Below are 72,089 nucleotides of genomic sequence, written 5' to 3' on the forward strand. Positions count from 1 at the left end.
TATGTCCTGCCACTCCCTTCTGACTTGAAGAGTTTCTCCTGAAAGATCAGCTGTTAACCCTATGGGGATTCCCTTGTGTGTTGTTTTTTTTTTCCCTTGCTGCTTTTAATATGTTTTCTTTGTATTTAATTTTTGACAGTTTGATTAATATGTGTCTTGGCGTGTTTCTCCTTGGATTTATCCTGTATGGGACTCTCTGTACTTCCTGCACTTGATTGGCTATTTCCTTTCCCATATTAGGGAAGTTTTCAACTATAATCTCTTCAAATATTTTCTCAGTCCCTTTCTTTTTCTCTTCTTCTTCTGGGACCCCTATAATTCGAATGTTGGTGTGTTTAATGTTGTCCCAGAGGTCTCTGAGAGTGTCCTCAATTCTTTTCATTCTTTTTTCTTTATTCTGCTCTGCAGTAGTTATTTCCACTATTTTATCTTCCAGGTCATTTATCTGTTCTTCTGCCTCAGTTATCCTGCTATTGATCCCTTCTAGAGAATTTTTAATTTCATGTATTGTGCTGTTCATCTCTGTTTGTTTGCTCTTTAGTTCTTCTAGGTCCTTGTTAAACATTTCTTATATTTTCTCCATTCTATTTCCAAGGTTTTGGATCATCTTTACTATCATTATTCTGAATTCTTTTTCAGGTAGACTTCCTATTTCCTCTTCATTTGTTAGGTCTTGTGGGGTTTTACCTTGCTCCTTCATCTGCTGTGTTTTTTTCTGTCTTCTCATTTTGCTTAACTTACTGAGTTTGGGGTCTCCTTTTTGCAGGCTGCAGGTTCGTAGTCCCCATTGTTTTTGGTGCCTGTCCACAGTGGCTAAGGTTGGTTCAGTGGGTTGTGTAGGCTTCCTGGTGGAGGGGACTAATGCTTGTGTTCTGGTGGATGAGGCTGGATCTTGTCTTTCTGGTGGGCAGGTCCACATCTGGTGGTGTGTTTTGGGGTGTCTGTGGCCTTATTATGATTTTAGACAGCCTCTTTGCTAATGGATGGGGTTGTGTTCCTGTCTTGCTAGTTGTTTGGCATACGGTGTCCAGCACTGTAGCTTGCCGGTCGTTGAATGAAGCTGGGTGTTGGCACTGAGATGGAGATCTCTGGTAGATTTTCACCGTTTGATATTATGTGGAGCTGGGAGGTCTCTTGTGGACCAGTGTCCTGAACTTGGCTCTCCCACCTCAGAGGCACAGCCCTGACTCCTGGCTGGAGCACCAAGAGCCCTTCATCTACACCGCTCAGAATAAAAGGGAGAAAAAGTAGGTAGACAGAAAGAAAAAAGATAAAAGAAAATAAAGTAAAAGAAAATAAAAAATAATTTTTAAGAAAAAATTTTTAAAAGTAAAAAAAACAAAAGAAAAAACCTAACAAAAGAAAAGAACAAAACAGAACCCTAGGACAAATGGTAAAAGCAAAGCTATACAGACAGTCACACACAGAATCATACACAGTCACACTCACAAAAAGAGAAAAACGGGAAAATATATATATATATCTTTGCTCCCAAAGTCTACCTCCTCAACTTGGGATGATTTGTTGTCTATTCAGGTATTCCACAGATACAGGTACATCAAGTTGATTGTGGAGCTTTAATCCGCTGCTCCTGAGGCTGCTGGGAGAGATTTCCCTTCTCTTCTTTGTTCGCACAGCTCTCAGGGTTCAGATTTGGATTTGGCCCCGTCTCTACGTGTAGGTTGCCTGAGGGCATCTGTTCTTCGCTCATACAGGACGGAGTTAAAGGAGCAGCTAATTTGGGAGCTCTGGCTCATTCAGGCCAGGGGGAGGGAGGGGTACGGATGCGGGGTGAGCCTGCGGCGGCAGAGGCCGGCATGATGTTGCACCAGCCTGAAGCGCGCTGTGCTTTCTCCCGGGTAAGTTGTCCCTGGATCACGGGACCCTGGCAGTGGCGGGCTGCACAGGCTCCCCGGCAGGGGGGTGTGGATAGTGACCTGTGCTCGCACACAGGCTTCTTGGTGGCGGCAGCAGCAGCCTTAGCGTCTCATGCCCATCTCTGGGGTCCGTACTGATAGCCACGGCTTGTGCCCGTCTCTGGAGCTCCTTTAAGAGGCGCTCTTTATCCTCTCTCCTCGCGCACCAGGAAACAAAGAGGCAAGAAAAAGTCTCTTGCCTCTTAGGCAGCTCCAGACTTTTTCCCAGGCTCCCTCCCGGCTAGCTGTGGCACGCTAGCCCCCTTCAGGCTGCGTTCACACTGCCAACCCCAGTCATCTCCCTGGGATCCAACCTCCAAAGCCCAAGCCTCAGCTCCCAGCCCCGCCTGCCCCGGCGGGTGAGTAGACAAGCCTGTCGGGCTGGTGAGCGCTGGTCGGCACCGATCCTCCATGTGGGAATCTCCCCGCTTTGCCCTCCGCACCCCTGTTGCTGTGCTCTCCTCCACAGCTCCAAAGCTTAGCCCCTCCGCCACCCGCAGTCTCCATCCATGAAGGGGCTTCCTAGTGTGTGGAAACCTTTCCTCTTTCACAGCTCCCTCCCACTGGTGTAGGTCCTGTCCCTATTCTTTTGTCTCTGTTTTTTCTTTTTTTCTTTTGCCCTACCCAGGTACATGGGGAATTTCTTGCCTTTTGGGAAGTCTGAGGTTTTCTGCCAGCGTTCAGTAGGTGTTTTGTAGGAGCTGTTCCACATGTAGATGTATTTCTGATGTATTTGTGGAGAGGAAGGTGATCTCCGCGTCTTACTCTTCCACCATCTTGAAGCTCCTCCCCCATTCTCATATTATACATTTATTTGGTATTGTTTGTCTCCACCACCTGGAATCAAATTCTATGATAAAAGGATGGTATGACTTTGGTCAGTGCCATCCCCCAAGAGTAAAGGACAGTTTCTTGCACAGAATCGGTGCTTGATAAACACTGATCAAATAGAGGACTGTTTTTCACTTATGAGCAGTTCCTAACAGTTAATAAGGTCCCATCACAAATCTGATCTGTGTCCCCAGCAGCCCAATGAAGTGCTTGGAAATTGAGGCACTAAGAGATTAAGTCAAAGTCATACAGCCAACAAGGAGTCTGGACCCCCACTCAGAGCTTTGGACCCCACAACGCTGGTGGCTTCCCTCAAACATCATCATGTAAGGCCGCCATAATTAAGTCCTACTCAACTTCCAGCATCCCCTCCCAGATACCTCATTAGGTGGGTGTTAATCACAGCCAGACCCCAGGGCCCCCTCTTTGCCCCTTACATGTGCATCAAAATGTGGCTCTGAGGAATGAACAAGCTGAGCTTGTTGGTCACCATGTGACCAACACATAGAAAAGTGCCCTGCCTTCTTTCACAGGCTTTCCAGAATCAGCATCATTTCAATAAGTGCATTAGGACAATCCCAGGACACTGTATATCGTATATTCTCATCTCCCTGGAGAAGAATGCCCCCTATTCTTAACCCTGCTTCATTCTCATAGTTCCTCTGCTCAATGGGACGTATTAAGGCAATTTATCACAGATGAATCGGTATCTAAGCAATTAGTCTAATAGGCAGAGACTCACTTTTTTTTTTTAAGCCAACAGATTCAGTGGTCATTTCCTTAATCAGTACTGATTCAGCCCTTTCTGAAGAGGAGGTTGGGGCACTCCTTGAAAACTTCTCAGATTAGAAGAAAAGTCAGAACCACCCCTGACTGAAAAAGGAATTCTAGGATTAGAGGGATGTGTCCATTCTACTCTATCTCCCCTTCCCCCATCAGCCTACAGCTTCTGATGAAAGGCCAATGCCAGAGCTTAGGGAACAAGAAGGTATCGACGGGTCTCCTTGACCAGCTGTCACTGGGGCAGCACTAGAAGGCTGTGGTCCAACTACCCACCCCATCTTTGTTTTTAAATTAGCACCACCCTATAAACTTCTATCACTGTTAAGTTGCACAGCGATTCCCCCTCACATTGTTTCATGGCCTTTGCACAAGGCTCCCACTCAGACATCGTTGTCCTGAGTTCATAGTTGAGGAAAGTGAGATCTGGAGAGATAAAACATCTTTCCCAAGAATGTAGGGGAGGGGCCAAGGGTGAAAGACGGAGTGTCTTAGTCCGTTCGGGCTGCTATAACAAAATCCCACAGACTGAGTGGCTTATAAACAACAGCAATTTATTTCTGACGGTTCTGGAGGCTGGAACCCTGAGATGAAGGTGCCAGCATGGTCCTAATGCGGTCGCATTCTGGTGAGGGCCCTCTTTCTGGTTCATAGATTGCACTTTCTTGCTGTGTCCTAACATGATATAAGGGGCTAAGGAACTCCGTGGGGTCTCTTTTATAAGGGCACTAATCCCATTAATGAGGGTTCCACTCACATGACCTAATCACTTCTCAAAGGCCCTACCTACTAATACCATCACCTTTGCAGGGTTAAGATTTCAACATATGAATTTTGAGCAGACACAAACATTCAGACCACAGCAGAGAGCATGAGCTCTGGAATCAGATTGCTAGCATTATTATCCTGGGTCCTATGTTCCCTAGTTCTGTGACCATGGGCTTTTAAGTCATTGGTACTTAAAACCTCCATGCCTTATTTTTTTTGTCAGCAAAATGGGAATAGTAACAGTATCTAGCTCAAACGAAACGGCAAATATAAAGGGCTCAGTATAGAACCTGGAACACAGAAAGCAGTCAGTAAACATTGGCTTTTGCTGCTGTTATTGTCAGTACTGAGAGTACAGTATTCTCCCTGGGTCACTGGCCCTGAGTAAATGTGGTTGTAGACTTAAAGATCTACATGAATCTAGTCATGAGACAGTCACTTGTCTGAGGGTGTATTGGGTGTGATCCAGTTGAGAGTATTTTTATTTTTACGCTATTTATAATAAAATGTGGCCAGAGTTTTGCTTGGTGGTGGCTTCTCCATTATTTCTGTGGGACCACCTTACAGGTGATCTCCCCTTCTTACGTGATAGTTGAGAAACTAAATTCTGAATCTTAAAACACAGTTTCTTTTCACAGAATTTCTTTCACAGAAAAGCAAAAGAATCCAGTTCTGAGAGAGAGGAGCAGAATCAAGCTATGTATTTAACAACTAAACCCGAACTACATGTGCTCTCTCTTTATATTCAGTCATTCAAAAGCTTGCTCTGTTATATTCTATAGGTTATGGTAGTGTGTATACATTTTACATTGACACATCCATATCACTACAGGGTTGTATCACAACACCTTGATTTCTGTGCTTCCTTATTGGGAAATTTACAGCAGTTCCGGGGGTAATTTTGACCATTCACAATTCTCACCCATCTTTGGCACCCAGCTAACCTCTACCTAAAGGTATATCCTATATCCCACTGTTTTTGAAGTGCCATTGTGTTTGGGAAAAGCCATTGCCTCTGAATTCCTGACAAGAGCAAGACAGTGTAGGACGGTTGATGGTTAGTCGTCTTATTTCACAGATGGAAAAAGAGGCCCAGAGAAAAGTTCCCCTCTCCTCCAGCCAGGATGACATAATGAGTAAGTAAAACCAAGAGAGTGCCTAGGTGAGCTGACATGAGAAGAGGGCCAGTGACTCCAACGCTCACAAGTGGGATACACTGGCTGTTTATTTTCTAATGTAAATTCTAGAAGGAAACCGGGCAAGGAGGGGGGGTGGTGAGAGAACAAATTGGATGTAATCAGAATCAGATTTAAGATAAACTGTTAATGGTTAATAGGGTCAGCTACCCAAGCAGCAGCCAGACCTGGAATTTTCCACCCTTGCTCCTTACCCAGCATTCACTAGAGACCACATGTGCATTTGTCCAAGGAACAGTAGTTCAAGGAACCAGTTCCTGGTGCTCCTGAAAGGCAAGGGAAGTAACAGGAACCACTTTCCACTCTAAAACGGGCATGCCTTTAAATGAAACATGCCGGAGTAAGGGAGGGACTCAGCTTTGAGAGAGAGATAATAATAATTACAGCGATAAACTATAATAGCCACCTGTCCCCTGATCAGCATTGCCAACAAATATGGAGGGTTAATGGCCAGCACTAAGTAAAGGTCTTTGAATATTACACCTGATTAAATATTCACAACAATCTTTGAGATAAACATGGTAGTAAGTCTTATTTCAGAGATGAGGAAACTGAGAATCCAAGGGGTCAAGATACCGATCTAAGATCACCCAGCTAAGAGGAGAAAGAGTTGCGCACGCAGCGCATTAGCGCTGAAGCACTGTCATGCATTATACCAATACTCCCTTAGAACGTTTACAAATATTTTAAAATTTAACTTGATTTTTATTTATTTTGTATGTGCCTCCTAGGTTATAAATCACTTTCAGGGGTGAGCATTCCCATGTCAAAGAGAGGAAAAAATTAAGGAAGATTCAGATCAGTATGTAGAAGAACAGTTCCAAAGGAGTGGGGTGAAAGGGCCGAGAAGTGCATGACTTCAGATCCAAGCCCCACATCCTTCTCCTCCCCAAACACACCCACCTCAAGAGGCAGGAAAGGAAGGGTTAGTGTGCAAAGCGGCCTCAGCTGAGGTTTCTTCAGCTAATGTCTGTCTGATATGGAGTGACTACTCCCCTGAGCTGGAGGACAGACAGATAGAAAAGGAGGGAGCAGACAAGATCAGTGGGGTGGGGCTCCCAGACCCACGTTCTCTGCCCAGGCTCAGCCCCTGACCAGCAGCCAGCCAGTTCCCTGCATGAACTGCCACAAGACAGAGAGCGCACTCTCACATTCTCTGATTCCGCCTCCTGCCCCAAAGTTAATATAAAACCGCCTCACTTGGACATAATTGTACTTCTCCATGGAAATGAGGGATTCCATGTGAACACAGTCACGGCTGCAAAAGCTCTCTTTTTTTAAGCATCGTTGACTATCAGGATATTCAAGCCCTGGAGTGGCAATGGAATCCTTGTGGGGAAAACTCAATTAAATCCGCTGCAGAATGCACACATAACGAGGAGGAGGGAAAAGAAGAAGAGAAGCGGTGGGGGGGGGGCATTTCTTTTGAATAATAAATAATTACAGCCGTAATTCCTGGAAACCCAGATGGGGAACTAAATACATAACATATCGAGAGGAATTTATTTTCACAGACTTTGAGGATGTAATACAGTTTTTGGCACTTTCACACAGCCTTGGCCAGTGTTTCTGACAAGTGGAAGAGGCTGTTAACCACCTTTTCATGGAAAACATACCTCCATCTCGAGTCAGAGGTTAAGTTATTCTCTGGCCAAAAGAAGCAATCCATCATGCTTCATTACGGGGCAGATCTCACAATGAATAGCATTTGGCAGAGATGGAGAACTTAATATGACTCCATCTGGCAGCTCTGTAAACGGATCTGTCATCTCCAAGACTGGTCGAGGTGGTCGGGCGCCACTTGAGGTCCTGAACAAAATTCTGGCCGCTGCAGGGGAGGGAGGAATGTGGCTACTGATTCACACCTGAATAACAACCGCAACACGAAAAACCGCCGAGTGTCTATTTAAGTACCTACTAAGTGTCAGACTGCTGAGTAGACAGTGTGCAGGTCTTTCAAGTCCTTGGTTAAATTTATTTATTTATTCTTGGCTCTACCACTTACAAATTCCTGATTGTGGGTGGGTAACAAACTCTGGCTCAGTTTCCCTGTCTATCAAAATGAGGACAACAGTAACACCTACCGTAGGGCTGTAATGCACACAGAGCCCTTGAGACAGTGACAGGTGTATAGTAAATGCTTAGTAAGTGCTAGCAGGGCTCCGACCAAGGTGAGGCAGTCTTCTGGGGTGCAGTGTTGAAGGGGCACTCACTTTCAGGGTCACAAATCAGTGCTGTAATCTGTAAATTGTAATCAGTGCTGTAATCTGTAAATGTTTTACCCTGGATGTCTCTCTTGCTTCAACCTAGTCCCTGCCCAGATCTCAGGTTCACAGATGTAGAAACAAAGCTCAGGGAAGTGAAGTAACTTGCTGGACCCCACCCAGCCCGGTATATACAGAACCTGGACTCACAATCTGACTGTCCCACTATATATTGTTGTTGTACCACATCACACTGCCTGAAAAGCAGTGTGCAAATGAACTGTTAAGTTCCACAGTTTGGCCAGTGTCGAGCAAAGAAACAATCCGATCAGATGGAAATGCTGGTCTGAATAGGTGGGCTATTCCTGGGGACCCAGACAACAGTAAGAGAGGCCTCTGCTGAGTCTCTTTCAAGACCCAATTTAGGTGCTAAATAATGTAAAACTGCTTCCCCTTGAAAAGTGGCCAGAGTAATGAGAACTGCATCTCACTGGTCAGAGGAAAGAAAAAGAAGAGATACATGATTTTCTAGCAAACCCTTCCTTATCAGCTCTGTTGGGGAAGGAAAAAAACAAGGCAAATAAATGACAAAAGCAGAGGAACCATTAATCACGCCGTTTGCTGTTGGTCTGCCAGCCGGCTGCGGGCGTGCAACTCACAGGCCACTCTTTGGCAGGAAGGAGCTACGCTCAGCCCAGCTCCAGGCAGGAGAGACAGGTGTGAGTGTGCCTGCAAACCTCGGATCCTCCTTGCAGCTCTGCCACTCTTTCTCTGTGACTTTGGTTAACTGGCTAAACTCCGTTGAGTTTCCTAATCTCTAGCACAGGGCATTTCATGCATAGTCTCCGAATTCCTTTCCAGCTCCAAACTCTCCATCCCCCATGAGCACTGAATTACATGAGCCAAAAGAATGCTCTGAAATAGAATCTCCTCTTAAAGGGTCCCTCTATTGTCTGGAAAACTTTCTAGATTCTTTGTATCTGACATCTTGTCACCGTTATTTTTTGTGGTTGATCAGTAAAATAAATAAGTAGACACATTTTAAATTGCTGCAGTGAGAAATTTTATACTTTCAACGTAATTTTCTGAGTGTCTGGAGTAGTGTTGGCAAGTCTTACCTGTGTAGGAGGTTCCCATACTCTAAAGCTTTGTCACAGACATCACTTCTCTTGCCCTTACAACCTCCATTTGGCAATTGAAGAATTGAGATTAGAGTCATGTAATGGCTTCGTTTGTTCATTCATTCATGCATTCCTTCATTCATCCAGCCACTCCGCAAACATTATTGGGGGTCTTCTAGGCAGCAGACTCTGTACAAGGGGCCAGAAACTCAAAAACAGATAAAATAGAGTCTATACTCTGATGGAGACAGTGTAGTGAGGACACTGAGAACAAAAATTTTGGATCTCAGTCCAGATCCCGCGATAGCTGGTCATGAGCTCTTTGACCTTGGGCAGCTTATTTTAACCTCTTGAACCTCAAGTTACTTTTCTATAAAATGGGGATATTATTTACCAGTTGAGAGCAAGTGTGGATTAGATGAGCTAATAATGTAAAGCACCTACCACAAGATCTGGGATACAAGCCACGTAAATGGCCGCTTTTCTTATGCGCTTCAAGAACATTTTGAGTTGACGGCTGGGCCCAGCATGGAGAATTGCTATTTTTGTCTGATTATTTGTTTCTTTTTGCAGAGGACAGATCTCCCATGTGCTGATGGTCTTGTGGCAGCTAAGAGATGGGGAGCAGACTGCCTGCACAGTTCCCCAACTTCACACTCCACCGCTCTCCGTGGAACTGTGCAGACCGGCTTCCAGTTCCGGGCTTGGCAATGAACCTCGGGAATACTCACCAACTCATATTTTAAAAAGGTCCCTTTCCTCCCCGAATCAAAGGAAATGCTATATCCCTTGGCCACACAACCCAAATAATCTCAGCAGCTCCCAGTGTGATTCAGATACCCTGCCCAACAAACGGATGTTCCTTCTTCCCCTCCTCATAGCAAGCCCCAGGGTTAGCTCAACCTGGCCAGGAATCCCCAGCCCAACTCATGACAAGCTGCTCGGCCCCGAGAGCCAGGCCTTGAGGCAGCTCAGGGCACCAGCCTAGGGCAGTCTGGAAAAGTCACTGTGGAGGAAATCCCAGACACAAGGCGCCCTGTCCCCATAGTGAGGGGGACACTCACCAGAAGGGACGGCGGGCAATCCCCTCCTGCAATCTGAGCACTGTCGGCATGCAACACGGCACAGAAGGTTTTGTCATCTAGACTGTAATAAACCCCACTTCCTGAGCTCCAAGCCCCTCTGGGCTCTACATCAACCATGCCACCGGGCCCTCCGTGTCCCCTGGCTCCGTCAGAGCCCAGCGCACCATTTGGAGGACTCAGCTGCCACCCACATGTACTAATGAAAAGTGGCCCCTGGCCACCTTGGAGGACATGGGGGGATGGGTTACAGCTAAGACAGTGGGTCTCAACCTTGGCTGCCCTCCAGAATCCCCTGAGGGCGTTCACAGTCCTGATGGCCAGGCTGCAGACCAGACCAATTAAACTAGAATCCCTGCAGGTGGGACCCAGGCATCAGTATTTTTTTTTTTTTTAAGTTGGCCAAATGATTCCAGTGTGCAGTGAAGTTTAAGAAATAGTACTTATGCTGGGCTGGGACTCCAGAGAGCATCCCTTCCTTCCTCTTTTCCTCTCTCTCTCCCTCCCTCCCTTGCTTTGTTTTTTCTTCCTACCTCCCTCCCTCCCCACCTCCTTCCTTCACTATTTCCTAAAGCAGCATACTCTGCGGTTAAAGCCCAAGGTTTACAGTCAAACCATTCTCACTTTGAATTCTGGTTTTGCTGCCACTGACTGTGTGAGTCAAAGGCAAAGTACTTCACCCCTCTGAAGTTCAGCGTTCTCATTCTATAAAACGGGAAAAATAAAACGACTTATCCCAGAGAATCCTCGTGAGGATTATATATCACAGATAAATTGTTTAATATAGCACCTAGCAATTAGTGTGTGCTATTTTTCTTCTGGTTATTATTGTAATTTTCCAAGAGCTATGCTAGATGCTGAGAATACAAAAGAAACAATACGAGTGTGATATTCATTCTCACACACCTAACTCTCTTCCCATTCAATCCGTAGGTGGACAGTGGCCCCACATCATTGACCAGGGCAGGGAGAATAGATATTTTTATTTTTCTTCATTATTTAATATATTTTTTATTCTGGCAAAATTTTTAAAGATATAATGTCCAAATATCCATAGGTTGCAAAGAAGTGGATATTCTAAGACCTGTGACAATACGAAATATTAATGGCTATAGCCATTACGTACTGAGCATCCTCAACGTGCCAGGCACAGTTCCATCACGTCACAAGCATACGGGGGCACCTGCTAGGGAAGTACAGTACTGAACAGGATTCCATCACAGGCTCACCAGCCAAGATGAGATGATATTACTGACACTTACATTTTGCAGATGAGGACTCCGAGGCTCAGAGTGGTTAACTATTTCACCCAGGGTCACAGACGTGGATGCAAACCCAAGTTTGTAAGCTCCACATTGCTCCGCTTTCTGAATGGATGTGGGGTGTGCTGACGAGGGGATTCTGAGTTTTGACCCGAACAAGGAAGACAAAGCAGTTCCTCTAACCTGGAGATCTTTAGGGGAAGGACAGTGCCAAACTGGGGTGAGGGCAGGGTGTTAAGGGACCAGTAGCAGAGGAGGATAAGCATGGCCGTGAAGAGGGAGGGGTTTGGATGAACTCCCTTTCCCCACAGGAGCTGGGGAACCAGTGGAAGCCACCCGGTAGCGAGTGGGCAGTGAGTCCCTTTAAAGTGTCCAAGGCAGATGGAATGTTTCCAATCCACAGAAATCGTGGCCAAGTCCAATGATCTTGGTGTGTCTCGGTTTCTATATCTGCAGCCTAAAGTTATATCACCAAGTATAGCTCGCTGAAACTGAATAGCAAGACACAAGTGGTGAGCAAACACTTTCAAGCATTCTTTAAATGGTTTATGGCTATCGAAGAGGACTTAACTTTACAAAAGGTTCTACTACCCAAAGTCTGAACAGCAATCGGTTTTGGGGGGAAAAGTCCTTAGGAAGCATCACTGAGGCTCCGGCCCAGGCAAGCTGGATACCCTAGGTGTCGGCACACAGACTGTAAGTTTAACTTAAATTCCGCTTTAACTCAAGGCTCTGCCACCCATGATGGTGTAATCTCTCTGGGCCTCAGCTTCCTCATTTGTAAAATGGAGCTAATCATGTACGTCCCTCAGTGGGTTGCTCTGAGGACGAAATGCTACCATACCTGTTAAACTCTGAGAATGCTACTTCCCACATACTAAACACGAGAATCAGCTGCTGTTGGTAAAGGATGACATCCTGTACTCAGGAACTGCCCTCTCTCAGCCCAGGCCTGACTGTTGGTAGATTTCCCACTGTAGCCAAGTTCACTTTTGCTCTTCTGCCAGAGCTAGTTACATGTTATTTGTTTTGCAGAGTATTTGTTTTCCAATATTTTTACTAAGTAGGACAGCTATATCAATGAGGTCTGCTGCTTTATTGGTTGCTAATTGCTGGGGCATAATTGTTGCAATGTTATTTGGTGTTCTCATAATTCTCTGCAGCCAATCAAGGTGGCCAGTTCTCTAATTACAGCCCAGTGGATTCTCAGTCACCAGCATCCAAACACTTAGAGCGCTCAGTTTACAAGAACTCTTTTCAGCACTTTTACAAGAAAGGGCTTAACTGACCAAGGCAAGAAAGTCATGTCAGGAAATAATTTTAAGGATAATTTTGTAAGTATATATGAAAATATAAAATAATAAATATTTTATAATTTTAGCAGTGTGTATATTTTTTGAAAGCAGTTTTTAAGATCTGTCTCAAGACCTTTGCACATCCAACTCAGTCTCTAGCTGGACAAGAGGTGGGGTTTGTAATGATCATAATTCTGAGGCCCAGACAGATCTCAATAGGCCTTTGCAAACATCAGACGTTAACTGTACTCAGCCTGGTTTTGGCACTGCAAGCATTTGACTGTATTTGAAAGTTTTCTGGAACTTGTAACCCATTATGTCCTTTCTACAAGACAGGGAATCAAAATATTCAATCCACTAAAATCACTGAAGATAATGATAGCCTTAGAAGCACTCTGTGTGCTGCAACATAAAACATTAAGCTATCATCAGTAGTAAATTCATGATCTTAGTCAGATGACATCACTTCTTTCCTTCCATTTTCCTTAAAGTAAATCCACACCTTTTCTTTGACGTCTAAGGCCCTACATGTTCCAGCCCTGCCCACCAACCTCCAGCTCGCTCTCTCCCACCTGCCCCCGCTCCTTCACCCTGCCACAGCCGCCTGGCCTCCTTCCGGCTCGCTCCTCAAACACACATCATGGTTCCCAGCTCAGGGCCCTGGCCCTTGCTGTTCTTCCTGCCTACTGCTCTTCCCTCAGCCCTTCCTGTGCTGGTTCCTTCTCAACCGTAGGTCTCACCTCTGGCATTGTCTCCATAGAGAACACTTCCTGAACAGCTAGATGCCCTTTTCAAACTAAGTATCACATGAATTTTGCTTTTACCTTAAACAGCCATTATCACCACCTCGTTTCATCTTGTTAGTTAATTCAATTGTCACTCTGTCTGGCATGTAAGGCTCTGTGAGGACAACCACGGTATCCTCAATACTGGTGACAAAGATGGTCCATAACAGGTACACAATGAACAGTTGTTTGACAAAGCACATGAAAGAATGAATGAACACCATTTTCTGCTCCTTTATTTCAATCGTTTTCAATCTACTTTTGCTTTATCCAATATACATAACTATACTTATCTATAACTGCCCTATTTTGTATCACCACAATGTTTTCTGTTATCATCACCACCACTGGTGCTCAATCAACTGCACTTATCGAACACCCACACAAGTATGTGCAGCAGTGCACCAACTGCTGTAGAGGAAAATGAAGACCAAAAGTCATCACCTCTGCTGTCAGGGAGCCTTCGATCTAACGTAACAGGAACAAGCAGACTTGCCATACATGTGGGCAGAGACGCAGCAGCTTTCGGCAGAGATTCTTGCTTCCTCTCTGTTGTGGACTGAACTGTGAACCCCCAGCTTCATATGTTAGAGTCCTAACCCCTAGGATCTCAGAATGTGACTTTTAAAGTGACCATGAAAGTTAAGTGAGGTCACATGGGTGGGCCCTAATCCAATAATGACTGGCATCCTCAGAAGAAGAGGTGTTTAGGACACAGAGGAAAGACCATGTGAAGGACAGGGAGAACACAGACATCTATAAGCGAAAGAGAGAGGTCTCAGAAAAAATCGACTTTACTTAACACCTTGATCTTGGACTTCCAGCCTCTAGAACTGTGAGAAAATAAATGTCTGCTGTTTAAGTCACCAGGACTGTGGTACTTTGTTGTGGCAGCCTGAGCGAACCGACACACTCTCCAATATTCATTTTCCCTTCCTTATGTAAGTAAGTGGCTGAGTGCCTGGCCACCTAGGGGACTGCATTTCCTAGCCTACCCTGCAGATACATGTCGCCATGTGACTAATGAGCTACGAGCGGCAGTGCCATGTGACCTTGGCTCTACCCCAACTCCCTCACCCTTTAGAGCCCACTGATCACTCAAGTTCAAGGAGGCAGCTGGTTGAGAAGTAAGGAAAGAGAAGAAGACACTAAGAGGTAGGGGTGAGGGCAGACTCCTCTGGATGGCAGTCTACACAAAGGCCTCTCCAACCAAAGCTCGTCTCTTCACAATTCCCACCTGAATTGTGTTGCGTTGCTATGCTGGCCCGTGTGGAAATCCACCAAATAGCAGTTTCCAAAAAACCCTGTAAGCATCTGTGGCAGGACCACGAGACATCAGCCATTTACGCTTTAGCGCTTTTAAGTTCTAGATGAGGAAGATGCCTGAGGAAAGGGAGGCTTTATTGTGGAGCAGGCAAGTGGGTTGAGGTCCTCTACTGAGTTTCTGACAGTGAGTGGGTCCTCAAAAGTGGGAGAAGAGCTCAGTAAGAAAGGCAGAAGAAGAGTCAAAAGCAAACTCACCTTATTTAAAAGTTCCTTTCGGGGCTAGACTAGACTCGTACTAGGATGGAGAGCAAAGACTCCCTCCTGCCTCGTTCCCAGAAGGGAAACGTCATAATTGTACACTTGATGCTACCTTTGGCTACATCACACGATAAACTGGTTTTGAGGCGCCTCCATGAAAACCTACCCACTATTTTTCACATGATACTTATGGATCCCCCAGCAAAGAAAATGCATTCTGAATTCCCAAGAATCAAACCAGGTATTAGATTTTGGAACAACTTACTTGAAAGTACAGGATACTAAGCAATTTTGCCAACCAAACGGCAGAGAATGAGCCCAAGCTCAAAGAGCATATAGAGCACCAATAGTGAAGTTCACTGAAAAAACAAATTATTTCATGGATGTGGATTTCAACAAATCCTTTGTTGTGGCACCAAACACACCCCAAGGTACGTCCTGTTTTCACACCGTAAAGGCTGGTATTTTCTAAACGCAGACCCCTTCATTTGCTCCTGTGAGCCTGCCCCAGTCATGTGTCTGGGACTCATGGGATGCTCTGGATTTGGGGGAAAGCTTCAGGTAGAGATTCTGTCAAAGATAAATGGCCAGGCCCGGCGAGCAGCACTGAACTGGAAGGAAGCCTGGGATGCAGCGCCATGAATCAGCGAGTTCCCTCAGGAGGAGAGCCAGTCTGCTTATTACACTCACCTTGTCATCGATCGAAACCATACGGACATCGGGCCTCGCCCCACAGGCGGTCAAAGCAGCAGTTTCCAATTTATCTGCAGCAAGGTAAATCCTGGAAAATCCAAAGTACAGGGGCTCAAAGTACAGGGGTCATGAGCCACCCTTGCCTACAGCACCTTGGGTGGGAAACAGGAGGCACCCGAGTGTCTGTGTGATTCCCAACCGGGACAAGAGAGAAGTGGGTGCCCTGAGGGTCAGCTCTCCTTACCACTGTGTGTAAATAGCTTACTCTGTACTGTTTAAGCAAAAATATAACACCATAATGTATATTTAGTATGATTACAATTCTATTATATTTTATATGTAACTTTGATAGTACACATACCAACGTGTTAATAAAAGTTACCCTTTGTTTTGCCATTATGGGCAACTTTTAGGGGCTTTTTACATACGTTTTTATCTTTTAATTTTTCTGTGCTGTGTGCTTACTATTTTTATAACAAGTAAAAAATAAAACCTAAAAGTGAAACACGACCTTTCCTTCTACTGTGCCCCCATGTTTCTCGGCTGCCTTACTGTAAAGAGTCCTCAAGATCTGTCAATATAATGCCCTTGAAATGCAATACTTCCAAGTGTAAGGGCCACTCAAAGAGGAGAAGCCAGCCCACTGTCACCAGTACTCATTTGGAATCCTTCCTTTCTAACAGGAGCAAAACGTGACACTACCAGGTCTGCAGTTCAGTTCATGGCATTTTGCCTTCCACCTCCTACAATAAAGTAAAAATCCCAGTCACTCTAGGTACCGTCATGTTCCATTTCACAAAACCTGCCCTTCTTCTCCACCTGGCACAGGGCATCCCTGCCACCCCTCCTATCTGGAACCCAGAAGGGAGCTTCCAGCTAGATTTTCCCCTGAAAGGTTTCGGTCTACACACTGGGCCAGATAAGAAGATTCTTGCTTTGGCTGGGCAGTGGCTGGTGTGGCCAGTTCAGCTCAGAGAGGTTTTCTTTGCTGCCTCTGGAGAAACCCATGACGGCACTGTGGAGTATCTCGCTTCTGCACCTAAGGTAGGCTTAACGTGCAGTTCAGGTATCCAAGTGTGGTGACACGTGCACAGGAATGCAGTGCCACGAACGAAGTGTAACACCATAGCCAAAGCTGGCCATGCACACACCAAAAGGGTCTCCACCCAGGAGACACGAGAGCTTCATGTAAAAATAATCATCTCTCCCTGACGCTTGTACCACTAGAACTTCTTCCCATTGAGATAAGCGTCACTTTCCCCTTTTAAAGTACAATTATAATTACGTGTCAATGAGTGTGGAAGAATTAAGCTGGAAAGTCTCAGCAAGGCAGTTAACCATGAACCTTAACCATTGCATCTGAGCTGAAGCATGTGATGGTGAAAAAGAGAAAACAACCAGAGAATAACTTCTGCGTAATGGGAGAGAAGCCTTCAGGCCCCATTCAGGTTGAAAGAGATCTTTTCCTTCACCTAAAATCAGTCAGGGTTGTAAAAATCCCACCCCTTAAACCAGGGCAGAGCAGAACATGCCTTGTCTATTCTTTTAAAAACATTCCTAGATTCCATGCAGACTGATGGAGAGCCAGAGCCCCAGTACTTCCAGGCTTTCAAGGATTCATAAAACAGCAAATAAGCCACAGAAAGGGAAGTGAAGGAGCATCTAGGCCAGTGGATCTGAAACTTGAATGTGCATTAGAATCACCAGGAGGCCTCTTAACACAGATTCCTGGACCCAACTCCCAGAGTTTCTGAGTCAGGGGGAGGAGTGGGCCTCACCTTGGTTTTGCTTGGCTTTCTAAGGTAGGACAAAGGGAGATGGAGGAAGATACTTCCTAGGCAGGCAGGAACACCAGGACCATTTCTGCCCATCAGCCATTGGGGAGAAGTTTCTCCCAGAGCAGAAGTAATCTTAGCAAGGCCATGCCACGAGGAAGAGTAGCCAGCAGCCTCTCTTCTCCCAAGATGGTACCACGCCGTAGCACTGCGCCAGTCAGGAAAGGCTATCAGTGGCTTAACACAACAAAGTTTATTTTTCAATCTAGGCAGGTCTATTGCTGGCTGAGTTATGCTCTTGGATTGGCTTATCTTTCACGCACTTGTTCAGCATTCCAGGCGGCTCTGGTCTCGTGGCACCTTCACGCAGACCTCCACGATCTCTGTGACGCAGGAGGAGGAACCTGGGGAAGTCTTCCACTCTCATGACACTGGCCAAAGCACATCACATGGCCATGGCTAACCTCAAGAGGGAGGGAGGTGTAACCTTCCATGCGCCCAAACATGGAGGAGAACAAGATTCACTGGTTACCACTTACAATATCTACCATAGTGGCTCAACTGTATATTTCTTCTTGATCACATTTCATCTACTCCTGGGGAGTGAAGAGTAGGAGAGAAGCCTCAAGCACTCATGGTATCAGAGTACAGGCACACCCCAATGAAAGAGTGGTTTAGAGAAGGGATAAAAGATGCGAAATGTTTTGTATTTTATTATTACAATTATCCAAAAGCTAGAAACAATATCGTGATAGTTGCTATTATTTAATGATTGAAAACATAGCAGGTAATTTGTTTATGTGATAACATTTTACAGAATCATACACACACACACACACACACACACATCACAGAATAAGTGCATATAAAAACTGGTGATTCCCAGTAAATCCAGTATTCTAGTTACCAGTATTGTACCAATAACAGTGTCCAGGTTTTAACAAGGTATTATAGTTATGTAAGATGTTAACACTGGGGGGAGCTGGATGAAGGGTACACGGGGATTTTCTGCACTGTTTTTGCAACTTCTAGTAGGTCTATAATCATTTCAGAAAAAAAGTTAAAAGGAAATAGCAGAAGATTTTTCTACCCAGGTCCTTTGCCTCACATCTTCTCTACAAATGTCCCACACATGAGCTGCAAGAGAAGTTGTCTAAGTAAAGTGATCTTTTGCTGGGAAAGCAGGAAATCTGATTAATGTGCTGGTGAGGCAGCTGCAGACATTCAACTGCCTGTCTGCACCTTCGGTCTCTGCAGAAACATAGATGAAATCTCTTCTTTGAAAGTTAAAATAAAAGCCAGTCAATCCCCACGTGTGCCGTGCCCCGCCCCCCCCGCCCCCCCCAACCTTTACCGCAGGTAATAAGTGGGAGCCCCGGTGAATTGCTATGTATTTCCCTTTAAATTCTTGGGATTTCAGTGACAGACCAAGGCTCTCATCTGTCAGCAAACTGTTCCAGGCAGACCCATTACTTTACACTACAATAAAACGAACGACATCAGGATAATCCGTCAAACAAAAGCAGCTGGGAGCATCATCTTGTACCAGAGGCTGTATTCATTTGCCCAGAACATTTAAAAATCTATGCCCCAGCTCTTCTCCCCAAAGTCCTTATTTCACCCAATAAAATAAATTTAAAGTACATAAATGTATATTAAAAATATCTAAGCAAACATTTGCAGCTAAATAATGTTCACCCAGATATACCTACAATTTTTTTTTATCGTTAGACATGTTTCCCATTCTCCCAAGTAAATATTTCACTGAAAATGCTCCCCAAGCAGTTGTTATCTCAGTATTTTCACAATAGAATATTCTGTGCTCTACACATACAAATACTGTGAATAACCAGACATTTTCCCAAAGAGATCTCTGATTTCCCTTCATTTTGCAAAATGATTCTCTCATAATGCTAGCTCTGAGAGCAGATGCCAGGCTGAGCAGGGTGTGAGCTCCAAAAATCCAAGTCACTAGCTCCCAGTAATTTCTTGGAGCCTGAAACGAGATGAGTCCTTATGGAATGTGTCAGGATGTTTCGTTCAAGGGTATCATGGGACAGTGGAAGGAACTCAAATGTTGAGGCCACACAGACCCATACTTGAAGGCTGTTTCTTCCACTTGTGTGGCTTTGGGCAAGTTATCTACTGCCCCATCTATCCAAAGCATAACAGCGATAGTACCCGCTGCTTCTGTGTGGAGTGGCTGGCTTCCCAACAATATTTGGTCCTCTCACTTTACTTAAGCAGAGTCCTTAAGGGCCGGCCAGCCACATGGCAGCCCAGGGTACCCACTGTGGCTGTAAATGTCCCTGCAGAGGACTCCTCACATTCATAAAGACCCTATGGCAACTCTTGAGAGGACTGAATATCCAGTGTCCCGTTAAGCTCTAGCTGTGGAGTTACTCTGCAGAACTGGTTCTCAAATTTGAGGGTGCATCAGAATTACCTTCGGAGCGGGAGGCTTATTAAAACATAGATTTCTGGGTCCCACCCCTAGAGTTTCTGATTCAACAGACCTGAGTATTACCTGACACTCTGCATTTCTAGCAGGTTCCCGGGTGATACTAAGGCTGCTGCCCTGGGGACCCCACTTTGAGAACCACTGCTCTAGAACAGGGGTGTCCAAACTTTTTCTGAAATATGTTAGGCTTTGCAAGCCATACAGTTTCTGCTGCAACTACTCAACTTTATCATTGTCACATAAAGAAACCATAGATCATACATTCTACATTCCAATGAAACTTTATTTATAGACCCTGAAGTTTGAATCTCCTATAATTTCACATGTCACAAAATAGTATTCTTTTTTGTTTGTTTTTTCAACTGCTTGAAAATGCAAACACTGTTTTTAGCTCTTGGGCTATAGGAAAACAGGTGGTTGGTTGGGTTTTGGCACCCGGGCTTATAGTTTGCCAAGCCCTATAACTAGAGCACCAGGAAAATGCGATGCTTCCAGCCCCTGTTGGATAAAAATGTCTGCAGTTTTCTTTCTCCATCTGTTTCTGTGTCGAATGAGCCGCTGTGCTGGACAGCGTTCTCCCCAGCAGCGCTCCCGGGGCAGCAGCAGCCTCCGCTGAATCAACACTGCCGCGGCCACTGAGGTCTTGAGAGTTTTCCCTGCTGCCCCTCACCGCCCACCACAGCCTTCTTTAAGCCTCACTCTTGCTCTTTTTATAGCTTTGCACACATTTGTCTCTGTGGCAAATTTACAGCACACACTGCTTGTCTGAACTATTTAAAGGCAAAATATTCTCGACTGTGCCATAAAGCTTTCCCATTCTGTGTGTTTTATTTCTCTGCTTGAGGACCTTTTATGAAATCAGCAGCTATAGGCGGAAGGAAATCATTTGCATACTTGGCTCCATACACCTGGAATTCCTTAATTTTAGGGATTAGCAAAATGAGTCTAATAAAAAGTGGAGGCCCTCGTTAATCATCTCTGTAAAGTCCCTTCATTACCTGTTACTTGCGCCCAATCTGAGTGCCCATTTCAGGAAATGCACATTGTGCAGGTCAGTTATTACACTTTTATGAACTGATCTGGAATTTTATGTGACGCAGTTTGAGTTTTTAGTGTTCTTCAAAGTTAAAATGACTTTTCTCCCCTATCCCACTCTTAAGAGGACACCTCTCAGGGTTATCACAGAGATGGTCCAAAGGTGACAACTGTGAGAACCGTTATCATTGCGCTGAGAGTGGAGTCAGCATCAATCGTGTTGTTATTTGAGATGAGCTGGGTGCAGGCCCTGCTAAACTCGCTTCCCAAGTGGAGAACAAGTATATCCTCCTCTTCTATTCTGTTCTACGCTCACTCCCCAGAGAAATCTGGATGCTTCCAAGAAGTTCTCAATCCTACTCACCCCTCCTTATAGAATTGAAGAAAACTGCTTCAGCTGCCCCTGCTCTTAAGGAGACCCTGATTAACGTCGGGCCTGCAATGCAGTTGCCATTGCTAGCTTTCTGCAAGGGGCAGGAAAGCACCATGTATACTGATTGCCAACATGTTTCCAGTTAATTCAGGGTTCCACATGCAACTCCTTACAGAATTGGAGAAACATAAATTGGTCCCACAAAAGTAGACAGTTCCCATAATTGGAGCTTAAAACGAAATAAAACAAAACAAATGAAAATCCTCTCTCTGAAAATTTCCCTGATTTTTTTTCAAAATATTACTATGTCACCCACCCCAAGAACAGAGAGACCATAGCTGCCTGAAGTCAGTAAATGCAATCAGGATAATTCTGAAACTGAATAATGCATACTGGAATGCTGTTTACAGGAAATGAGCAATTTATTTTATTATCCAAATTTTAAACCCTTTTAATATGCCTCTCAAGAAGACGTCTGATTTGGAAAATTGCAAAAGAGAATTTAGGAGAGGACAAGGGTTACTAAAAAATGTCAGCACTGTAAAGGCCAGATAAAGAAACTTCAGAGATGGCTTGAACAAAACAGTGTATCTGCCTAAACTACCTCTATGCTGGTGACTATAAGGGACCAACATTACACTGCTTTGAGTAATAGAAAAATTGTGAGATGAAAAGTTGAAATGGAAGATTATATTCAATGGAAGTAATGCATTTATTAAATTCCTTTTCTGCAATTAATGTGTGTGTGCGCGTGCTCACTCAGGCACATACGTACTGACAAATATGTAAAATGTTTCTGTAAGAACCACAGAAAACACAGTAGTGAAAAGGGACTGGAGAAGGAATTTCTCTGCATCATCTTCCTTTCCAACCTGTTTACATATTCTAATTGTAGGCACATACTTTAATTTGGGGAATCATCAGAACTTATGTGGGTGGTAAGTTTTGAATAATTTTTGTGTTTTTCTTTATATTTATCTGTATTTCTAATGAACAAATATTTTAAAGAAACATCTTTTTTCAGGACCTTAATAAGCCTCTCATTTGAACGTAAAGGCAGAGGTATATGGATTTTGTACTTGTAATTAATTTTCATTCTTAGATATATTAAGTTCTCCCATATGCCCTGCATATACAAGCATGTCAGGAACATGTTTAAAGAGGCATCAAATTAGCAACTTGCCCAAGGCATCCATGGTTCTTAGTCCCACACCGCCCTTCAGGACTGACTTTGTGATTCAGAGGATTTCTGTTCTCATCCAATCGACCAAACCAGCTCGCCATGAAGTCTGAGAAAATAGTCAAATACCTAAGTAGGTGGGTAACCAAGACCCACTCCCACCTCTAGGAGAGATGCATGGTCTCCTGGCCTCTCTTGCTGCCCACAGTAGCCACCTTTGCACTCATAAAGAGCAGAGACAAAGGGCAGGAGGGACCAGTGGAGCTGATTTCGTGCGCTTTTTATGGGGTAGATGGGGAGCTGACACTGAGAGATGAGTCATGGCTTGTCCCAGATAATTCAGCTGGTCAGAAAGGACTCACACTCAGATTATCCTTCCACCACCACTAACTGCCTTAGGGAACCAGCTGGTTAGCCTCCCCCTCACTGTGTTTAGTTCATCCAACTAACTCATCACAAGTAGAAGAGAAGACAGGGTCTTGAGAAAAAAGGAGCAGGGAAGGTTGGTTTTGACGGAAGGCAAGTGTCCTAAGGATGCCACCCCTCCCCCATGGTCAGGGCATTAGGGAAGAGCCATGGTGAAAAGTGCAATGCAGGGGTGAACTGGGGGCTAACTAGATTTTTTTTTAATAAGGGGAAGGGAAATAACATGGATAGGACGCCTACATGCGTTAGCAATTTGCATTCATTCCCTCAAATAACTGATGGACCATCATCCCTATTTTACAAATGGTAGTAAATAACATGTTCTCAATCACACAGCTCTTGGTTGGGCTGGGTTTTAAGCCCAAGCCTGTCAGAGTCCAGAGCCCAGACTGGAAGTCTCTACATCCAACAGCCTTTAATATAAATATAAAGATTGCTGCCCAGTGACCATGCTGATGAAGAAAGAAATAGAGGGAAATACTCACTGCCTGTTTGAGAAAAAAGGGAAATTGCATTAACTGAGCATTTAATGTGCATTAAGCAATACTGTGTGTACTTAACATATGCTGTCTCATTAGATGTAAATTAGATGGGAGGTTGATATTGTGTTAGGGAGCGACCAAAGAATGGCCAACAGTTCCCACTCCAAAGGCACACGGACTCGCAGGGGTAAAGGGGAGGGGCGCTTTCCAGATTACTTCATCCAACACAACTACAGTTTTGACGTGTGATGTTCTTGGCTTGGGATAAATGATAAGCAACTATGTATGAGCTTCTCAGATTGGATGCCAAGCTGATTCTCTGCTTCAGCACCATCTAGAGGATTTCTCTGGATACTCCAAGCTGATGAATCATAATTCTTGAATAATAATCATTCTCTGGGATAAATATCCAGAAGTGGGTTGCTGGATCATATGGTAGTTCAATTTTTAATTTTTTGAAGAACCTCCATTCTGTTTCCCATGGTGACTGCACCACTTTGCATTCCCACCAGCAATACTCAAGGGTGTCAATTTCTCCACATTCACCAATACTTATTGTGTTATGTTTTGTTTTGTTTTGTTTCGATAATAGCCATCCTGACAAGTGTGAGGTAATATACTTCGCTGTGGTTTTAATTTTCATTCCCCTGATGATTAGTGACTTTGAAGATTTTTTCATATATTTGTTGGCCCTTTGTATGTCTTCTTTAGAGAAATGTCTATTCTAATCCTTAGCTCATTTTTTAACCTAGGTCTTAGTTTTTGGGGGTTTTTTCTTGTTTTTTTTTTTTTTGATTTTGAGTTGAGGAGTTCTTTATATTTTTTGGAGATTAATTATCAGACATATGGTTTGCAAATATTTTCTCCCATTCTGTAGGTTGTTTTTTCACTCTGTTGATGGTTTCCTCTGCTCTGCAGAAGCTTTTTAATTGCAACCCCAATTCTGGGTATTTATTCAAAAGAGTTGAAATCAAGATCTCGAAGTGATATTAGCACTCTCATGTTCATTGCAGCACTGTTCACAATAGTCATTATGAGGACACAGTCTAATGTTCATCAACAGATGAATGAATAAAGGAAATACAGTATATCCATATAATGGAATACTATGCAAGCTTAAAAAAGGAGGAAATTCTGCAATATGTAACAACATATTGCTCATATCATGCTGAGGGAAATAAGCAACCACAGAAAAACAAATACTGCATGATTTGTCTTACATGAGGTATCTAAAATAGTCAAGTTCATAGAATCAAAGAGTGGGATCATGGTCACCAAGGGCTGGGGGGGAGGGATAAATGGGGAGTTGCTAATCGATGGGCATAAAGTTTCAGTCAAGCAGGATGAATCAGAGATTTGCTGTACACACTGTACCTATAATTAACAATAATATACACATAGAAAATAGTTAAGAGGGTAGATCACATGGTAAGTGTTCTTACCACAGTAAAATAAAATTTTAAAAAAGAAAGTGCTAAGTTGACTTTTGGCACTTAAGTTCTTCTTGAACTAAATAGTCTTATTCAAAACCTTCATCATCATCACCATCATTATCATCATAATCATCTAACATTTATTCAATGCCCACTATAGGTCAGACCCTATACTGAGGGCTTTATATTTTTCATCTCATTCAATGCTCTCAACATTCCTATTAGGCAATCCTTTTTATTATCTCCTTTTTATAGATAAAGAAACCAAGACTTAGAGCAACTAAGGAATTTGCCCGAAATCACAGGACCACTAAGTGGTAGAGCCAGGATTCAAAGCCCAGGTGTGAGTTTCTAACCACTACACCCCATTCCTTTCCAGCAACAAGGTTAGTAAAGAACCTTGGCCAAACAAATCCTTGCTATTTATATCCTATTTGTAATTTTATGAGATACAGTTTGTGGTTTTGAAGGTTCAGAAATTTAAGTTTTTATTCCCCTCTTCCCCCATATCCTGCTCACCTCAAGTCAAACAAGGAAATTAATATCTACATCCATACCCTGCCACCCTCCCCTACTTTTTCATCTTCTTCAGCAGTCGATGAGGAAGCAACCACAGACCTGGTTGCTTATCTACACTCATATCCCATCATCCAAATTACAGAAAAAGAATGGCATGACAGTAAAATGAGGTGCCAACTCACCCCTCAGGACTCTAAGGCCACAGCCCAAGGATGAAGCAATGACACACTACAGATGGTTTTGGTGGTTGCCACAGATGCCTGCTAGCTTTTCACAAAAGTCATCTTTTCCTCCTCAGCACACAGCCAGACTGCATTATCAGCCTCACATGCAGTTGGTTCTGACTGAAGGCTGATTCTGCTCAATGGGAAGAGGGGAGAAGTGACATGTACCACTTCTGGAACTGGTACATATCCTCCCAGTGTCCCCGCCTCACTCCACAATATACTCTCTCTTCCCACTCTGCCAGCTGGAAGTCCACACACAGGGTGACTTTGAAAACCATGTGTTGAAGATGGCAGAGACACCAGATAGAAAAAAACAGCACTCCTGAATCATTTATAGTGAAGAGTTCTCAGCTGATCAAGAATATCACTTTGGTACTTTATGTGAGTAAGAAATAAATTTTTACTATGAACTGTGCTGATTTTGGCGGTCATGGTTTAAAGCAGCTATTCTTACCCAAACCAGTGCAGTTATTGCTTGATATTATCAATTATCTCAGTTACAACTATTAATATATTTAGTTCAAATAACAAAACAATGCTCCTCATAGTTAGGAGTATGAGGGCCATAGGCTAGGACTGGGATGTGGCTTAGGATGGTGACCCAGGAGCCTTCTTTTTAGATACTCTGCTCCCTCTTAGTAGTCATTTGCCCATATGCATATCACCTCATGGTCACAAGATGGCTGCTGTATCTCCACACCTCTACCTCCATACTATCCTAGGCAGGAAGAAGAAGAAGAAAGGGGAAACTAGAATGATGGTATTGATATCAGGAAAGAAAAAGCTTTCCCTTTCCCAACCAAACTTCTTGGTTTACATTTCATTGGTCATGACTGAGTCATGTGCCCACCTCAAGTGGCCAGGGGTCTGATATAGTAAATAATGGTCATGGGGCAAACTGAGGGCCTGGAAAAAGTGCCACAGTATTTTTTATAAGGAAGATGGGGGCTAGGTAACAAACAATGTCTTTTTCAGTAATATGCGGAACTAGTATACAGGATCTTAGCAAAGAAAAATCACTAAGAGCCCTCTGCCTAGCCACTGCCTTGTCTAAAAGCCCTCATTCCTCCTCTGTCCCAACATACACATTTTGATCAACTACTCCACCTTTCTCCTGCCTGAATTCTATGCCCCTCCAACATGATGCCCCCTAATACATACATACATTTTTAGGATTTCATTTCCAACTCATAATAAACTAGGATCCTACTTTGGCTTTTGATTGAAATGTGCCATGTCTTAGAGTTGGAAAAGCATGTCTATGGGGATAAAAAGTCACCTCCCAAGGTCAAACTTGATTTTTTCCTCTCATCATCCCACCCCCCCTACTGCCTTCCACCAGTTCAGCTCCTCTCTCTCTCTCCTCACTGGCCTCGGCTCCTGAGTGCGCTACGCCATAAACAAAAGGACAGATTCACATCTCCTGGATAGAGAGTGGTTTTGAAGGTTTGGAAGAGGACTTACTACCAAGAGTCAACAGGAAAGCATCGCTATGTTGAAGACCCACGTGCAATAAGAGGACAAAACATACCAAACTGTGTAGTGCGTTTGGGAATGGAACCAGTAGTCTGTTTTTGCAGATTGTTCTGATTTTGCAAAAGAAAAGTACCTGTGTTTGAATTAGGGACAAATATTCCTAAGAATAGTCACCACCCTAACCCAACAACAAACCATCATTTTCACCAAGGATCCGAAATTTTAATCACCATACTCTCATGGACAGATTTACCACATAAGCCGTTCTAGTTGAGAGGAACCTGCACCAGGCTACAAACATGAAGTGGGTAAAAATGTTGCGTCTGGTCTGTTGAGGGCTGCACATCAGGGTGACTGTTCAAAACGAACCAAAGCAGACAAAGGTGACCTTGTGGGATGGTGGAGGCCAGTGTCCTGAAACTGGTTTTGAATCTTACAGCCAGTATCAATAGTCGTGGGACAGGGATGCTTTATTAAATTCAGATGCTCGGTGTCTTTCTTATTTCTATTACAAATCTAAAAAAATACTGTGCTGTGTTCGAGCCCAAAGAAGTCTTGATCATTTAAGCCTCACTTGACCAGTCAACCATGGGAGGCTCATGGCTAGTGCTGTTGTGCGGGGTCAGGCCCTCTCTGGCTTTCTGGAACTGGAAGCCTGAACCTAGCAGATGTCTTCCCCTCTCTGTTCTTATTGTCCCTAAAGTGGGAATAAAAATATCTAAACTAATTATATAAAAGATACAGTATAAAAAAATAATGTACTAATAGGGATTATTATTCAAGCCTACTGTGTGCCTGGTTTGGTGTCACCTGCCTTATATGCAACTGCAATTAATCTACACCATAACAGCCACTTAAAATAGAAGGTTAGTTTCTTATTCCTACAGATGAGTACACCTGAGGCTCAGAGAGTGACTTGCCTGTCACATTTCTGGTATGTGACTGAGTTTGGACTGGACTTAACATCTCTTTGACTACAATGCCTAGACTAGTTCAAAGCCTTATACCAATTAAAGATGCCAGTTGATTTTTAAAGATGAACTTATTAAAGGGTTTAGGAGGAAGTGTGGTATACTCTGACTGTGGTTTGTTTTAAACTTTGCCTACCAGTGAGGAAACAATGTATTCAATTCTACGAGAAACACATAAAAGATGTTGAGCTCAAAATATAGCTTAGAATATATGCCTTGGGAAGCAATCATCCAGAAACCAAAGAAACACATCCCTGTCTCCCAAACTTTACTATCATACCTGCCAGCGGGGTGAAAACATTGTTCAGGATAGTTTTCAGAACTTGTATCAAAAGATTTGGATTTCAGAATACTTTTTAGAGGTCTGACTTTTTTTTATTCCTCTTTTGACAGATAAATGATATCGAATGTAACTACTTAATATTTAGCCTATGTCTTTCTGTCTCTCTTGAAAGATAATGCTGGGAGAAGTTGGCCATCTGGCGAGGATACCAGGAGTCGCTGTGTAACTCTGTTGACTTTGTGTTTGTCCTTCCCCTTTAAGTGTCTGTACTACAAGCATATAGGCATGGTTATTTATGAAGCACTCAGATGTTAAAAGAACGTTGTCTCTGAAGCTTGCTACTCTGGCACCACACTGACTTTGACCCAATTTGGCACATTAATGGAAAATACCTATATAGATGTTAAGGTTGAATAATATTCTGGTAGAGCTCTTAAAACAAAATGGCAGCCAAGTTTTTAAATCAGCCTGCCTCTACTGGATTTTAAATAAGGGTTGCAGTTATATTTGAGGCATATATAGAAGTTACAGAAGTGTGTGGTTTTCCCGAACAAAGGAAACTGTAGACAAGTTGTCTGGTTTAATAGTACAATGATTTAATTAAAGTAAAAATGCTTGTCCCTTTCCCTTCTCCAGCTAGAAAAATTAGGATACGGTTAATAATAGGGAATGAAACCCACTTAACAAATCTGTAGTCCGCCTTCTCCTCGGGGATATATGCACTGAATTACATGGCCACTTGCACTACTTAATTTAGGAATTAATTGAATGCAGTCAGGTAGAGAGTGTGGCTTTTTCCCCCCTGCACGTGAATGTGAGTCATAGAAAACACTGACAACAGGAAAATTACTATACAGATAAGACTCAGTCATAGTATCTGTTAAAAGAACATGCATTTTTGGTAAGACGCAGGTAAATCCTTGAAACTATACATGCCCTTTGACCTACCAATTTCACTTCTGGGAAACCATCTTAAGGAAATCATTAAGAATGTGGATACAGCTCTTGGAACCCTACAGTTGGACACAAAGAAGCCCAGGCTAAGTAACCTCCTTCAGGATGGAAAGTCATATGGTCATCCAGCCGTCACAGCCAGCCTAGCTGTTCCAGCCAATACCAACCACCAGACTTATGAGTGCAGTCATCTTAGATGTGCCAGCTGAAGTTGAGCTACTGTGACTAAAGTCATACGAGTTACCCTAGACAAGACTGACAGAAAAACACTCAACTGAGCCCAACTCAAATTGCTGATCCACAGAATCACCATTACAAACCATACTATGTAGTCTATTTCATTTGTCTTTGGAGGTGACCCTGATATCACCACATAGCTAAAGACAGTATTAACTAATTAATGGATATATATTGGAAGGAGTCAATGGAACAACCCAAGATGTAACACATTCCATAGGTAACTACATTAGTTTGCTAGGGCTGCCATTACAAATTACCACAAACTGGGTGGCTTAAACAACAGAAATGTATTGTCTCATAGTTCTGGAGGCTAGAAGTCCAAAATCAAGGTGTTGGCAGGATTGGTTCCTTGTGAGGGCCGAAAGGCCCAATCTGTTCTAGGTCTCTCTCCTTGGCTTGTAGGTGGTCATCTTCTCTCTGTGTCTCTTTACGTTGCCTTCCCTTTGTGTTTGTCTGTCTCTGTGCCCAAATTTCCTCTTTTTATAAGGATGCCAGTCATATTGGATTAGGGCCCCCTTAATGTCCTCATTTTAACTTGATTACCTTTGTAAAGACCCTATCTCCAAAAAGCTCACATTCTGAGGTACTGGGGCTTAAGACTTCAATGTATCATTTTGAAGGGATATAATTCAATCCATATCAGTAACTGCAACTGTAAAGGTAACTGTAAAGACATTTGTGAGCTGAATACCTTTTAGGTATAAAGGTGTAAAAGGCTGCAGCTCCAAAGAAAACAGACTTTCTGTCTCATCTGCTTGATCCTTTATCTCTACTCCAGAAAAAAATGGGCATTTGATGCTCTTGCCTCACAATTTTAGAGGGAGATTTCTCCATCAGCAAAGGAGACTGGCTTTTTTGGATCTCCCTCCCTCTCCCTCTCAGCCAACAGTTACCAGGCTCAAACTGCAAGGACCCTGTGGACCACACAGTCTCCAGCATCTCAGGAAAGCTGCCTCCTGAGCCTCCCAATTCCCTCAGCAAGTGAAGGCCCTAGTGATGCTCTGGCTCATGAAGCTGGTTAGGATTCTCTTCCTCACTCACAAACACCATTTGGACCAAATGTTGGGTATAAAGGGCTCCTGGCAGTTGGTGATAAGGAGCTAACCCTGACCAACAAAGAAGTGAAACACAAGGAGAGTGTGTGTGTTTGTTTCCTCCACTATGCCCCTTAAAGTGAGAGAAGCACACCAGGGCCAATGATACATCTATTTTTTAAAAATAATTGAACAATAAAATCATGACTTAAAAAGGAACTCGAATCTTTCTTCTTTCTCAGTAGATACCACCGGTTCTGATCACTATATCCATTCAGCTGCCACATCTCCTTTGCAATGAAAGTACACAGAGGAGGTGACACAGATTTTCTTTGGTTTGTAAAATATTCAAGTATCTCCCAAAGCACCAAACTTCTAACCATCCCATCTGCCACCCAACAGTCACTGAATATGGGTGCCCGAAGTGCTAAAAACAAACAAACAAAAAGGGCTGATTGCACTTAATTGCAGCTTATTGCTTCTTTTCTCTAAGGTTTCAGCACTCTGAGGTCAAAGTTTTTACTAGGAAAACTATGTCAGGACTGTTCCATCTCTTACACCCTTAGACTAGACAAAGAAGGCAACAAGGATGCCATAGCATTCCACGCAACATCTTCTAAGTGTGGGAACAAGAGAGACCTGCTGTTCTGCAGGCAAAAGGGCACAAAGGAGAACTTTAAGATCTGAAGGTCCCACCCTGTAAAAGTAAGACAAATGCTTTCTCCCATGCCGGTCCACCCTCCTAGTTAGGTTTGTCCAGTTAGCGTAAGAAGATGCGTCGGATTCCGGCTATCATGGCTGCCCCAGCCAGACAGTTAGGAAGTGTTACCTGAGTGACTACTGTGTGTCAAAGAATCAGAGAGGATCCCACTATCAAAGAACTTATGGTTGCATGAATGAAGGCATAACACATGCACAAAAATAATTAGACAATAATTCCATACAGATGTCCTCCCAGGTCGAGCAGAATCCAGCCCAGTGTGCAGCTGAGTATTTGTCAAAGACTTTGAATCTGTTCTTATATTTGTTTTCTCTTAGCCTTTCTCTCTCCTGCATCTTTTCTTGAATTATTTGCTCTCCGCCAGTCAACTTCACTCCATCCTCAACAGCACTTGTTTCCTCTTTCAACTGTTACAGAGTTTACACTTCACATTTTTTTAAATAACTATTTTCCCCACATCAAAAAATGACAATGCCATCCTTCCATTTGCTCAGGTCGAAGCCTTAGCACCATCCTTCTCTCCTCTTTTGTGTTTTTGTCACATCCACATCAGTTCCCATGCTTTAAAAATATATCAGAATCTGAGGACTTCTCTCCTCCCCCACTTCCTTGGCATCAAATTCTTCCCCCAACCGTGCTCATCTCGGGGTAACTGGTCTACCTACCTCCCCTGTGGCCCCACTATGACTTTCAGTTCTCTACACCAGGGAGTAGCCAGAGAGATTCAAAGTCCTTCCAGAGCTCCCACTGTTTCATGACTGGACTCCCAGTACGTCTCTGACTTTTTGTCCTAACTCTTATGGTACAAAAGGATTTCATTCCTTCAAGCAAGCAACTGAGCAGCAAGTGGAGAGACCCGGGACAGACCACATTATTTCAGGAGGCTGGCCAGTGGAAAAGCTAAGGGAGAGCAGGACTCCCATTTGTAGAAGAGAGCAGAGATCAAAGTGGCACCCAAGCCCCGGCCTCCTTCCCCTCGCTCCTCCGCTCCTCCGTATGAAAACTAAATCCTGCAGTAATCATATTCATTGTATCAATTTACATATACAGCATGTTGTATAAGATCCCCCGAGTAAGGTAATTAACACACTCTGTTCTTCAGTTGTGTCTCCCTTTTTCCTTCCTGCTGGCGCTGAAGCAGGCAGCATCTTTCCTGTGGCTGGGAGCATGTCTCCACTCTTTTCGAGGTGTGTAATAGACGGTTCTTGGGCCCTTGACTGATGTCACCAATATCTTGCCTGATACACTCATAGGTCCCTCCTCCAGCCCCCATCCCCTCTGTTTTAATGGAAAAACCTCTACTATTAAAACTCTCCTGTTTTTCCTCCGTATTCTCAGCAGGAGAGGATGTAGGTCTTTTCAAGAACAGGCAAATAAATTGTTGGTTCTTGTCCACACACTTGTATATGGCAAATCATCCAAGCTGAGGGGATGCGTGAGAGTGTAAGGGGGTGATGCAAACAGGTGAGAGTGAGACTCTTGTGTGAAAATTAAACTGAGTCAAAAAAAACCCTAAATAAAACATAACACATATCCAATGAAATACAATAACAAAAAACAACAAAGCAGTTTACAGAGCACTTCCACAAACACACACCATTTTTGTTCCTACATCCCCATGTATTAGAACAAGAATTGCTCTCCCATTTAGGAGTTAAGACATGTAAACTTGACAATGTACTTGACAGGTACTCAGATGCTGAGCTGTATTCTGGGACATATTTTGAAAGCCTTAAATATATCTATCAAAATTATACATACTAAATTTCCAAGATTTTAAAATCAGCCTTTGTTTTCCCACTTTTAGCATTTCTGAAATTGGAATGTACCCACAATTGATGTGTATATTTAATCTGGCAGTGTTTCTTTCTTCCTTTTTTTCTTGAAAGGCTAGCGTTGAATCAATGGTGTGTCTTACAGTCAGGGGCATTTTAGCACCAAGGAAATAGGGTGTACACACTCACGAAAATGTGAGGATGGAGAGTATACTCGCCTCTCTGGGTTTATCCATTCTTTAGCTCCTCTTTGCTGTGAAATGCACACCACTGCAGCCCTGAAGTCCTGGGACGGCCTCACCCAGACTCCACTAGGCAGCCTGCAGTCTTCAAGGAGAGCTACATGCCTCCACGATCAATTACTTATTCTTAAGGAAGAAGTCCCTACAAGCTCTAAGCATTGCCAAGAAGTCAAGGAACGGTACTATTGCTGCTGTTGCTAGATCCCCAGAGGCACAGCAGAGAGGAGCGGGGAGTTCAAACCCTCGGCGGCCCCTACCCATCTCGGAGGACCTGAGTGAGCACTTGCCCCACCTTCTTTTGTGCTGCAGTTCCTGTTAGTGACAACCAGGCCAGGAACTAAATGTATGCAAGACAGGGCCACACTCTGCAAGTGAAGAAAATGCCTCGTGGCTCAAGCAGTATTTCTTTACAAATTCCTGCATTTCACCTCCCTGAATTTTACGCTGAATTTTGTCAGTTTATAAATTTGCACTACAGCTTGGCACTGGGAAGAGGGGGGTAGATAATCAAACCTACAGGCGTTTTACACACAGACACTGAAAAATAAAGACCATTAGCAAAAAGTATAATTAAATTAAAATGCCAGCTTGCCATAGAAGCTCAGTAAATGGGAAATATATCAAACTGTGATAATACAAATGGGCTATTTCTCAAGGTGTGAGAATGTCAATGGAATAAACTCTGATAATTTGCTGACTTTTTATGCTGAAAGTATAGTGATAGCTTAAAAATATATTACCACAATAACACACATAACTGTGTAGTATGTGTATAACTGTTTAACCATGTTAGCACCACAAATCTGGGAGCACCAAGGGCTGGGAGACACACAAAAGTCACTTAAAACAAAATTTCTCCTTTTGGGTGAGTTGGCCAGTCCCCAAATCCCAGTAGAAGTTTTTATTAGTCACCAGATGTACTTTTTTAGATCCATTCAGCCTGATTTATTTTGAATGTGTGTTTGCCAGTTAAGTTTAACACATCCAGTTAACGATAGCTGAATATCCTCTAAAAGCTATCTCATAATGAGGCCACAGTTCTTTGTAGAATATTGAAAATTACTTTTGGCATGCAAGTTCGTTTTGTTAATTCCTCTTTTAGTGCACAAATAACCTCTGAAAACCTGCTTCTAGGTGTTTATGTGTCAGGACAGTATCAAAAATTATTCAATTGCTAGGTCACATGTCAACACTTCAGGGTACAAAGCCTCTGAGAACCCCGATTCTCACTACTCTGCTGCCCTCTAGTGGACAGCTGGTAAATCCTCGCGCTCATTTTGATGTATTTATTTCAACCGAAGCATGCATGCAATGTCAGGCACTCCTATTTGCATCTCACCATGAAGGTAAGTGGCACTTTAGAAGTGGTAAAATATAAACAGGAAAACAGGAACCCGACTGAAACCCCTTGGAGGAACACTTAACAAAGGTGAGGCTGTCAAATATTTTCTAAGAACCTATCCATTTAAAAACAGTCACCTGTGGCTACAGCCATACCTTAAGAACAAAAGATGGCAGCTCTCTCATGCTCAAGTGATGGGCTGAATAGACTATCTGCCCTCAGGAGGTTTAGAAGTGGCTCAGTCTCTCTCTCCTAGAGTCACAGGGCACAGACCAGAATGTCAGAGAGAGAAAAGACATTTAAAGTTCACCAACCCTTAGGTCAGACAGAGAAAGACAAGTACCGTATATCACTTTTATGTGGAATCTAAAAACACAACAAACTAGTGAATATAACAAAAAAAGAAGCAGACTCACAGATATACAGAACAAACTAATGCTTACCAGTGCAGAGGGGAGGGGCAATATCAGGATGGGGGAGTGGGAGGCACAAACTATTGGGCGTAGGACAGGCTCAAGGATGTACTGTACAACACGGGGAACGTAGTCAATACTTTGTAATAACTGTAAATGGAAAGTAATGCTTAAAATTGTGTAAAAAAATTTTTTTTAAATACAATAAAAACTAAAAAAAAAAGTTCACCCACCCTAATGCTTCTCACACTGGATGACCTCAAGCAACATAAAAGCAATATTCAAATTCTTAGCCGAATTAAAGAAAAATCACTACATAAATAAAAGTGCACTTGGTAGGCAGTTATGATAATCATATATAGTTGACAAGCCATTTTATTCCCATAATCACCTGATGAGAAGGCAGAAGCCCAGAGAGGACAGAGAACTTGCCAGGAGTCCACAGCTAATAGTTGGCAAAGCTGTAACCAGAACCCAGGTCTCTGAGATCCACAGCCCAGGGCTCTCCCTGGCATTTTTTTTCCCACTATAATAGCAGCAGGTCTTGAACACATTTTCATAATCAGTTGCAATGGACATAATGAGTAACCTGACAACTGAGAGCCAAATTATGGAAATGTGTGAATTCATTACTTTTCAGAAATAAATTAGAGTGGATCTACATTTATTCCCATAACAAAATCACTCTTACTTGCAATCCATGCGTGGTAGAAAGTGGTGGAGATACAGCTGTGAAGAACTGTCTGTGTTAGGAATACAAATCTCAGTCCATAAACCCAAATGAGCGAGAAATATAAGTTTATTTTTTTAACTGTTTCTGCACAGACCCTATTTCACCAAGTGGTGTAAACTTCATTTCAGTTGAGACTGGGCTGCTGTGCCCTCTCAACTTACCTGGAGAGAAGGTAGCAGCAGGAAGGGGTGGGACACAGCCCTGGTCCTCAGCATTGTCCTTTATTCAAGCCAGTACCCAATGAGTCTTCCTCACCCCAGTCTGGGGCTCCGTTCACAGTCCCAAGGCCTGCCAGTTCCGTCAGCTCCCTGAGCTTAAACCCAGAGGACTCTGAGTGTCCGGGAAGCATTCTCCTGCTTCCCTACCACAGACTGATGTGTCTGCCCAGACATTTCATGCAGTTATGCCCACTCTGTACACTTCAGCCTCCTCAGTCTGTACCTGCAAAGGAGCACAGCTCTCTTTTGCTCTCAGATCTCCTAATCCATGTGGCGTTTCCACTGTCACCACCCCTACCCTACACCCCACTTATCCCAGGACCTGCTTTATGTGACAAAGAACAGGGTTGTTGATCAAAGACCCACGAGCAGCCAATTTACCTCATTCATTAATTCAGTCAGTCTCTGTTGAACTGAGGAAACCCCAGTGAACAAGGCTGACCAGGTGTCTGCCCATGGGGCTCACAACCAAGAGACAATGACGCCATTAAACAAGTAAAATGCACACAAAATGATCTCGGGGGTGAGTTGGGAGAGGGATGAGGGGCAATGAGGAGGGATGTAATTGCAGATTGGGGGGGTGAGCAGAAGTCTTCACAAGGAAGGGTGTGTTGAGCAGAGGTTTGCATAAATGTCCAAGCAGGGACACACTTCCTAATCCTGGAGTCTAGAATCTCTGCTAGAGCTGACCACCTACCTATTCTTCCAAATAGCAAAAACAAAACACCATCCATTTGTGTGTTGGCCATTTTAGGAGCCATGAAAGCAAAATTCTTAAATGATAGGTTACAGGGGCTCATACGAGGTACAGCAGAAACACAGCTAATATTCCAAACTATTATGATGGTACACATACATCCTGGGTGGGCTTTGGGAGGGATGTCCCTTGTGAGCAAGTCATCTGTCATGTGTGCTGAGGAGGGGAAAGTAAAGCTGAGACCGTGGTCCTAGAGCCCTCCTTGATGTTTATTCCCAGCCTCTGGAGAGCAGAGACGCCCGTCCCAGTCACTGCAGATCCCTCGCCCTCTCACCAGCCCAGGCCTCTGGCTTGGCACCTTTTGCCCTCAGCAAGCACCCACCATGAGGCTGAAGGAAGTGACTGCACCACATCAATGTAGGTGATCATCTGTATAGCACTCCTGGCTCAGAAAAGAACTCTTGTCTTGACTCATCAATGGCCTTGGGGAAAGAGACGTAATCTCCCCACATTAATCCCTAGTCCAGGTATATAATGCAAATACTGATAGGGGCTCAGATAACATAAACAGGTGAAGTGAGCTGTTTATATTTCTTTACTTCTTCTCTCTTGTTGCTTCATTATTATTCTGCCTTTTATAGGAACAAGGGAAAAATAAAAATGTACTTTCCTCTTTACTATTAGCCTGAATAAGTATCACAATAAATGGCAACTTGTTCTATGCCTCAGAGGCAGGAAAACAATAGGGTGTGGAGGGGACCTGATGAATTGGAGAGCACATGCCCCATCTAAAGAGAGAGGAGCTAAAGTCAATGTTCCCTTCATGGGAATATAGACATAGCGATGCCAAACCTTATGATTTTTCAAGAGAAGTTGGAACCTAACTCTTGTGAAATATCCTGATATTTAAATATTTGCAATTAATTCATACTATTTTAAAACTTTATGCAGGAAACAGGGGACACACTTTGGACCAGATTCAGGGCATAAACCAGCAATTTGGAACCAGAATTTTAATCATATGTTCCCTCACTTCTGGGTAGAGCCCAGAAACCCTGGTCTGTAGGTCCAGAGATCTGCAATGAAGGCTTCATCCTAAAATAACTCTGTGTAAATGTGGGCAAGTTGCCATCCCTCCCTCATCTTTTGCTTTCTTCTTGGAACAAGGAGAGAATTAGATGAGACCAAATTTGTTCTTATATACACAATCTTTAGAGTTTAAACAGCTATAACAAATAGACCCTAAAATGTACATGGCTAAAAAAAAATAGAAGTTTCTTTCTCACTCACCCTACAATCCAGGGTGGGACAGCTGGCAGCTTTCTTGCATACTGTGATTCAGAGACTGTCCCCCTTGTGTGGGGGCCATTTCCTAGCTTTGCTATTGTCTGCATCTTGCTGTGCTAAGGGAAGAGGTATTATGGAGAAAGTGTATAGCTGTTTCTTAAAAGTTATGGCCTGAAATCAGTACATATCATTTGTACATATATTCTGTTGGTGAGAACTGGTCACAGAGCCACACGTGGATGCAAAGTGAGTGGTGACTACATTGTGAAAGTGGGTAACTGTTTTAGTGGACATCTAGTATTATTCTTTGCTAGCTTCAAGCAAAATGTTGCATATGAGTCCAATATATAAAACAGTTAGACATGGAGATGCACTAGTTGAAGCCAGAATATAGAATTCCTAAACTCCATGATGAAGACTGTATCACTACTCAAAACATTTCCCCTGTTCCTGGAGAAAGAATATCCTTCCTTGTTGCACTGATGTCAGGCTTGGCCATATTACTTGCTTTTGGCCAGTGAGTATAGGCAGACGTGACAGGTACTATTGCCAAGCAAAAGCTATAAAAGCCATGGTCCACCTCTCTTTTCCCTCTGAAATGGGCCAAGCATGTCTTAAATAAGAGCTTCTCCTTCAGCAGGTTCTAGAATGAAGAAAATATGAAGTAAAACCAGAGTTGATCCATGATGATCATGTCACATGAGTGAAAAATACGCCTTTACTGTTTGTTGTAAGCCATTAAGATTTGGGAGTCATTTGTTACTGCAGTACAACTTGGCCTAAGCTGACAAATACACTCACATCTTCTTGCCTCACTAGGAGCCTAGAAGCATAACTCCTAGAATTCAGCAACACAGAATCTGAAGAAGCACTGGAATAAATCATTGCTGAGATCCCTCAAAGTCCTAGCATTCTGTGATTCTAAGTCTCCAGATGGCAGGGCTTCTATATGAGTGATTTTTGTACCCCCAGTGCCTGACAGTGTGCCAGGTACACTTGTAGATGCTCAGTACGTTTGCTAAGTGTGTAACAAGTTATTCTGACAACCTTGTGTAACATGAATTAGTATAATTGATGGCTCTTCCCACAAGTTATTTCCTCTGCCTTGAATACCCTTCCCTCCCTCCTCCACCTGGTGGAATCCATGCTTCAAATCTCACTTAGATGTTCCCTTCCCTATGACAGCTTCACACTTGATCTAGAATAAGTGTGTCCCATCTTGGATTCCACTAACTCAGAAATTTCCCTAGGCCCTTTCATGTCATATTCCTTTGCAAGCAATGCTTGGTTTAGTGATCTTCATACTTTCAGTTCCTAGAACATTGCCTGCTTAAGTGCTCAACTATTAAGTAAATGAATGAATGCGATAGTTCCAATTAATCATAACATAAAAACAAAGAACAATTTGCTGTCCGATGTGCATCTTAAAATGTAACCTTCATAGGCTTCCCTGGTGGCACAGTGGTTGAGAATCTGCCTGCTAATGCAGGGGACATGGGTTCGAGCCCTGGTCTGGGAAGGTCCCACATGCCGCGAAGCAACTAGGCCCATGAGCCACAACTACTGAGCCTGCGCATCTGGAGCCTGTGCTCCATAACAAGAGATGCCGTGATAGTGAGAAGCCCGCACACCACGATGAAGAGTGGCCCCCACTTGCCACAACTAGAGAAAGCCCTCGCACAGAAACGAAGACCCAACACAGCCAAAAGTAAAATAAAATAAATAAAAGAAATGCATTTCCATTAAAAAAAATGTAACCTTCGAAAACAAAACAAAAAATGTAACCTTCATGTGATTTGAAGACTGTAATTTAGGAAAGGTAACATCTTTTGCCTGAGACAAATGATCTTTCTCAATAACCTGATACTGCATCATACTACCGAGAATATATAATATCTATGTATATACATAGACTGTATATTACTATTTTATATTAATAATATAATTATATTAATTATGAAATTATAGCATTTGCTATGCCTTCCCTCAGGCTAAACACTGCCCTTCTAGTCATCTTTAAACAGGTGTGCTTGAAGAAACTTCTCTGGGTGGAAAAGTATTCCCAGTCATTTATACTTTAGTATAAATTAGTTACTTAGCTCAGGATTATGCTTCCCTTACAATATACATCTATATGAATATACACACACATATACATGCACACACACGTGGGGATATATATATACACTATATATCACATATATGCTATGTATTTATTTAAATCTTCAGTTCCTAAAACTTTTACTTTTTTAAAAATGATGTATTCCTGCGACTTTTCTCCTAAAATTGTGTTTCGATTTGGACTTGTATGCCATGTAGAACACTGTGCTGTGGAATCTGGGTCTGTCTTTACCATCTACGGACAGAGAATGCTGGCCAAGTTAGTCAAACTCCCTTAGCCCCCAGTTCCTCAAAATGAAATAATGGATGTTTCACAAATGGTACTTCAGTCCACACATATTAGTTATTATTAAGAAGGAGGAGAATGGATGATGACAGATGGATAAAAAGTATAGCATGAAACAGAGTGTCTGGAGCCTTCTCCTTAAATTACACCCACCTGCATGAACTAAAAGACTATACCCTGCAAGGCAGGTCAGAAACTAAGGTAATGAAAGGCTCCAGATTCCCATTTATAAGCCAAAGCACCGTTTCTCCTATAACTAGATCACCAGGAATCTTCTTGTCTTCTTCTTAGTCAACTTTACCAGCTTTAATTTGGAGGCTCAGTGAAACTCTTTCAGGACCTCAGGTTGATACCTGAAACTCCAGCTCCCTCCATCATTTAACGTGTTAAACGGCAACGACTGTAATGCCAGGACAACAAAAACAGAGGGGAACAAAGAAAAGCTGGCATTCCAAAATAAACCAACCCTGCATATCAGGAACAAGAACGTTCTCTTCTAACTAAAGAGATTGATGGATCCTTTCTCCCCATCCAGCAGGAACGGAAATGATGACTCTTCCCCCAAACATAGGGACTTGAAAGGATAAAACAAAGAATCTTGTTGCCTCCCCTAAATAACCAGCATTACCAATGGGACTGACACCTTTCATCTTCTCACTCACAACAGCTGGCTTCTGAGGAATGGCCTCTGGGGATGACAGGATGGCTGGGGTGTGCTGGGGGCCATCCACTGAGAAACAGCTGTTTCTCAGGTTTGCTGGGAGGAAATTTTAATCAGGGTCAGAATGAAATTAGTTTGTATAGGCTTAGGCCTAGGCTTGTCCTGTTGGACAACAGAAAGGCAGAGGAGGCAAAACAGAATGCAGAATATGGTAACGTACAACCATCTTCTGGCACAATTTATGTGAAAATTTTAAACTCAGCTGGTGCCAGATTTCTCAATGTATTTGCCATTTCCACTATTTAAAAAATAGGGCTTCCCTGGTGGCGCAGTGCTTGAGAGTCCGCCTGCCGATGCAGGGGACATGGGTTCGTGCCCCGGTCTGGGAAGATCCCACATGCCGCGGAGCGGCTGGGCCCGTGAGCCATGGCCGCTGAGCCTGAGCGTCCAGAGCCTGTGCTCCGCAACGGGAGAGGCCACAGCAGTGGGAGGCCCGCATACCGCAAAAAAAAAAGAAAAACCAAAGCCTTATCCAAATCTCTAATATCATCTTAGGGGAAGATTTTTGGTGACACTCAGAAGGAGAACGCAACAAGAATGATTATTAAGTTAGGCATCACAGCCTGGGCTGTGGCAGGCTCTGGAACTCACGTGGAGGCTCTAGAAGGATGCCTGGCCCAGGGCATTATTTGGAGAGATGCCCCACATTGAGCAAATGAGAAGGACCACTAACAAGGCCATCAGATCTAGTATCTGGGACGCATGATCTCAGCCCACCTGCAGCCCACCTCAGCCCACCCGCACGCATGATCTCAGCCCACCTGAGTAATGATCTCAGCTCATTACTGAGCTTCTCTGAGCGCCATAGGAACACGTGGTCCAGGCCATGGGAAATCCTCAATGACAGATGCAACTGTACTTGGCACAAAGCCATGGCATTATTCACATGCCATTTCTCTGGGCCTCCACCAAGCCTCCATGTAGAACAGGGGTCACTGAACAGAAATTGTTGGCCCTGCCCAAGAAAAATCACAAAAGGCCCCATGGAGCAGGTAGGAAAAGGAATGGAAGCATAGGATGGGAAGGAAAATGGAAAGGGAGAGGGAAAAATGACTTCTATACCCAGACTTCTCCCCCACAATCGGCATTACTATCAATTCCCAATAGGAATTCCAAATAACTCCCCATTCTCAGTAAGAATTTTCAGTCTTCACTCACTGGTTCATCTTAGCTTCTCCTCACACCCAAAGACAAACTTTGAAGCATTAAACTTTCAGCACCAGAGGAAATCACAGAACAAAGGTCATAATCTGACAGACAACGCATAAGACAAATTCAGCCCTTCTGAGGTAGTTTCCTTGGTCTGCGCTTTCATTCCTTCTTTCTTTTTTAATTTCTAATTTGAAATTCTTTAAGCACTTCTTACCTCCCCCAGTTTGCCCCCATTCCTACCCGGCCCACTCTGCTCCTTTATATTACTCACCCAAAGGCATTTGAGAGGGCCACCCTGCCTTAGAGAGGGCACCCACAGACCTTCTTCCCCTGCAATCTTCCTTTCACCAGATAAATAAACCAAACTACTCAGGCAAAAAACGAATCACAGAGTATAACCCTGGCAATCTCTGCTCGCTGAGGAGAGCTGGTGCTTGCTTTGACATCTTGAAAAGGAGGTCATAAGTCCCCACGGCCTTCAGAGGAAATGCTCTGAGTTTATGAGTTTATGATTTTATAGATATATGAAGAATCCTTTTGTTGGAATGATTTCAATAAAAGTGAGGCTGATGTTAGCTAAAGAGGGTGGGGTGATACAGAATGTCTCTGAGCTTGCCGTCTGGAGTCTCATTTTTGCAGGGTTATACACTCACCTGTCTTACTCACCTGTCACCACCCTATCCCAAGAAAAAGACCCTGCAAGTTAATCATCCCTGAGTGGCTCATTTTAGTTTATTGAGTAACACTGAGCCAAGTTCCTTGAGAGACAAATCCCAATCCCAAAGGAATGGTTCTCTAATGCTGTGATTTACAGCAAGACGGCATGCCAGAAGAGGAGAGAATTTGGACCTAGAGATCCCCCTCCCTCCTTAAACCATATGCTGAAGACTGGCAATGACTCTAGGACACAAACCAGTGGGGTTATCTTTTCCCCTATGACATCAAATTTTACAACCCAGTCTGAAGGATCACTTTATTTCTAGAAACAGATACTCACTCAAGCTGGATTTGGCAATAAGGAATTTATTAGCAGGATGCAGGAAAGTTTTGTGAAACCTATCTGTGGAAATACAGCTGGTCCTTATGGGAAGTGGAAACTTACCAGCCAGCTCTTCTTTTTGCCTCCTTATTTTGGGAACAACTTGACCTCTCATTTCTGCTTCTCTTTGCAAGCCCATTCCATTCTCCCTGTAGGCTCTTCCTTTTTGAGACCCTTTTTTCTGCTTCTCCAAACCTCTGCAAGTTTTATTCAGATGTTCCTCCTTGTGATCCTAGCTCCACATGGCCTTATCATTCCAAGGGCAGTATCACCCAGCTGTGTTCTCCCTGCCACTCAGATTTTTGAGGGAGGCTGATTGGCTCAGCTGAGGTCAGGTGACCATCCAGTCACTCAGCTTTGGTAAAGGTCAAATGGAACAAAGAAAGTTGCTCCGACCTAATCTAGGACTATGACGAACATTCTGAAGAGAGGGACAGCACAAGCCCTTGTCCCTGTCCTCCCGGTCTCCCAAGGTCGGAGCTAGAACGTGTCACTCTGGCACAGGAACTGGACAGGAGTTTGGGGACAACAAGCTTCAGCAATTCTCCGGGAGGAGCTCCGCAGATGCATTCCTCCAGAGGGAACTTCTTCCACCATTCCCCATCCTACTGAGGAAAACTGCTCTGGGATGAATTATTTCAAATTCCCAAGGGCATAAAAGGGTCTCCTATGCTTCCATTTCTTAAGCTACAAGAGGCATATCTCAGCTCAACTGAAGGGAATGCAAGGTGGCAGTGGAGGGTGCCTGTGAAAGAGGCCCATCCCCGAACCTCCAAGATGGGGCTAGATGGAAAGGAGGTGTCCTCCTACCTCTCTCCTTCCCTGCCTCCCTTTCTCCTTCATGTGTCTATCATGTCACACACCTCTTCAGCATGTCATCCGAGCTACAGAAGGATTTCACATCTCAGCACACTTGCATCACCTGGCCCAGCCTGGCTCCATGCCTTGCTGGACGAGGCAGCTGCCTAGAGGGTACAAGCCAATAGAGCCCCTTCCCCTAAACGCCTTCCCACCTGCCCTGCTGAGGTGCCAGAGCTCCACTCTCCAGCCACACGTCATGATCAATGTCCACGCTGCCCAGAGCAGGGTAAATATAAGGGAAATGTAATGTGACAGGACATGAAACACGATTTCACAAGAAGTCAGCTACATAAATTATGAAACATAAGTCAAAATTCTATTTGCTCCCTGCAAACTTTTTATCAAAATAGAGATGAAAAGCAGAGAACTCATGGAATGATCTACTTCGGTCATGGCATAATATAAATCTCTAACGGTAAAGGGTGGAGCATCATAAGGTGTGTGTGCACATGTGTGCATGTAGGAGGGGGAAGAGTGTGATGTGGTCAGGCTACTGCCTGAAATTCGACCTCCCTTGGGCTGAAACATCAAGAGTAAGATTTTGGTTCTGACACACACACCCTACAATTTTTCAAGACTTTCAATTTCTAGAGTAGGTAATTCCATTTACTGAAGGTAAGGTCAGTTTCAGTTTTCACATTTGCTATTTTGGGGCTAACATACCTTATTCCCACGTCAACATTCTATTTTCTTTCCCTCTCAGGATGATGGCGATCTCAGCTGTGAGTCCAAAACCACTCTGCTGGGAGTGCTGCACAAAACAAACAGTCAGGGTTGAGATTTCAGGGAACTCTGGGAAATGCTAATGCAATTCCTTGGCACCTGTTGCCTTCATCCTACCATCAACCGAGAACTCAGTCATGGACTGCCATCAGGGGATTTTATTAGTTTGAGGTGTGACCCACCTGGCAGCCCTGCTGCAGCCCAGCTTACCCAGGGCAAAAGACACTTATCAAAGAGGCTTTTGAAATGCAAATACTATGAGAGAAAGAGAAAGAGACTGTGGCGATCTGGTTCCTGGCTACCTCACTAGCTCCATCCCTCACTGAGCCCTCATCCCCATGCTCCAGTTTATGGCCTCCTAATTCTCAAACCACCAAACTCCGTCCTGTGACCATCACCTCCGTCTGTCTGAAATGCTCCTTCCCTTTCCTTCCACCCTTCAGTTCACAACTACTTCTCTTTCAGATTTCAACTCAACAGTGACTTCCTCATTGAAGGATTCCCTAACTTTTAAAAAAAACGTTGAGGGGACTCTTTTATTTCCTTTTTTTAGCTTTACTGAGCTATAACTGACAAATAAAATTATAAGACATTTAAAGCATACATCATGGAGATTTGATATACATATACATTGTGAAAGGAGTCCCACCATCTAGTTAATTAACACATCCATCACCTCACATATTTAACAATTTTTTTGTTGGTTGAGAACATTTAAGTTCTACTCTCTTAGCTTATTTCAATTACACAATACAGTGTTATCAACTAAAGGCACCACATTATATATTAGATATGTAGATGATGTTAAGTATAGACCTTATTCACCTTATAGCTGGAAGTCTGTTCCCTTTTACCAATCTCTCCCTTTTCCCTCCACTCCCAGACCCTGGGAACCACTTTCTACTCTCTGTTTCTATGGGTCTGGCTTTTTATTTAGATTCCACATATAAGTGTTACCATGCAGTATTTGTCTTTGTCTGGCTTATTCATTTAGCATAATGCCCTCAAGGTCCCTCCACGTTGTCACAAATGGCAGTATTTCCTTCTTTCTTATGGTTAAATGATACTCCATTGTATATCTGTGTGTGTGTGCGTGCGTGTGTGTGTATATATATATATATATATACACACACACACGCACGCACACATACGCACACACACACACCACATCTTGTTTATCCATTCATCTGCTGAAAGACATTTAGGTTGTTTTCATATCTTGGCTACTGTGAATAATGCTGCAATGAACATGGGAGTGCAAATAATCTCTTCAATATCCTGTTTTCATTTCCTTTGGACATATACCCAGAAGTGGGATTGCTGGATCATACGGTAGTCCTATTTTTAATTTTTTGAGGAACCTCCACACTGTTCTCCACAGTGGCTGCACCACTTTACATTCCCACCAACAGTGCACAAGAGTTCCCTTTTCTCCACATCCTCCCCAACACTTGTTCTATTGTCTTTTGGGGGACAGCCATATTCTAACAGGTGTGAGATGATATCTCATTGTGGTATTGATTTGCATTTTCCTGATGATTGGTGACATTGATCACCTTTTCGTGTACCTGTTGGCCATTTGTTTGTCTTCTTTGGGAATATGTTTATTCAGTTCCTCTTCCCATTTTTTAATCAGATTGTTTTTCTTTACTATTGTGTCAGTTCTTTATATATTTTGAATGTTAACCCCTTATCAGACATACGATTTACAAATATTTTCTCCCATTATGTAGGTTGCCTTTTCATTTTCTTGAAGTGCAGAAGCTTTTTAATTTGATATAGTCCCACTTAATTATTTTTGTCTGCTTTTGGTGTCAAAACAAAAATATCATTGCCAAGACAGATGTCAAGGAGGTTACCCCTTACATTTTCTTCTAGAAGTTTTACAATTTCAGATTTTAAATTTAAGTATTTAATCCAGTGTAAATTGATTTTTGTGTATGGTATAAGATAGGAGTATAGTTTCATTATTTTGCATATAGTTATCCAGTTTTCCCAACACCATTTAACGGCTTCTTTGTCATAATTAGTTGATCATATATGTATGGGGTTTTTTTGGGGGGGGGCGCTCTCTATCCTATTTTATTGATCCATGTGTCTGTTTTTATGCCAAAACCATACTGTTTTGATCACTATAGCTTTGTAGTATAGTTTGAAATCAGGACGTGTGATGCTTCCAGCTTTATTCTTCTTTCTCAATATTGCTTTGGCTTTTTAGGGTCTTTTGTGTTTACAAAATACAAATTTTAGGATTGTTTTCTCTATTTATGTAAAAAAATGCCACTGGAATTTTGATAGAAATTTCATTAAATCTGTAGATCACTTTGGGTAGTAGGGACATTTTAACAGTATTAATTCTTCCAATCCATGAACATGGAAAATCTATTTTTCTAAATCTAATAAAAAAATTTATTTGTGCTTTCTCCAATTTCTTTCATCAACATATTTTAATTTTCATTCTACAGATATTCCTCCCCCTTGTTTAAATTTATTTCTAATTATTTTATTCTTTTTGATGCAATTACAACTGAGATTATTTCCTTAATTTCTCATTCTGTTAGTTTTTTGTTAGTGTATAGAAATGCAAGAATTTTGTACATTGAGTTCATATCCTAAAACTTGACAGAAATTTTTTATTAGTTCCAACAGTTTTTTGGTGGAGTCTTTAGGGTTTTCTACAAATAATATCATGTCTCTGCAAATAGAGATACTTCTACTTCTTCTTTTCCAATTTGGATGCATTTCATTTCTTTTCCTTGCCTAACTGCCCTGGTTAGAACTCCCAGTACTACGGTGAATAAAAGTGGCAAGACTGGGCATTTTAGTCTAGTTTCTGATCTTAGAGAAAAATTTTTCAGCTTTTTACCATTGAATATGAAATTAACTGTGGCTTGTCTTATATGGCCTTTATTATATCGAGGTACATTTCCTCTATACTCAGTTTGTTGAGAGTTTTTATCATGAATGGATGATGAATTTTGTCAAATGCTTTTTAAAAATCCATTGTGATGATTTTTATCCTTCATTTTGTTAATGTTGTACATCACATTTATTGATTTGTGGAAGTTGAGTCATCCCTGTATCCCTGAAATAAATCCCACTTCATGGTGTATAATCTTTTTAATGTACTGTTGAATTTGATTTGCTAATATTTTGTTGAGCAATTTTGTGTATGTGTGTGTCTATGTTCATCAGTGATATTGGCAAGTAATTTTCTTTTCTTTTCTTTTTTTTTTTGTAGTGTCTTCGTCTGACTTAGGTGTCAGGGTAATGCTGGCCTTAAATATGAGTTTGGAAATGTTCTCTCCTCTTTTATTTTTTAGTAGAGTTTGAGGAGAATTGGTATTAGTTCTTCTTTAAATGTCTGGTAGAATTTACCAGTAAAGCCATCTGGTCCAGGATTTTTCTTTGTTGAGGGATTTTTGGTTACTGATTCAATCCCTTTACTAGTAAATGGTCTGTTCAGATTTTCTATTTCTCCATTTAAGTACTGTTTTGTTCTCATGCTCTTTTTTTTTTTTTAACTGAGGTATAATTAAATTAAATAGTTTCAGGTATACAGCATTGTGATTCAGTATTTTTATAGATTATATTCCATTAAAAGTTATCACAAAATAATGGCTATATTTCCCTGTGCTGTGCTTATCCTTGTTGCTTATCTATTTTATACACAGTAGTTTGTATCTCTTAGTCTTATACCCCTATCTTGCCCCTTGCCCCTTCTTTCTCCCCACTGGTAACCACTAGTTTCCTTTCTGTATCTGTGACCCTGTGTCTATTTTGCTGTATACATTCATTTGTTTTATTTTTTAGATTTCATATATAATTAAAATCACGTAGTATTTGTCTTTCTCTGTGTGACTTATTTCACTGAGCATAATATTCTCTAGGTCCATCCACATTGCTGAAAATGGCAGAACTTCATTCTTTTTTACAGTTGAACACTATTCCATTATAGATAGATAGATAAATGATAGATAGATAGACAGACATAGATATAGATCTCACATCTCACATCTTATCCATTTGTCTGTTAATGGACACTTGAGTTGCTTCCATAGCTTGGCTATTGTAAATAATGCTGCTATGAATAATAGGGTGCATATATCTTTTCAAAATTGTGTTTTCTTTTTTTTCTGGATATACACCCAAGAGTGGAATTGCTGAATCATATTGTAGTTTTATTTTTAGTTTTTCTGAGGAAACTCCATACTATTTTCCATAATGGCTGCACCTTTACATAGCCACCAACAGTGTAGAAAGGTTCCCCTTTCTCCACATCCTTGCCAACATTTCTTATTTGTAGACTTTTTGATGATAGCCATTCTGACAGGTGTGAGGTGATATCTCATTGTTTTGATTTGCAATTCTATAATAATTAGTGATGTTGAGCATCTTTTCATGTACCCATTAGCCATCTGTATGTCTTCTTTAGATAAATGTCTATTCAGGTCTCCGGCCCATTTATAATTGTTTTTTTATATATATATATTGAGTTGTATGAGCTGTTTATATGTTTTGGACATTAACCCTTTTCAGTCATTTCACTTGCAAATATTTTCTCCCATTCAGTAGGTTGTCTTTTAATTTTGTCAATGATTTCCTTTTCTGTGCAAATGCTTTTATGTTTCGTTAGGTCCCATTTGCTTATTTTTGCTTTGATTTCTTTTGTCTTAGGAGACAGATCCAAAAACATACTGCTACTATTTCTGTCAAAGAGTGTTTTGCCTATGTGCTCTTTTAGCAGTTTTATAGTTTCACGTCTTGCATTTAGGTCTTCAATCCATTTTGAGCAACCTTAACCGTGAAGTCAGTGATGACTCGAAAAACTTAGATGGTGGCTGCAATGGACCAAATATTTGTGTGCCCCCAATATTCATTATTTTGAAACCCTAATCCCAATGTGATGGTATTTGGAGGTGGGGCCTTTGGGAGGTAATTAGGTCATGAGAATGGAGCCCTCATGAATGTGATTTGTCTCTTTATAAGAAGAGGCCAGAGAGCTAGTTAGCCGCCCTCTTTCCATCATGTGAGGACACAGCAAGAAGATGAGCAACTGCAAACTGGGAAGAGAGCTCTTTCAGAACCTGAACAAGTTGGCATTTGTGATCTTAGGTTTCCAGCCTCCAGAATAGTAAGAGATAAATATCTGCTGTTAATAAGCCACCCAGTCTATGGTACTTTGTTATAGCAGCCCAAACTAAGACAGTAGCTGCATCTTTAAGGGTAAATTAGGCTCGTAGGCCAAATCTGGCCTGCTGAGAGTTTTTGTACAGCCTGCAAGGCCACAGTGGCTTTTACATTTTTAAACGATTGAGAAAAAATCAAAAGGATAATAATATTTCATGACACATGAAAATGTGACGAAATTTAAATTTTAGTGTCCATAAATACAATTTTATTGAAACACAGCCATGCCCATTCATTTACACACTTATTTTCTGTGGCTGTGAGAGTTAAGTAGTTTGATAGGCCCACAAAGCCTAAAATATTTACTAACTGGCCCTTTATAGAAGAAGTTTGCCAACCCTTGGGTTTAGGGTAGCCAGATAAAATATAGAATGCCCAGTTAAATTTTTATGTCAGACAAATGACAAATGATTTTTAGTATGTCTCAAATATTGCTTGGAACATGCATACTAAAACATATTCTTTGTTCATCTGAGATTCAACATTAACTGGGAATTCTGTATTTTTATTTGCAAACCTGATAATCCTACCTGGGCTAGAATATGGTTATTTGCTCATAGTAAAGACCTATCAAGATCTTACTGATGGAGAAGAGCAAGAGATACTGATGAAAAATCTACCATGGAGAATTCCAGCCCCTTCAAATCAAATATTTTGTGAATATTTTGGACGCCATGACTTTGAATTTAAACTCAGTTCAAAGGCACTTGGAGTGAAAAGACCAGTTTAAATAATTACTGGAAAAAAGGTTTAAATTTTATCGTACTAATGTTTAAGAAGATGCCTATGTTGAATAACCCCCCAATACGAACAAAGCATTCTTGCTTTTAGATTAAAATATTAGGGATACGTTCTCAGTACATGTTTTTAAGTATGTAATCTTGTAATCTTATTATTCGTTTTCAATACTTTTCCTAGTTAATTTTGTACTTTTAAAATAGGAATCAGCATCCAGGAACAGAAATCCAATTTATGACATTTACATAGGGAATAACAGGGTATACTTAAAAGAGTTTGACTCTCAAGTAGCCTCTAGGAAAATATTAAACCACAGTTAAGGGTCTGAAAAACCAACTTTGGCTTCTTCTCCATTTTCCTGAGAGCCAGGCCTACACTTGCCTGAAGAGGCTGAAAAGAAATGTTCCCTTCAGCCGAACATAAGTAGGCCTATGTAAGACACAGGTAAGTTCTCCATTACCGTCTGGGCCCTGGGCCATTAATATTTGATGCACTTCTCATCATCTCTGTTTGTGTAATTTGTCAATGCCCAACAGGTCCTCTGCCAGCCATGCATTATAACTATTTTCAAAATATGTCATTGTCAGCCCTTGGCACACTCATTACTTATTAAGATAAGAGGCCGAATGAGGCAAGCAGGAGGTGGCTTGCTTACTTAAACACACTTGACTTAACTGCAGAGGAATCAAGCAATCTAGAGGGTCACAGATGGAAGGGCTTGGAGGGCCCTATCCCCTCTTCACTAAGCAGATGAAGAAACTGAGGCCCAGAGAGGCGAAGGGACTTTGCCAACGTCACAAAGACATTTTGTGCCAGAGCTAGAAATACAGCTCAAGTTTCTTAAGCTCTTGGTCCTTCCCGCCCCGACCATCACTAGCACATTCTCCTATGTGCACAAACTTGAAAAAAGGACAGATATCATCTCTCTGAAGAGCAGAATCATCCACAGGGACAACTGAAACAGTGTTTTCTAGGTATGGTATATATACCTGTAATGCCACTCAAGATGATTTCAGATGTCAGATAACTACACTCTTTAAAGTTTAAATGATATACTTATTTTTAATGCATTACAAAACATGCATCAAAGTTATGATCTAGAGGCAATGTGCACCAAACCCAAGAATCTGTAGATATTATTGCTTAGGTCAAAGCTAAGTCCTAAACAGGGATTTGATTTAAAGCCACTTTGAATATAGTTATTACCCAACCCACGTTTTCAATTACATAAACGTGTATCTTTTTTTATTATTACTTTTCATAATCAACTTTGGTATTTTAAAGATAGGAATTAGCATTCAGGAAGCAAAATTAAAAGACTTACACTCACAATAACACAGGGGTTTACAAACATAGCAAGAATAATAAAGATGATATTTGAAGGACCAATGTCTAGGGGAACCCTAAGTTATAATAGCTAATGAAAACATATTCATAAAAGTTTTAGTCATAGTTTAAAATACATAATCTAATAGTTATAATACCTAAGCAATCTATCATACATACAAAAATGGAAAGATTTGGAATATATATTACTAAAATGGTCCACATTTGGCTCCAATGCCTCAGTTTCTGGTTTAATTCTCCATCTGATGTCCCAGCACCTACATTCTCTCACTCATTCCCTGTGACATAGCTTATTCTTAAGAAATGCAAACAAAAGTGTTCCATCTCTTGTCTGGTGTCGCTTGAGAATGACCTGGAAGTGCATGACTTTGCCACATCCATCTGAAGCAAAAGAAGACATGGGAGGAGGCGGAGGAGATAGGTGTGGCTACCCCGATACTTAATGGGAAGCCTGTGGAAGGGATGGAGTGACCAACTTGGGTGTCAGGTTTGGGGCTGCCACCTTCAGGGGCTATGGACCCGAGGGGACACTGCAGTGGGAACATGGATAGTAGAGAATGTGTACATGGCCTACATGTGTGGCCAAGCCCACAGGTCTGCCGTGGACTGTTGGTAGCCCAGATCTGTCATATACCTGATGTGAGTCATTCAAAACCAGGATGTCAGCATCATTCTGGATGCAGGATCTCACACGATCCTATGAAAACAAATACTGTGCCAGCGGTGGGAGCTATCAGCTTCCAGGCCACCTTCCTAGAAGCAAGGACATCTGATTGACCCCACATGTGGTGCTCAGCAAATAGAGGGTCAGACAGTGCCCCGAAACAGAGGAACCCGGACTGGGCCCATGTGAATCCCCACCTGGCTCTGCTACCCTGCCAGAAGGGTCCCAGGCACAGGTGGGGTACTTAGAAAATTTCCAACACAGTGTCCCAAAGCAACTGGGCCCCTAAAGGCAAGGCTAGGGCAAAGGCCTGCTTGCTCATCTCTAAGGATTTTAGGGCTGTGGGAACAGGTTAGACAGGTCTTCCTCTGAGCCTCTCCTGGCATCTTAGAGCAGCGTTGGCACTCAGGGGAAAGAAGTTCACTGCGTGTCCTGGGTACGGACAGGAGGCCGAAACACTCCAAATTACTCCTACCGTCTACTCTCTGATAACAGCAAAACAGCACTCAGAGGCCAAAAGGGCACCTCTGGCCCTGCTCTGGCTGCCTGCTGGGGTCAGGGGCAAGGCAGGGCTCTGAGCAGTGATGGACAGGAGTCTGCCAGGAGCCAGGGTATCTGCTGGCAGGCGTTGGACCATGGTAATATGACGATACCAGGGCTGGTCAGGAAGGGACATTAACCCCTGGCCAGTCTGGGGCACCAATGATTTCCTGCAAAGGCAGGCTGATGGGAGGTCCTGCTGTGCCAGAGGCTAGGCCTGGGTGGTGAGGGAGAGCACCGAGGCCGCACAAAGCAGACTCTGCCCTCGAGCAGGGTGGACTGCCTGCCCTTTAAGTTACCAGTCTGATGAAGAAGGAGCAGATTCTCATCGTTTAGGAAGCCCAAGTCAGATGGGAGTGGTGGGAAGAGGAGGGAGGAACAAAGTTAACAGCAGCAACAACAACAATAATAGACCAATGGGGTAGTGGGGGAGGGGAGGACGGTGCACCCACGCCTAACTGTATTTATTGAGCGCTTATTATGTGACAGCTGCTGTGATAAGCACCTTTACATGACTCCCTTCATTTAATTCCCCTAACACCCCAAGAGGTGCTATCATTAGCCCCATTATACAGAAGAGGAAACTGAGCTCAGAGAATTTCAGTAACTTCCTCACGTCAGACAGCTAATAAATGATGCAGTCAGAACTAGAACGCAGCTTTGTCTGTTTCTTCTTTTTGCTTTTGCTTCTTTAAAACTGAGGTATAACTAACATAAGGTTATATTCATTTCAGTTGTTCAATGTAGTGATTCTATATTTATATATATTGCAAAATGATCACAACAGTAAGTCCAGTTAACATCTATCGCCATACAAATTTTTTTTCTCTTGATGAGAACTTTCAAGATCCACTCTGCTAGCTACTTTCAAATATGCAATACAGTATTATTAACTATAGTCAAGATGATGTACATTACATCCCATGACTTATTCATGTTATAACTGGAAATTTGTACCTTTGACCCCTTTCACCCATTTTGCCCATTCTCCACACTAGGCAACCACCAATCTGTTCTTTATATCCATGAGCTCAGTTGTGTGTGTGTGTGTGTAATTCCACATATAAGTGAGATCATCAGGTACTTACTTTTTTCTGATTGACTTATTTCACTTAGCATAATGCCCTCGAAGTCCATCCATGTTGTCGCAAATGGCAAGATTTCCAGCCTTTTTATGGCTGAATAATATTCCATTGTATACATATACACCACATCTCCTTTATCAATTCAAGTTAAGTTGCCTCATGGTCAGTCTGAACATGATATCAGGTTTTTAAAAAGTATCAGTCTAACAGCATAAATATACTGGAAGGCAACTTCATTCTTTACTGAAGTCTCATTAAGAGAAAACAAAGAATTACATTCATATATTTATAAAACTTACAAAGTTCTTTCGCAATCTCTCACAAAAGAGCAACTGCTCTCAATCTCATCTTTCTCCCTCCAAAATCCCAACTCTCTCAAAACTCACCTCTATCTCCGCCCTTCTCCTACCCCCTACTCTCCTCTCCACTTCTCTCATTCCCCCTCCTCCTTCCTTCCCTCTGTTCTTCTCTCCCTCCCTCCCTCGCTCCCTTCCTCTTACACTTCTCTCTTCCCACCCCATACACAGTATCTAGTATAAGAACCCAGACTAGCTTACTTCTTCAGTTCTCTGCCTTACCTATAAGCACAAACATCACAAGAAGGGTCAGGCACTGGGCAAGCTAAGAGACCTCTTCGCACAAAGCCAAGGAGCGGGGGCAGGGGGGGGAGGGGGCAGTGAATATATACATATTACTACATGTGATCCCTGCCTCCCTGACTAGGGAATTTGCCCTAGACTGTTGTGAACGTCATTGAGATTATGCTACCAAACACTCTACAGCTAGAGGGGTATTTATTATCCTTTTCCCCCATATGATGACTTTCCAGCACACTGTTTGCCAAAGTATCATGTGTTTTATTTTAATTGTTACATACTTCAATTCGCATTTAGGGAAAAAAAAGAAAAAAGTAACTATCAGGGAGGAAAATTACTATGTTGGGGAGGAGAAACAACTTTTCCTCTACCCTCTTAGTTTCTTATTCTAGAGGCCTGTGAATTAAACTGATAAAAGACAGACTAATAGGAGAAAAAAATCACAGAACTAGAACAAAAAATTTCACAATTTGTATGGAAACACAAAAGACCCCAAATAGCTTGAGAAAGAAAAACGGAGCTGGAGAAATCAGGCTACCTGACTTCAGACTATGCTACAAAGCTACAGTAATCAAGACAGTATGGTACTGGCACAAAAACAGAACTACAGATCAATGGAACAGGATAGAAAGCCCAGAGATAAACCCACACACATATGGTCACCTCATCTTTGATAAAGGATGCAAGAATATACAATGGAGAAAAGACAGCCTCTTGAATAAGTGGTGCTGGGAAAACTGGACAGCTACATGTAAAAGAAGGAAATTAGAATACTCCCTAACATCATACACAAAAATAAACTCAAAATGGATTAAAAACCTAAATGTAAGGCCAGAAACTATTGAACTCTGAGAGGAAAGCATAGGCAGAACACTCTATGACATAAATCACAGCAAGATCCTTTTTGATCCACCTCCTAGAGAAATGGAAATAAAAACAAAAATAAACAAATGGGACTTAATGAAACTTAAAAGCCTTTGCACAGCAAAGGAAAACATAAACAAGATGAAGAGACAACCCTCAGAATGGGAGAAAATATTTGCAAATGAAGCAACTGACAAAGGATTAACCTCCAAAATTTACAAGCAGTTCATGCAGTTCAATATCAAAAAAACAAACAACCCAACCCAAAAATGGGCAGAAGACCTAAATAGACATTTCTCCAAAGAATATATACAGATTGCCAACAAACACATGAAAGAATGCTCAACATCACTAATCATTAGAGAAATGCAAATCAAAACTACAATGAGGTATCGTCCCACACCGGTCAGAATGACCATCATCAAAAAATATACAAACAATAAATGCTCGAGAGGGTGTGGAGAAAAGGGAAGCCTCTTGCACTGTTGGTGGGAATGTAAATTGATACAGCCACTATGGAGAACAGTATGGAGGTTCCTTAAAAAACTAAAAATAGAACTACCATATGATCTAGCAATTCCACTACTGGGCATATACCCTGAGAAAACCATAATTCAAAAAGAGTCATGTACCAAAATGTTCATTGCAGCTCTGTTTACAATAGGCAGGACATGGAAGCAACCCAAGTGTCCATCAACAGAGGAATGGATAAAGAAGATGTGGCACATATATACAATGGAATATAAAAAGAAATGAAATTGAGTTATTTGTTCTGAGGTGGATGGACCTAGAATCTGTCATACAAAGTGAAGTAAGTCAGAAAGAGAAAAACAAATCCTGTATGCTAACATATATATATGGAACCTAAAAAAAAATATATGGTCATGAAGAACATAGGGGCAAGATGGGAATAAAGACACAGACCTACTAGAGAATGGACCTGAGGATACAGGGAGGGGGAAGGGTAAGCTGGGACAAAATGAGAGAGTGGCATGGACATATATGCACTAACACACGTCAAATAGATAGCTAGTGGGAAGCAGCCACATAGCACAGGGAGATCAGCTCGGTGCTTTGTGACCACCTAGAGGGTTGGGATAGGGAGGGAGATGCAAGAGAGAAGAGATATGGGGACATATGTATATATATAACTGAATCACTTTGTTATAAAGCAGAAACTAACACACCATTGTAAAGCAATTATACTCCAATAAAGATGTTTAAAAAAATAAAATAAAATAGAATTCAGAAACATGGAAATCCAAAAAAAAAAAGGAGAAAAAAGTTAATTTACACATGCAACTGTATACACACAGAAGTGCTCAGTGATGAATAACTCAAAGAGGTGGATAAAATTTGGAGATTTTTACCTAACTTAGTAGGGGATAGGAAGCAGAAAGAAAAGGCTCCTATGGGAAGAGCAGACAGGTTTCTTTAGGAAAGAAATGGGTTTTTAGGAAAACAAACAAGATATAAGAAAGTTTGTATGGGCTTAAAAATAGTACTACCATATGATCCAGGAATTCCATTTCTGGGTATTTATCCAAAGAAAACAAAAACACTAACCCGTATAGATATATACACCCCCATGTTTACTGCAGCATTACTTACAATAGCTAAGATATGGAAGCAACTTAAGTGTTCATCAATGGATGAATGGATAAAGAAAATGTGATATATATACATATACACCACACATGATATATATAATGAAATATTATTCAGCCATAACTTTTGCCGTTTGTGACAATATGGCTGGACCCAGAGGGCATTATGCTAAGTAAAATACGTCAGACAAAGACAAATATCGTATGATCTCATTTACATATGGAATCTAAAATCAAAACAAAAGACAAAAACCAAAGAAACAAAAAATGAGCTCATTCATACAGAGAACAGATTGGTGGTTGTCAGAGGCAGGGGCAGGGGGGTGGAGGTGGGGGTGGTGCACATGGGGGAAGAGGATTAAAGAGTACAAACTTCCAGCTATAAAATGTCATGGGGATGTGATGTATAGCATGGGGACTACAGTTAACAACACTGTATTGTATATTTTAAAGCTGCTAAGAGAGTAGGTATTGAAAATTCTCATCACAAGAAAAAAATTTGTAACTATATATGGTGATGGATGTTAACTAGACTTACTGTGGAAATCATCTTGCAATATATGTATGTGTATACATATATATACACATACATACATATAATCATTATGTTATACACTTGAAAGCAATATAACGTTAAGCACCGTTATATCTCGATCAAAAGGAAGAAAGTTTCTGACAATGTTTGTCTTTATAGGTATGAGCGGTCTGTCTCCTTTAGGGCCATAAAACTCGCGCAGAGAAGAGATTTGGGGTAGGTTTTATTTGTATTCTCCGTTTGGGGAGTGGATCCACCCCAAAGATGGTTTTTATGGCAGATTTATGTGCCAGAAGTTGCTTTTAGTCAGATAAGGGAAGCTCCAAGAAGGCTTCTTTCTGCATCTGTTGAATCTCAAATGTCATCACTTTAAAATAATCTTCATATTAACTCTGGGGTTTCTAGTGGGTACCCAAAACTACATCAAGAGATAAAGAAAAGGATGTGTCAACTTATCCATTTTAAAAGAAATGTTAAGTAAATTATAGAACAAGGTTACAGGGATGCCAAAATCATGATACTGGTTCGTAAGTTACCAAGTGAGGGATGTCATTCGCAGCCTGTGACAATCTGAATTAAAGTCTTGATTCACAGCTAGGGCTGCACCTGAGAGAGAAAGAGAGAGAGATCTGAGCTGTCCCTCCCTTGCTTTAAGAGGGGGGAAAGGCAAGCACGTGGCTTCTCCCTGGCCAAGAGACTATCTAGAGCTCCTCTTTTCGGATCCTACCCATCTTGCAAGCCTTCTGTGCCCCCCACTCCCTGAACTACTATAGCACTTATTTGCCTGTACAGATTATCTGGCACTTAACCTCAGATTACTTAATTTCCCACAGGTACAGATCTATTTTCCACTTAGATAGCAAGCTCCTGGGACAATATTCAGGCTATATTTTTTGTGCCATCTCCCACTGCACCTAATCTAATACACATTCTCCATACAAATTTATCGATAGAATAGTTTTAGAAGGCCTGTCAAACAGAAGCTGGGCTGGATGTTTTGGGGATAGAATCTGCTATGTCTAAGCCAATCACAACTGGGTGATTATAAGCGGAAAAGCCAGAATTCACCACAAGATTCTTTGGAGAGATCTCAGTGGTAATGGAACTCAAAACATCTTCCTTTTCTTTCCAGGTAATTACTGAAGTGTTATCTCCTCTTTGATAAAATACAGATAGTGATCTTGGCTGTGGGCTTAATTAGGAAGCTCTCCAAATATTTCGTGTTATCCAAGGCTGCCATGTTATGCTTCTACACTGTGTCACCACTGCTGGGTATAAGAGACAATGCTGTGGGCTTCAACCTCCCTCTTGATGGTAATATCTTGGTTTTATCATCAAAAGAATATATTGTTCATTCATTAATTCTTAAGATCACAACTTCCTTTTAAATATAACTATGATGTCACTGCCCAAGATTTCTAAGTTTCTTCTTTTCTTTTTTCTATCACCACTTCTGTAGATTTTGCTGACAAGTTCACAATTTCTTAAACACAAAGGCCATAGCAATAGGACTTCAAAGTCATCATAAAACAAATTTAAAAACCACAGATACTGAAAGTTTTTATCTTACTCTGGTTTATCTGGAAAATTGATTGTTTTCCAGGCAACAGGAAAAATCTTCTCCTTTGATTGAAGATATTGTCTTTATTTACCCTGTACATTTTTGGAAAAAGTGGCAAGGCTTTATAATTGACCTAATTCTTCATAAATACCTTTCAGGCAAAACTCAGGAGTACTAATCAAATACCAAGCACCCTATTATTTGAAATTTAGAGAAAAAGGTAAAATTACATATACTGATGAGAGATATCATTGGAAAAGCCACCCTCTGTGACTGGATTTTTTTTTTTTTGTGGTACGCAGGCCTCTCACTGTTGTGGCCCCTCCTGTTGTGGAGCACAGGCTCCGGACGCGCAGGCTCAGCGGCCATGGCTCACGGGCCCAGCCGCTCCACGGCACGTGGGATCTTCCCAGACCGGAGCACAAACCCACATCCCCTGCATCGGCAGGCGGACTCTCAACCACTGCGCCACCGGGGAAGCCCTCTGTGACTGGATTTTAATCATCTGTTTTCAGATTTGAATTTTCCCATCCTGCTCCAGCACATCTAGAAGGCATTCCTAGCAAGCTGCACTACCTCCTATTTTTGTAGGTCTTTGTATTTTCTAAAGGACTTCCACATGTGTTACAATGTTCATGCCTTATGTAAGGTGACCAAGGTCCTGGTTTGCCAAGGACTGTCCCAGTTTTGGCACTGAACGTCTTGTGACCCGGGAAACCCTTTAGTCCCGTGCAAAACAGGACAGTTGGTCACTGTAGCATAGCAACTCAATGAGTTAGGGAGGGAAGGGCTTATGCTCATTTAACAGATAAAGAAAATGAAGTAAAGTTGCATAACTCCCCCAGGGTCACCGACCATCTTCTTATTTTACTCCAGTTCTCTCTCCACTGAAATCTACACCATTCATCTTCTTTATGGGCTCACAGCTTCTCATGGGCAGGGATCTTACCTTGCTCATCTCTGAGTCTCTGCCCCTACAACAGTTCCTGGCTCTGAGGAGTTTCTCCACAATTAAAATATTGGATATAATGGTGTTTCCTGCCTTTCTAAGGCCTACAGTATAACTGACTCAGATCAACACCAAACACTCCAGGAACAATCCAGATGAAGGGAAAAGTTGTCAACCCAGTCAGGACATCATTTTCTCTCTCCTACCAGAGGGCTCCATTGCCCAGCTGCTGCATTTCCACAAGATTTATCATCAGTCTCTGCCAGATTTTCAACTCTCCATGTTAAATGTGTCAAATCCAGTCATCTCTGTCTTCTGAATTTCTCTCATTTCACATCCACATCTCCATCTTTAGTGCTGAAGTTGTGATCCAGTTCCTCATTGCTCATACTTCATTTCTCTCTGTTGTTTTTTTTTCTTTTTTTATCCCATATACAGTCCTAGACTCACCTTCCTAAATTGTCCCTCTTGTGTCACTTTCCTACTCATGGATTTACAATGGCTCCCAACTGGTTAACAAGTTGAAATTCCCTTCTTGTCATGCAAGTTCCCTAAACCCCACCCCCCCATCTACTTGATCTTATTTCCCACTCTTTCGGAAGTAAGCCCTCCATTTAAACGAAGACTCGCTATCTCAATATTCTTCAAATTTCTGTGAAGCATTTGGCAGACACTGGGAAATATAGATACAAGACGAGAAAGTAGGAAGCTGATCCCACATACTTGGGGAGACTGGTTTCTGAGTAATAGGTGCTTGATGTTAATGGAGTAGAAAAGGTCACCCAAGCAGAGACTCTAAACCATAGCTCACACAGAGGTGGCCCTTGTCCTGAATTCTATTTTTTTCAGCCCCCATAATAATTTATTTTACATTGAAGTAGTTTTCAATATTTCAAAATATAGTCTTAATAGAAAAACTAGATTTCCAGCTTCTCTTGAAAAGCTTTTCGATCCAGCCATCTGTGGCTGCTCTTTCCACCTGGCAACAATTAACTGGACTTGGGATGTTCTTTAAATGAGACAGACAGTTACTAATTCCCCCCCTTTACCCCATTATCTTATTTACATGCCCCTACAGGCTTCTTACTTTGTGATTCTTTGTGTAAAGAAAATGGAAGGGAGAAAAAGAGCAGAGAGAGAAAAGAAAGCAAAAGAGAAGGGAAGAGAGAGGAAAAGAGAGAATGGGAAAAGGAAAAGCAAAAGGAAGTGAAAAAAACCAAGAAAGGTAAGGAACATGGGCTTTATAGCAGCATGAGGGCCAGTCCCTCTGCAGCTGTAGAGACAATGGGCCCCATCATAGTCCCACTCACACCACAAAGAAATACTGCAGAAAGTCCAGAACATGGAATGAATCAGATACTTTAGTTGGAGCTGGAGTGAAACTCCACTGAAGAAGAAAAAGAAAGACTGCATCCATGATGACACTGAAACACATGGTCAAAGACTGAGTAGCTATGAAATGTCCCCACTGGCCCTGTCATCAGAGTCCATCTGAAATACACACCTCACCTTGCCTTCGTCTGTCCCCACCAGGTGAACACTTACACCTGTTAGGCATTGATCTGCGTATCAGTCTGTGCCACCAACAGTGCTCTCTGCCCTTTATTCCAGTCAGCTCCCTCAGTGTCAAAACTGAGACTTTCACATGGGCCTGTCCCTTTGCCATATGCTGGTCTGCTGTGACAACAGACAGGAAATCAGATATTCTCAGACAAGGGTAAAAATCAGATCTGCAATGAGAAATGTTGCACCCTCCGGTGTCCACTGAGATGCCTCCCCTGATTATATTGCTAATGTCTCTTTCTGTGAGGTGGCCTTCAGAGCATCATGGCTGCTATAGTCACATCCACATATCGACGGAATATTTTAAGAAGCTCATATCCTTCATACCTAGGCTTTCTGCGATGTCTCAGGCTGATTGGAAGTTTTAGAAGAGAAGCAAGAGGGCAAGAGATTTTGACTACAGAATGTACGGGTGCAACTATGTTATCAACTAAGGCTATGATATCAGACAAGCCAAGAGTTAAGACATAAAATAAATCCTGCTTCAAGATAAAGAGGAAGGGCGCCTGGGCTCTCCAACTCGTGTTCTCAGCACTAGGCCTTCATTAAATAAATCTCTACGAAATGATGGATTGGAGGGGTAGGACTGCAAACTAAATATGCTACCTACTGTTTAAGAGATAAACAGAGTTTTCAGCACCTTTTTTTATCCTCTAGGTTTTATAGTTTCTCATTTCCGACAGTTTCTGACAAGCTTTCTTATTAGCCTAAGAGGGATAATTTTGATAAACAATATTATTTGATACTTTGGGGCTGCTTGCCTAAAATCTGGATTCACTGATCGGCTCCCGCGCTTAGATGGGAAACACTGACTGTCGTAATCTAAATGTAATAGGCATTATGAGATTTAAGAAAAATAGCTCAGACTGCAGTTGAGTCAGTTTAGGACAGATCATTATAAAATTCCATTATCACCGCTACAAGTTGGACTATTTGTCATCACAGAAGAGATGACAAGCTCAGAAATACTACATTTGTTATTATCAGATGATAAATGATATTCCATTAAAGCTGCAATACATCATTGGCAAAGCTGCAAAGAAGATATCAAACCTATCAGGACTTGACTTATAATTTAATTTTCAAAAGCTGTCAACTAAAATTCCAAAGGCTAAGCATTTTCATTTTTAAAGTTCATCTTATTTATTTTCCTCATCTGTTAGTCTAATTTCAGTGATATGGCAAAAATAACTGATTATATGCAATGTATGATTCTCCTCTTTTGATTAGGTAATATATCAGGTGTCACTTAGGTATTAAAAATTAAATGACACATAATAAAACAAGAGAATCCCATAAAACACACCTTATTTTGATTTACTCACGTTTTGAAATACAACAGTAAAGAACAGGTCAATATTTGTTAAAGACACACACATACCACCAGAAAGCATATTTACCCGTTACTGAGCATTCTTTCATGCCGTCTATAGGAAAGCTGAACATGCTTTTACATTTGGTGTTTATAACATCTTTCCACAGTTGAACAACTATTCTTTAGCTCAGTTCTATAAATCATAATCACATACTCCTTCTATACGTGCAAGTGCTCATACTTTCCCTGTTATTATCATCGTTACCAACATTAAGCACTCAAGTGCTGACTGGCATAATAACAACAGCTCTTACCAGTTTCTATCGATGCAAAAGCATAAAAACACATCCTTTCAATTTATGTATGTCTTGCTCACAATCAGACTAGCAAACGTATCAGAAAATGTTTGTGGACAGCCTGATACTAACTACATGAGCAGAATCTGCAAATTTGAGAACTGAAGGGCAAATTCTAAATCATTTGAAGGCTCAGAAAAGAGAAGAAATTTGCCCAAAGTCACACAGCAAGTGAGTAAAAATGATAGGAGAAGAAGCCATGATCCGCAATGCCTATTCTCATTTCTTTGATATAACACTATGCTGATTGACAGTGTATTATAAGAAATGTGACTCTTAATACTCAGGATTTGGCCAAGGGTCTAGCTTAAAGTTCTGTTAGCAGAATGGACTTAACAACGGATGCACAGATGGTGCAGTGGGTGAGTGGATGGATGGATAGATGAGTAATTGCCTAGTTCTCTAATCCTCCATTCGGAAGCCTAGTTCATGTAAATAAAACCTCTGGAGTCCAACCCAACCTCATCTTTTGCAAATGCAGAATGTAAGATGCCTCCCATTACTGTGCTGGGTCTCTCTCAGATCTTATAGAGCATTTCCAGGTACCCTAACAAGGCAAAGGGGTCTCTTTGCCTGACACTGAGCTGATCACAGTTATATATCTTCAGGCAGCACAGGAAAGCAAAAGAGCTGGTGCTTGTAGGCGCTCTCCCCAACTCACAGATAGTGATGCAAACACCTGTCTAACTAGTAAGGCTGCAGTTATATCTCACTGTGAGCCATTGGGGGATACCACACCTCTGCGAGACACAGTACAGTACAGGCAAAATGAGAAAAATAAGGGTAATAGAGTGAGTTTTCCAAAAACCAAATGACTTAAATTCAAAGAACTCTTTTTCTTCTTTTTTTTAAAATTGTGGTGAAATACACATAACATAAAATTTACCATTTTAACCTCTTTTTCTTTTCTTTTTTTTTTTTTTTTTTGTGGTACGCGGGCCTCTCACTGTTGTGGCCTCTCCCGTTGCAGAGCACATACTCTGGACGCGCATGCTCAGCAGCCATGGCTCACGGGCCCAGCCGCTCCGCGGCATGTGGGATCTTCCCGGACTGGGGCACGAACCCATGTCCCCTGCATTGGCAGGCGGACTCTCAACCACTGCGCCACCAGGGAAGCCCCATTTTAACCATTTTTAAGTGTACAGTTCAGTGGCATTAATTATATTTGCAATGCTGTACAACCACCACTACTATCTATATCCAAAAGTTTACATCACCTCCAAACAGAAACTCTGTACCCATTAAGCAATAACTCTCTATTTCTCCCTCTCTCTAGCCTCTGGTAATCTCTAATCTACTTTCAGGCTCTATGAATTTACCTATTCTAGATATTTTATATAAATGAAATCATACAATGTTTGTCCTTTTGTGCAAAAAAAATCTTTTTAACAATAAAATAGATATATATTTGTCGCAATATATAAATTTATAATAAAATGTAAATGTCCCAAACTTGCCTTGCCCCTCTCCACATTTTTACTCCCCATATGTAATCACTGACGACAGTCTAGTTTATCCCTCCAGTCTAGCTTTTCTAATCATGAACAGTTAAATTTCATAATGACTTTACTAGAACAGATTCTGGAATCAGACCACTTGGATGTGTCCACTGGGAAAGTTATTTCACCTCCCTAAGCCTCAATTTCTGCATTAGCAAAATGGCATTGATAACAATACCACTCTTCCACAATTGTGAGCTTGAAAGGAGATAAGGGTTTTAAAAGCACTTAGCGCAGTGCTAGATAAACAGTAATAACTCATTAAATGGGAACTAGGTATAATACGGGGCTTTGGTTTTTAAAAGCAAAAATGTGATCACATTATTCATGTTGTTCTACAACTTGCCTTTTTAAATTCATTTCTCATTAATGCACACACACCTACCTCATCCTTTCTTAACTGCTGCATAATACTAAAGGACTACACTTTGTTCTCAAATTACATCATTCTGATATTTTATTTTGTATTATGAAATTAATGGAGGTTGTCATTCTGGAGCCAGCACTGTTCTCAGGTGGGTCAACACAATTTCCAGGATTCTAATAATAATAATAGCAAGAAGAAGATGAATCATTTAATGAACTCCAACTGTATTCTAGGCATTGTGTCGGTGGTTTTGTATACCTTATTTCTGGTCCTCATCCCACTCTTCTGACTATGCTGAAAATAATCTCAAGTGTAGATGGTCCTGTGTGGGTGGATGGTGACTACAAACTGGCAGGTGATTCTTGGCATTCTGGAGAGCTCACCCATGCAACAGTGCTTCACTGGACCATGGATCAGTCTTTGATTATACCTACCAACCTTGGTTTGCTCATTTTCTCTTGCCAAATTTTGGTCCAAGGAGCAGAGAAGAGAGGACGGAGGGAAGACACCTAGTGAATGGGGATTTGGAGATAATTCATTTCTTTCTCTAACACTAACCTTAACCTTCTAGATTCAAGGGTGAAGTTGAGAAGCAGAATCTTTTTCTTTTTAAATGAGCAGGATTTTACCTAGACACAAGCAAACAAATATAGGTGAAATGTGAACACACTTTAAAACCATCTGCTTTTAAGTTTAATTAGGTCCAATGTGTTTATTTTTGCTTTTATTTCCTTTACTTTAGGCGAGGGATCCAAAAAAAATATTGCTGTGATTTACGTCAGAGTGTTCTGCCTATGTTTTCCTTTAGGAGTTTTATAGTATTTGGTCTTACATTTAGGTCTTTAATCCATTTTTTAGTTTTTTTGTATATGGTGCTAGAGAATGTTCTAATTTCATTCTTTTACATGTAGCTGTCCGGTTTTTCCAGCACCACTTATTGAAGAGACTGTCTTTTCTCCACTGTATATTCTTGCTTCTTTAGTCATAGATTAATTGACCATAAGTGTGTGAGTTTCTTTCTGGGCTCTCTATCCTGTTCCATTGATCTATGTGTCTGTTTTTGTGCCAGTACCATACTGTTTTGATTACTGTAGCTTTATCATATAGTCTGAAGTCAAGGAGCATGATTCCTTCCACTCTGTTCTTCCTTCTCAACATTGTTTTGGCTATTCAGGGTCTTTTGTGTTTCCATACAAATTTTAAAATTATTTTTTTCTAGTGCTGTGAAAAATGCCATTGGTATTTTGATAGGGATTTCATTGAATCTGTAGATTGCCTTGGGTAGTATGGTCATTCTGACGATATTGATTCTTCCAATCAAAGAACATGGTATAACTCTCCATCTATTTGTGTCATCCTCAATTTCTTTCATCAGCATCTTATAGTTTTCTGAGTACAGGTCTTTTGCCTCCTTAGGTAGCGCAGCAAAGGAAAGCATCAACAAAATGAAAAGAAGCTATGTGGAAGAAAATATTTGCAAATGATATGACTGATAAAGGATTACTATCCAACATATATAAACAGCTCATAAAACTCAACATCAAAAAACCAAACAACCCAATTAAAAGCTGAGCAGAGGGCTTCCCTGGTGGCACAGTGGTTGACAGTCCGCCTGCCGATGCAGGGGACACGGGTTCGTGCCCCGGTCCGGGAAGATCCCACATGCCACGGAGCGGCTGGGCCCGTGAGCCACGGCCGCAAGCCTGCACGCCCGGAGCCTGTGCTCCGCAACGGGAGAGGCCACAACAGTGAGAGGCTAGCGTACCGCAAAAAAAAAAAAAAAAAAAAAAAGCTGAGCAGAAGAACTGAGTAGACCTCTTTCCCAAAAGGAAATGCAGATGGCCAACAGGCACATGAAAAGATGCTCAACATCACTAATCACCAGGGAAATGCAAATCAAAACCACAATGAGATATCACCTTACACCTGTCAGAATGGCTATCATTGAAAAGACCACAAATAACAAATGTTGGCAAGTATGTGGAGAAAAGGGAACCCTCCTACACTGTTGGTGGGAATGTAAATTGGTGCAGCTACTGTGGAAAAGAGTATGGAAGTTTCTCAGAAAACTAAAAATAGAACTACCATATGACCCAACAATTCCACTCCTGGGTATCTATCTGAAAAAAACAAAAACACTAATTTGAAAAGATACATGCACCCCAATGTTCATAGCAGCATTATTTACAACTGCCAAGCACCAAGATACAGAAGCAACCTAAGTGTCCATCAACAGATGTATGGATAAAGAAGATGTGATATATGTATATGTATGCGTCTGTGTGTGTGTGTGTATGTGTATATATATATATACACACACAAACACACACACACAGACGCACACATACATACACAATGCGATACTACTCAGCCATAAAAAACAATGAAATTTTGCCATTTGCCATTTGGAGGACATTATGCTAAGTGAAATAAGTCAGACAGAGAAAGACAAATACTGTATGATATCACTTACACGTGGAGTCTAAAAAGTACAACAATCTAGTGAACATAAAAAAAAGAAGCAGACTCATAAATGTAGAGAACAAACTAGTGGCTACCAGTGGTGGAGGGCAATATAGAGATGGGGGAGTGGGTAGTACCAATTATTGGGTGTAAGACAGGCTATAAGGATGCATTGTACAACACTGGGATATAGCCAATGTATTGTAATAACTATAAATGGAGTGTAACCTTTAAAAATTGTATAAAAGTTTTAAAAATAAAGAAAAGAATTATCACGCCCCGCACCCCACCCGCCCAATAACCATCTGCTAGCTTCCCAATCTCTAGTGTGGAATGAGGGGCATGTCTCTGTTCAGAGGACAGTTCATGTTATAGTTCTCCAGCTTTTTAAACAAGAAGCTGCTCGTGTTGATTATAAAGAAATTGGAACAGAGACGGCCCAAGAGCCCACAGGGTCCCAAGGAGACTGGGGCCTGCTTTTCTGCTTAGGCAGGGGGAGGAAAAGCACATCTACCATAAAATCTTGGCAATTAGGAATGACCCCCTGCCCTGTTGTCCTACTGCCCCAGAGAGCAGGCTATCAGATTATTAAGTAAGCTGAGTGTTGTCCCAACTACTGTTAAAAATAGTTACACATTCCGGGACTGAGTTGTCCCTATTCAAGTAACTCACCAGTCCTTATAAAAAATACAGAAGAATAAAAGCCAATTACCTTCTTACTTTTCAAACAGTAAATATTGAATTTACATGTTGCTATCTAAATTCAAATTCCTGACATAAAATCCTGTCGCATCAACCAGCTTTATATTTAAAGCTTACAGGTCTCAACTACTTTCAATGAACAAAGACACTCTCATTACACAGTGACATTTTCCCGGAGTAGCCCAGGCCCTAGGAAAAGGAATTTTCCCAGAGCCTCCTGTCAAGAGTTGAGTGTTTTATTGCCTGGAATTCCATTTATCTTCTTATCTTTTAAAAATTCTTCCCAGTCTTCCCAGTCATATTTAAGTCCCACTAACTCCATGAAATCTTCCCTACATCTACTCCAACCCACTGATTTCTTCTTTTGCTTAATTCCTGCAAGTGCCGTATTCTGAGCAACATCGTTTGGGGCATTTACCCTTTCCTTCATCGGTATTGTTTTGTTGGACTGTTAAGTGCCTTGGAAGTAATGACGGTTCATCATTTTCCTTCCATATCCATAGAATAATCCTGAGTGTATAGACTGAGCTCAGCAAATACTTGGGGCTTTAATCCAGAGTCAATAATAACAGAAAAATCTCCACTTGGAAGAAGAAAAACAAGGTCCACTTTCCCTTTCTTATTAATCCAATAATAAATCCTTGGGCAAATGCTTTGTTTCTACATAGGAAACAGTCAGGTGTTGGAATCTCAAGAAAAGATATCCTTTATTTGTCATTTCACTGGATTGGTCTCAATTCTTACAACCCATGACTTGAAATGGGCCAGGTTAGTAATATTAAATATTTGCAAGGTTAGTAAATATTTGCAAGTTTAAATATGACCTCCAAGTAGAGCCTCTTGTAAAGAGCAAACTCAGAAGCTGGTAAACTTCGCATGAGAAAACTGAAGCAGAGAGAGACATGGTCTGTATAAAGCAGTCTTTTTACTAAATGTAGTTGGAGTTTTTTGTAAAAGAAAAGGTTTTGGTCGTCAAATAAGGCTTGGGAAACCATGATTAACTGAAGTTATTTGTGTTTCTCCATTGCAAGATTTCTCAATACCTTTAATATGCTTATACCCTCCAAGAGAGGAAGTTAACATGCAGCATTCAGGTTCTCCACCTGAACCCTCTCTCCATGGAGTATCTCTAGGTCTAGAATTCCCCATGTCATATTTTTGGACCTCTGCTCAACAGTCACTTACCTGGTATGAAGCCCTCCATTGAGACCTTTTAACCAAGCACATGGCTACCTGATTTCCATCAAGACAGTAGAAATACTGGTTCTCATTCACTCCACCCCCATCACCTGTCTATGCAGAATCCTCTATTACAATAAAAATAGTGTGTTCAGGAGAACTCTCTTCGGCTAAAGTAACTCTTCTACTAAGCCTGTTTATTTCGCAGATTGATTATGTAATGTCATAACAAAGCCTATTCCTCAATCATCATTACACATAGTAAATATGTTATTATACAATAATCCAGCCAGCAAATAACACAGGTGGTTAGGCTTGCCAAAAATGAAACTCTGTTCTCAGAGCCCAGATACAGATTACCCAAGTACAGAATGGAGGAGGGGGTGGTTAGTAATTGATAGCAAAACAAATAGAAAAAGCCGAAAGTTTCCCATTGAGTTTAAGGTAAAATGTGTTACTATGATATTGCTAAAAACAAACACAAAACTACAACTTTAGGCTGAATTAACAAAAGTACATGTGCAGAAGATAAATAACCTTCCCAGTTATTATATATATTATATATATATAATATATTATGTTATATATTCAATGTTATAAAAGTTAAATAACTTTCTTCTACCCTTTCCAGAGGGTCTGGTAAAAGTTTTACACTGGATCCTAAGCACATTCCTGAAAAGCCGATGTGCTGAAAATGTACACTCAGACCCTGTTCTGTCAGCTTTCCCCCACCTCCTGTGTTCCCCAGATCACAGCTGATTTCTCCCAGGTTCTATCCCAGCTCTGAGATCTTTGAAGGATATATGACATACTGCTTTTACCAGCCTGTCACAATGTCATAGAGTCATGACCTCAAGGAAGTCTCTTCTCATCTCTGAGCCCTGGTTTGGAACTCTGTGAACTGAGGACATTGAATTAGATGGGCCTGAGGTCCTCCCTGATCTGACATGTCACAATTTTATTAATGCATATGAATCAGAGCTGGAGGAGAGCTTAGAAATACTTTGGCTAAAACATTTTTTTTGTTTTGTTTTGCGGTACGCGGGCCTCTCACTGTTGTGGCCTCTCCCGTTGAGGAGCACAGGCTCCGGATGCGCAGGCTCAGCGGCCATGGCTCACAGGCCCAGCCGCTCCGCAGCATGTGGGATCTTTCCGGACTGGGGCACAAAGCCGTCCCCTGCATCAGCAGGCGGACTCTCAACCACTGCGCCACCAGGGAAGCCCCTGGCTAAAACATTTTAACTCAAGGAATCCCTCATTGAAAAACAGATATTTTTAAAATTCAATCTCAGTTATTAACATTGGAGTACAGGTTAGTTCTTTGGGTAGAAAACAGGGATTCGAAGAAATAAAACATATTCAGGGGAGTATTTAAAAGGCAGAATGGAAGGGACAGATCTGAGAGGGAAGGCTCAAAGGGAGGGCATTGGCCAGTCAGTCCCAGCAAGGGTCAGATCCCTCCAGATGTGCCTGAGAGCAATGGGATAGAAAAAGTGGCATTGCCAAGGGCTTTACTGGGCTGCCTCCCAACAGCCATGGGCAGCTTCTCCAATGATCATTTCTCCTCTGGCTGAGTTCCATCACAGGGTGCCACTGTGGCTTTTGTTCACTCCGGTTGTTCTTTCTGGGTCTCAGTTTCCCTAGCTGGACTCTCTTTATTAGCTGTCCCTTCTACCTCCGCAAACACTGGGCTCCACTCCCAGCCAGTGCAGCTGAGTTGTCAGGGGCCTGCCCATTCCCAGGGACCTACCCAGGAGCTGACACACAGACCGTTTCCAAACACACCTGCCACCTACAGATCCCAAAGGGCCTTCTTGGGAACAACACTCTAATCAATGAGGAGAAAGAGCTGGTGGAGGATGCACTCAGGTTCCTGGCCCCCGAGGGTCCCCTCAAAGAGGGTCCCCAGTGGGATTGAGCCTATTGATCCACAGAACACTCCCCCTTTAACATGATTTTGATTGGCCTTTTCCCCTTCCGTCATGTGTCCTCACTCTCTCACCATGACTCTTCCTGGAATCATCCTCCCCAAATGTAACTTGTAGCTAAATCCTTGTCTAGGGGGAGACTTTTAGAAGGACCACAGGATAGATCACCCATTAAATTTCATGTCTGCCATTTTGGACCCTGCTGGGTTCCGCTCATGGCTAAGTCCCCTTTCATAGGTCTTGGAAGGGAAAACAATGGCAGGGCCAGAGTGGAAGTTCCTGTGAAAACCATAGCCCTGAGCACCATGCTCATACCCCCACCCCATCCCATGCATTCATCTCTGTCTTCTTTTTCAAATTTGATTTTAAATATTTACAGCATCA

The sequence above is a fragment of the Globicephala melas genome, chromosome 19 (genome assembly GCF_963455315.2).
Source record: "Globicephala melas chromosome 19, mGloMel1.2, whole genome shotgun sequence".
Lineage (NCBI taxonomy): Eukaryota > Metazoa > Chordata > Mammalia > Artiodactyla > Delphinidae > Globicephala > Globicephala melas.